A 72,089-nucleotide genomic window follows, 5' to 3' on the forward strand; every position below is an offset into this window, starting at 1 on the left:
CTGGAAGAGAGAAAAACTCTCCCCCGATGTAACTCTCTGGAACTCATACCACACACCTTCCTTTTATATCTTGGAAGTGAATGCTTCCTTCGCTGGAAATGCAGATGCAGTGGCGTGTGGTGCATGCTGCCTATGCCTTCCAATCTGGTATACCATTACCATCCTTTAAAACTAATTTCTTTCATAAATAAATAAGGTGGGGCCCTCCATTTTGTGATGATAGCTGGCCGTGAAGGAGTTGGGACGTGAATCAGCTACTGCACCGTGACCATGCTGGATGCCATTCTGCTTCAAACTGCTGGACGGTGATTCCCGTTTCAAGCATTTTTCTCATCTCTGTAACAGCCCTATGGATGCTGGATGCTCCTTGCTAGCTTCTTCAGACGTGGCTGGAAACTGCTGGGACGTGTGAAGCTTGGTGTTGCTGCTGGTCAACCGTGAGCTTCCATTGCTGCACTCTTTCCTCTCCAAGCTTCCTGGACCATGCTGCAGACTTCTCCAATGCAAATGATAACTCTTCTCCACTAAAATAAACGCTTGCTTTTGCTCTTGAAACTCTCTGTTCCAGCACGTCCCAAGTGCACTCTGCAACGAACGTGTGGTGACTGGATCTTGGATGTGAATCTATGCTGAACTAGTTGGGCCGTGCTGCTGTATGGTTGCTCCAAAGCTGTTTGCAACTCTTGCTTGCTGGACCATGAGGTTGCTGGACCAGCTACTTCACTTCTAGCTCAACACCGTGCTCAGCTACAAACTTCTTCGATGGCTGCTCATTTTCCCTTTCTTCTTTTACTGCACCGTGAGTTGATCTTGTAAGGATGGTGCTTAGCTAGAATCACTTTCAAAACCAGCACTTAATATCCTCCATTAATATGTAAATATCGTGAGCTCCACTCCCTTGGATATAAGTTGGACAAGGCCGTGACTGTTACTTGAAGTTGGTGTTGTTGGACGCAAGTTTCTCTTCTGGACGTGAAGACCTTGCCAAGTCGTGACAGTGTGCTGCTTGCGGGACAGTTGGCGTGGAGTGTGCTGCCTTGGTTGTGACCATGAAGAATTCTCTAGCCCGTGGAATGTAGACGTGCAGTTGCCGGGTGTGTTCTGCGTGTGTGTAGCTGCTGCCCGTTTCAAGCTTGAAGGACCGTGCCCTCTGGATGCTAGACCAGCTTCTTCTCTAAGGTGCCTCCTGCATGCTTGCTTCAAGGCGTGCGGTATGCTGGACAAAGCTTTGATGCGTGCGTGAAGTGTTGGTGCGTGGAGCTGGATGTTGGACCAAGGAACTTGCTAGCGTCTGGACGTGGCTGCTTCTTCTCATCATGGTGATTCTTCCCTCATGCGTAGCTGCTGTCCGAGAAGGAACTCAGAGTTGTGACCGAGAGCTCCCAAGCTTATGTGCTGGTCTTTCATGGGCTGCACAAAGAAAATTAATTCCCAAGAAGAACCGTGAGCAAGGCCGACCGTGTTGTGGTCGTTCCCGTTTTCTATTTTGATGTCTCCCATTTCCAAAAAGAAAGAAGATTCCTCCTGCTGTTGCTGTGAAGTGTACATGCTTTCCAAACCACTTCCACGTGAAGTGAGTCACCAAGTGGGCCACCAATAAAAATAATTCAGCAAAACACATTAGAATGAAATATGTTTTTCCCAACCCAATGTGAATGGCCGTGTGTATTGTTCAGTTTCCAAACCAATTTTTACTTTAAAAATTCCAAGAGGTGAGATGTTTCCAAGTGTCCCAAAATGTATTTCCAAAAATTTTCCTTGTAAAATAATTAGCTCAGATAATTCAAATTAGTTAAAATAAGAATTTCCGATCAATTTTAGCACAATTAGGAAAAACAGGATAATACTATACATTCAAGCACAATTCCTTGATTAAATCCGGTACAATAAGCTAAGTGCAATGAGTAAAATATTGATTCATCACTAAGCCCAAATAACAGAAACACGCATCTTAACATCTAACACTCCCCCTCAAGCTGGAGCATATAAATCATATGTTCCAAGCTTGTTACAAAGATAATCAATTCTAGGTCCTCGTAAAGACTTAGTGAATATGTCTGCCAACTAGTTGCTTGAGTTAACAAACTCAGTCTTGATATCTCCGGATATGATTTTTTCTCGAATGAAATGACAATCAACTTCAATGTGTTTGGTTCTCTCATGGAAGACATGGTTAGAGCTAATATGGAGAGCAGCTTGATTATCACATATAAGTATCATGTGAGTGACATCTCCAAATTTTAATTCACTAAGCAATTATTTAAGCCACACAAGCTCGCAAGTAGTTGATGCCATAGCTCTATATTCTGCTTTTGCACTCGACCTTGCCACAACACTTTGCTTCTTACTTTTCCAAGATATCAAGTTGCTACCAATAGAGACACAATATCCAGAAGTAGACCTCTTATCAGAAGGGGAACCAGCCCAATCAGCATCTTAATAGCAAACGATTTTTGTATCGTTGTTAGGGCCATATAGCAAACCTTTTCCAGGTGATCTTTTAATATACTTCAGTATACGAACAACTGCATCCCAATGGTCTTCACATGGGGAGTTTAGAAATTGACTCACCACACTAACTGCGAAGGAAATGTCAGGACGCGTAACAGTAAGATAGTTTAATTTACCAACTAGTCTTCTGTACCGTTCAGGATCTAAGAAAGGCTCCCCCTGATTTGGTAGGAGTTTGATGTTAGGGTCCATAGGTGTCTCAACAGATTTACAGTTCATTAACCCTGTTTCCTCCAAGATGTCTAACGCATACTTCCTCTGAGATATGACAATACCATCATTGGATTGTGCTACTTCAATACCCAAAAAGTACCGGAGTTTGCCAAGATCTTTGGTTTGAAAATGATGACAAAGGTGTTGTTTCATCTGAGAGATGCCAAGATAGTCGCTTCCTGTGAGAACAATATCATCGACATACACTATTAAGTAGATACATCCAGCACTCGAGTGGCGATAGAACACTGAATGATCCGCTTCACTGCGAGACATACCAAATTGTTGAACAACACAACTGAATTTACCAAACCAAGCCCGAGGAGACTGTTTTAGGCCATATAAGGATTTGCGAAGATGACATACCAATCCAGATGACTCCCCTTGAGCAACAAAGCCAGGCGGTTGCTCCATATAAATTTCTTCCTGTAAATCACCATTGAGGAAAGCATTTTTGACATCAAGTTGGTAAATAGGCCATTGTCGAAGAGCGGCCATGGTAATGAATAGGCGAACAGAGGTCATTTTTGCCACTGGAGAAAAAGTATCACCATAATCCAAACCAAAAATCTGTGTGTAGCCTTTGGCAACCAGTCGAGCTTTCAAACGATCAATTGTGCCATCAGGACCAACCTTGATAGTATACACCCACCTACAACCAACAACAGACTTTCCAGATGGTAATTGGACAAGCTCCCAAGTTCCACTTTCCTGTAAAGCACTTAAGTCATCCATCATAGCTTGACGCTAACCAGGATGAGTTAAGGCATCACCCACAGATTTGGGAATTGACACAGAAGAAATGGATGAGAGACAAGTATAAAAAGATGGAGATAATCTGTGGTAATTAAGAATAGTATAATGAGGGGAAGGGTTACGGGTAGAGCGTATACCTTTACGGAGGGCAATAGGCAAGTCAGACTCAGTTGTTGGAGCCGGAGGAGATACATGAGGCGGCACCGAAAGTGAGTCATGAGGGAGAAAATTATGGCGACTATAAACCTGAAGGGGTGGAGGTGAAGGATGATCCTGTGGTGAATGAGAGTCTAAAGAAGGAGAAGACAAAATGGGTGGAGCATCACGAGGAGGATCACAGATAAGAGGAATATCAACAGTAACAGGGAGAGGTACAGAACTAGAAGATAGATGTGAAAAGTAAAAAGAAGACTCATCAAAAGTGACATCAGCAGAGATAAAATGACGATTGAGGGAAGGGGAAAAACACTTATAGCCCTTTTATGACCGTGGAAATCCTAAGAAGACACATTTGTGAGACTTAGGAGATAACTTATCAAGACCAGGACTAAAATCATGAACAAAACATGTAGACCCAAAAACTTGAAGATGTAATGGATGCAGAGGGTCTTGAGGAAATAAGATATAATGAGGGATTTTGTTATCTAGGACGGAAGATGGCATGCGGTTGATAAGATAACATGCTGTGAGAATTGCATCACCCCAAAAGTGTGAGGGTACTTGACCATGAATTAGAAGTGTATGAGTTGTTTCAATAAGGTGTCTAAATTCTTGCGCTCAGTCACCCCATTTTGTTGGGGGGTATAAGCACATGAGGTTTGGTGAAGAATGCCATGAGAAGCCATAAACTGTTTAAACGGTTGAGAAAGGTATTCACGGCCATTATCACTACGTAAATTTTGAATAGACACCCCAAACTGTGTTTTTATTTCATTGAAAAAAGATTGGAAAATAGAAAACAACTCAGAACGATTCTTCATTAAAAACAACCAAGTACATCTGGAATAGTCATCAATAAAGGTAACAAAATACTGAAAACCTAAAATGGACTTAACACGACTAGGTCCCTAAATGTCAGAATGAACCAATGAAAAGGGGGACGACGCCCGTTGTGAGACACTACGAGGAAAGGAACTACGAGTATGCTTCCCTAACTGACAAGACTCACACGACAAACTTGATAATGTGGACAACCGCGGGACAAGTTGTTGTAGTTTGGTAAGACTAGGATGACCGAAATGAAGAAGGGATGGTGACTCCATGACTACGCCAACATGTGGAGAAGGGCGGAGATGATAAAGGCCATGAGACTCACATCCTGTGCCAATCATGTGTTTCGAACTCCGGTCCTGCAACCAAACAAAATCTTTAGTAAAGGAAATAACACAATTAAGAGTACGAGTTAAACGACTAATGGACAATAAGTTGAAGGGAGACCTAGGGACATAAAGTACATGATCAATGGATATGGATGGAAAAATATTAACAGTACCAATACCATGAGATGAGACTCTAGACCCATCAGCCATTGTTACCGAGGGTAAACTATCCGGACATGACAAGGAAGAAAACAAGGACTTGGTACCAGTGATATGATCGGTGGTGCCTGATTCAAGGACCCAAGGTCCAAGGGAGTGACTTAGACCAACAAAAGGTGTACCTATACGTGCAACAGATGCAGATGTAGTGGAACCAGAGTGCTGATGATCCTCATACCATCTGAGAAATTCGTTAAAGATTGTAGGTTTGTCTATGATATTAGATAAAGTAGGATGGTCTGCAGATGGTGATCGGGGAGGTGGATCAGAATTTGCCATTGCTACAGGTCGAGGAGGACGTCCATGGAGAGCATAACATCTATCAATCTTGTGGCCTAACTTGCCACAATGGTCACATTTTGGACGTCCTTTACTTGGCTTGCGAGACCGACTTCGATCATCACGTTGAGCAGCCATAACAGAGGAATCATCAATACGAGGGGATGTCTCAGTGACGGGTTTGCTCGGTATACGCAAAAGAGCAGAACAAGTAGAAGTAAAGTTGGGTATGACAGGAGAACCCAAAATCTAATCACGGACATGAGAAACATCATCAGAGAGTCCGTATAATGCCAACAACATGAAGAACTTTGATCGTTGTTCCAATTCTTCAGCAGGGGTGGAAGCAGGAGGTAATATATCATTAAAGTCATGAAGAAGGGCATGAATTTTACCCAAATATTCTGCCATGGGACCAAGATTGCGCGGACCAATAACAGTTAATAGGTCCTAACAAACACCATAAAGACGCTGAGTGTCATTTGTGTATAACAACTTCGCTTGTGCCCATACTTCTGAACATGTCTCTTAGGATCGAAACATTTGTTTCAGTGAGGATTGAATGGTGGACTTTATAACAATGCATAACTGAGCATCAATTTTCATCCAGCGGGAAGTGTCATCTATGGGAGCAGTAGTCACATTTTGAGTAAGATGATCTAAGTACCCCTGACTCTTCAACCAAAGTTTGATGTCGGATGTCCAGGTTGCATAATTTGTGCCATCTAACTTGTCAATGGACAAGTGTACATTCACATAATTAGTATATATTGAGGGATCAGAAGATGAGCCACCAATAGAGGTGTTTGTAAACGAGGAAGACGTCATGGAGAGGGAGAAACCCTAAAAAATCAAAGTGCTCCGATTGACGCAACAACCACAGATCCAGAAAGAGGGCGAGGAGGCAATCACGGCGGTGCTGATCGGCGGCAGAAAGCTCCGGCGACGCGCGGCGGCAGCGGTGACTCATGCGGCGGCGCGTGGAGGCGCGTGGGTGGTCCGTTCGCCGTTATCTCTGTACCATGGTGGTCGCCCGACCGAGACGATTCCGATGGTGTGGTCACCGGCCGATTCTGGAACTTCGGCGATGGCGGCGGTGACGGCGACGGCTGCAACGGTGGAGGCGACGGCAGCGGCGGCGACTGACAGTGGCAGTGATGGGTGTCGGAGACCGTGGAGTTGACTGGAACTATTCTTGTGCTCTAGATACCATGTGAGAAATAGAGAAGATTGGGAGAAAATATCCCTTGTGTGTTTAGACTACACATAGGGTAGTTTATTTATATTGTAAGATATGAGCCAATGCCCTTAATACAGAATAGACTAAGCCCAAATAACAGAAACACGCATCTTAACATCTAACACCCACCATCGTCACTATTAATTGAATCTTCCACTGCTATATGTACTAGATCTTTCTCCAATTTATCAGCAACCATCAACGTTTGTATAGTATCAGGAGTCAACTCCGTAACACTCTTCACATATTGCTTCAACTCATGACCATAACATACATGAAGGGTAGCAACAACAACAACAGCAACAATTGGATGCTATCTCTTCAGTATTGGACTAAACATTGATTTCTCGCAGAAAGCCACTTTGTTGACTTCTCGTGCAAGAACTGAGATACGTGAAAATCTTGAAAACTCTAAACTAGCCTCAAGAAAGATAATTAGTGTTAGTGCTTGAGGAGGGAAGTTTGAAGGACAGATATCGACATCCGTTTCTCGTTCGACGGATGACTATATTCATGCACGGATGTTGACAACGTTTAAGAATCCAACGCATATTCATATTCATTTATGTATTACTGAAGGAAAAAAGAAGAGTGGGGAGATGCAGGAAGTAGTGTGTGGTGGTGGAGGGAGTAACTCTCTAATGAGATATCTTTGTCAAAACATTCTGGACCACAACAACATAAATCAACTTTAAATTTTACTCAAGCCCAATATCAACATTTATTGTCTCTATTATAACAAGCATCAAGTACTACCAATAGTAATGATTCTCAACCTCTCACTCGAGCTAACGTCATCCAACAAGGCCTAAGCAATTTTTCTAGGCCAAATGGTAACATGTCTTTTATTTTTTCTAGAGTCACATCACAAATATATCATGTTTTCTCTTTAAATTCATTAAATGATTCTTCCTCTTGGATTGTGGATGGAGGAGCAATTGACCATATTAGTTGCTTTCTTAAAACTTTCAAGTTTTTTCTAAAATAAAGTCTATTAGTATTCATTTACCGAATAGATATGTAGTCACTTCTCATTATTCTTGCATTGTCCATTTAGCTCTCGATTTCATTATTTACAATGTGTTTTATGTCCCAGATTTTAATTTTAATATTTTTTTCCATTTCAAAATTCCTTTCAATTCACAATCATAAATTATCATTTTCATGCTTTCTATGCCAAATACAGGAAGTGAGCACAATGAAGATGGTTGGTTTGGCTAAGTTACAACAAGGTTTTTATCACCTAGTCACCTAAGCCAATTTTAGTGTCACTCCTCGTTTGTCAACTACCTTTCCCTTTCTACCATCATCAACAACAACCTTTGGCATTTTCGCTTGGGACACTTATTAGACAAAAGACTCAAAGTTTTACACGACCAATTTCCTTTTATTTAAAAATATACTAATGAATCATGTGATGTTTGTCACTTAGCTAAAAATAGAATTTGTCTTATTTTATTAGTGATAGTAGAGCTTCAAAAATATTCAATCTCATTCACATGGATATTTGGGTCTATTCTCTAAAATTTCCATTCATGATCATAAGTATTTTCTTACCATTGTTGACAATTTTAGTAGATTTACCTGGGTTGTTTTGTTAAAAATAAAAGTGGAAGTTCAAATTAATGTTCAAAATTTCATTGCCTTAGTTGAAAAACAATTTGACTCAAAAGTAAAAATTCTTCATTCTAGCATTGATGCCAAATTTTCTTTGAAATTTTTTTACGCCTTTAAAGGTATGATTCACCAAACAAGTTGTCCTTACACACCTCAACAAAATGGTAAAGTTGAATGTAAATACCAAAATATTCTTAATGTTGTTTGTGCCCTTGTGTTCCAATATGAGATTCCAAATAACTTTTGGTCCTATGCCATTAAACATGATGTCTTTCTCATAAACTGGTGGTATCTTCACTTGTTATAAAAAATAAAAACCAACAATGGACCCAACTTCTTAAATGTCTTACAATATAAGATGTCAACTGAACTTTCTTGGTTAACCAATGTTTTCTTGACTATGAAGTTCTCGATTTCAACCGTTATAACCATGAGGCCATCTTGCTTCAAATATATGGCCTTGAAGTCTACATTGGTGAAGGAAATAGGAGACAACCTTTGTGGATGACCCGTTGACGATGTTAACCAATTGTATTGCCCTTATGTGCCTTTTCCAAGTTGAAGCCAAAGATCTTCCTCTCATGAATCATCTAAAGAATGTATTGATTTCCCCTCTCAGCGATAGTCTTGGTTTTACGTCTTTCCTCTTATATTATCGGCGTTTGCCTGGTCCTATCATCTTAGTGGTGGTCCCAATGACCATCTCTTCTGTATCGAATCATCTTGGTTCATTTTGAGAACTTCTACCCTTATTTCTCCAAACAACGTTTAAAATGTTCTGCTTAGATAAACTCTTCAATTTTATCCTTCATTTTAGCATACAAAAACTTTCCTTATGCTTAACTTGGAAGCTTGTTCTAATATACTCAATAGTCTTACATCACTTAAAAGTTGAAACTAAAGAAAATTTAAATACTTTCTTCTTTTTTTACTAATATTTTTTAAGAATAAAATCGTGATGAAATGTTAGACTTCAAAAGGACAATGTATCAAATAAAGTAACCTAATAGTTAAATAAAAACACTTAAATTTAATTTAACAATTAAATAAAAAATGGTTAAATTAAATAAATGGTTAGTTAAAGTGTACAATTTGAAGAAATTGTGGATACCAAATCCACATAATATTATTATATTATGAATTGGGAATTATAAACTTATGATTTCCCAGGCGCCACCTTGATTCGCAAGAAAATCCCCTCTCATATTCAAACACCGTTCACAACTCATTGCTTCCCTCTCACGAATACGGTTAGTTTGTTCATTGATCAGTATTCCAATATCGGAAACCTATCTGGCGATGGCGGTAGGCGCTGCCGCCGCTCCTCTGGGTTCGTCGGTGATCTCGCTGGTGAACCGGCTCCAGGACATCTTCAGCCGCGTAGGGAGCCACTCCTCCATCGACCTCCCTCAGGTGGCCGTTGTCGGCAGCCAAAGCAGCGGCAAGTCCAGTGTCCTCGAAGCCCTCGTCGGCCGCGACTTCCTCCCACGCGGCAATGACATCTGCACGCGCCGCCCCCTCGTTCTCCAACTCGTCCAAATCAAACCCTCTCAGGATGAGTTTGGCGAGTTCCTCCACTTGCCTGGCCGCAAGTTCCACAATTTCTCCCAAATTCGCTCCGAAATTCAGGTTCACTTCGAATTCCAATTGTATTCGAATTTGATTTTTCTGGAATGTATCACTCAAGTATCATTGTTTTATTTGTGTGTGTACTTTTTTTTTCCCTTTCTTGAGTAGGTTGAAACTGATAGGGAAGCTGGAGGGAACAAAGGTGTCTCTGATAAACAAATTCGTTTGAAGATTTTTTCGCCGAATGTTCTAGACATCACGCTCGTGGATCTCCCTGGCCTCACTAAGGTTCCCGTCGGTGACCAGCCTTCGGATATTGAGGCTCGAATTAGAACCATGATCATGTCTTATATAAAAACTCCAACCTGTCTTATTCTCGCGGTTACGCCGGCGAATTCCGATTTGGCTAATTCAGATGCTCTTCAGATGGCGGCGATTGCCGATCCTGATGGTGGCCTTTTTGTTCCTTGAGCCTAAAGTGATGATCATTTTTGTGTCCCTTTGGTTGTTGGTGGTGATTGGAAATTTTTTCGTTTGCCTTTCTTTTATTGCAGGGAACAGGACAATTGGTGTCATCACGAAGGTATGTATCACGTATGAATGAGGTTGTGAATTTTGTTGTGGTGTTTCTGAGTACTGACGACTTTGGGTGTGTTTTGTTGGTTGGATTCTAGTTGGATATCATGGACAGAGGTACTGATGCGCGAAATCTGTTGCTAGGAAAAGTTATTCCCCTCCGACTTGGTTATGTAGGTGTTGTGAATCGATGTCAAGAGGTAATGATGTTGTGCTCCCAAGACATTGCTGATGAATATGCGCTTGTGAATTTGTTGACTGGCCAGTTGTTTGACATGCAAGGCTGAAATTTAGTTCTTTGTTTTCGTCTCTAAAAGGACATTTTAATGAACCGAAGTATAAAGGATGCTCTTGTTGCTGAAGAAAAGTTTTTCCGCAGTCGTCCTGTAAGGAATTACCTTTGATTTATAGTATTCAACATGTCACGTCTATATATACTGATTTAACTTATGCTATTCAAGATATACAGTGGATTGACAGATAGTTGTGGTGTCCCTCAATTGGCAAAGAAATTGAACAAGGTAAAGAATTTGCAATGTTGAAAACAAAAATTAGCTTTTAATATTACTTTTACTTGAATCAAATGCTGGCTTATTTAAAAGTTCTAATTCCTCGCTGGAAGTTTTAATTATTGTGAATTCTTATAGGGTTCCAGTTCTTGAACTTAAGCATGTCTTATGCTATTTGCTTATCATTCTCCTGCAGATTCTTGCGCAACATATCAAGGCATTATTACCAGGGCTGAGAGCACGTATGAGCGCTTCCCTAGTCACTCTTGTGAAGGAACATGCAAGCTATGGAGAAATCACAGAGTCGAAGGCATGTGTCCCTATGACTTACCAAATTAAAATATAGTGTATAACTTTTTGTAATAAAAAGTGATTGGCTTCTACTCATCCTGGCCATTTACCTAATTTTTTATCCATGAATGATCTCCTATAGGCTGGACAGGGTGCTCTTCTCCTTAATATTCTTGCAAAATACTGTGATGGTACTTAACTATCCCTTGCATCTGGTTTCTTATTTTGTCAACTTTTACATCTGTTAATTAGTTCCATTTCTTATGCTCATTGGTTTCCACTTATAACTACCTTCCAAATTTGATCATGCCATCTTGTATTTTTTCTTATTGAAAATAGCATTCTCCTCCATGGTAGAGGGAAAGAACGAGAAGATGTCTACATCTGAGCTCTTTGGTGGTGCACGAATTCATTACATTTTTCAATCTATCTTTGTGAGAAGCTTAGAGGTATACATATATAATAGCCTTTCTTTTCTATATACCCCGTTTTATTTAAAGTTTCTTAAAATTATAATTATAAATAATATTGATAAATAGCAAATCTCATTTGATTGAAGGAATAGTTTTTAAAAGCAAAATGTTTTGTTTGGCTCCACATGATCACTGCATAATGTTGAACGAAATCTTCATTTTTATATTATTTTAATGATCTAATTCCATCTAAGCAAACTATAAATTATATAAATTGAAATCTAATTAATTATTTCAAGTAAGTGAAAAAATATAATTAATTTTACATGAGAACATTTATATATGTAAATTTTTTAGGCACAGGCAAAGTATATGTTTTACTCTTTGAATCCATGGAACCACCTATGTGGCTCCAGCCATTTCTTCAGAGCTAGCTCCTGTCTTATAATGCAATTAAATGATACCTTACAGGAGGTGGATCCATGTGAAGGTTTGACTGATGAAGATATTCGCACAGCCATACAGAATGCAACTGGACCTAAATCTGCATTGTTTGTTCCAGAGGTAGGTCTTGTCACCCTCTTACGGAAACACAATTCTGATATTTTCTTAGTTGAACCCACATTCTTATCCTATCAAATGTGTAATTTTTTTGGCCAACTGAAAAAAACTTCATCTATTATTTCCATGTAATTAGGTCCCATTTGAAGTCCTTGTGAGAAGGCAGATATCTCGTCTATTGGATCCAAGTCTTCAGTGTGCTAGGTTCATATATGACGAGTTAGTGAAGGTAAGGTTTTATCTCTTGCTATTCTGCTTCGTTGTTTCAATATGGTTCAGACATATCTAAATTAAAATCTCTTCTCTTCAGATCAGCCATCGCTGCTTGGCAACTGAATTACAGCGGTTCCCTTTCTTGAGAAAGGGCATGGATGAAGTTATTGGGAGCTTTTTACGAGAAGGCCTAGAACCTTCTGAGACTATGATAACACACGTCATAGAAATGGAGGTACACGTAAATCTGATTTATTTGATAATTTTTTATGTATTAATGTGTACTTGGTCTATTGCAATTATTTTAAGATGCTGAAAAATGTAGTTGGCTGCTAAGATTATGGAGTCTAAACTTGCTTGCACAATAGAAATCCTACAAAAATAATTATATAGGCCATAGTTATCTACCTGGCCACTGTGGAGTGGCTGTCTCCCAAAATGCTTTAGTTGGATAGCAAGAAGGATGACCACTATAGTAAATATTACAGATACGTGACCAATACTTTTAAGAGAAATAAGAACATGAGAATGACCCAAAAATAATGAAGGAATTAATAGATAAAACCAAACACATCAATTATGTGAAAAGAGACCAAGGTAAGGGAGTTGGATAAAAGAATAAAGACATACGAATTAGGGAATTTTGAAAAGAACACCACTCAAAACACATAAAAAAGAACAGACCCGTGTGAGCTATGAATCTTATGATGCCTAATGTAAAGAGACTGAAGGATGAAAGGCAGAACATGGAACAAAGATGCCTGAACACTTAGAAGTAGTGAGATTGTAAAAGTATATTGAGTTGACCATATTTTGGGTCTGTAGTTGCAAATGAAATAGAGGTTATACTTACTATTTTTAATCCAAACAGAGGTCATCAAACTTTAAGTTGTTTTAAGACAAACTTTATGTATTTTTTTGGTGTAAAAAGAGGTCAAATCACAAAACATCCAAAATATTATTAGGCTAGATAGCTCAGTTTTTTTTTTTTTGGATGAGGGGGAATGTTAAAGATCTAACATCAATTAGATATATGATCAAATTATAATATTATAATATATATGCATGCAAACCTTACATTAAAAAATGATTTTATGAGATTGAATTAAACTTAATAGCTACTTTCTAAGATGGTATCAAAAATTATCCTAATGAGATTTGTTGAGTTTATTGTGCCACTTGCTATTGGGTAATTGTTGGACCACTAAAAATTATATAGTTCCACGCTTCAGATGCCTAGGCCTTGGTGTGAGGGGTGTGGTGAAGATCCTAAATCTCACTTTATAAATTGGTTGAGCTTGTGTCAGACTTAAAGTCCATTTTTCTAAGAGGGGAGCATAAAAATGGGGCTTTTACTTCTGAAAGATAGTGACACATTATGGTTGCAACTACCATGACAAAATATTCTCCACATTTCAAGCCTTGTGGCAGCACTGTGCCACGCTGCTGTTATATTATGTTATTTGCTAACTTGTTGATACTAAATTACATTGAATCTAATATTGGAACTCTTCCTTAAATTTATGGGAAAATTTTGCTTCTCTTGTGAACTTACTAAATTATATTATCTCTCAAGTTTTTAAATTCATCTTCCTTGTTCTTTGAATAAAGTGACATTTAATTTCTTATTTTATTTAATTGCTAGCATGTTAAACAAAAATAAAATTCTGAAGATTAAAGGTTAAATTTTTAAAATATAAAATTAAAGAAAATTTTGAAAGCAAAGGACTGCAGGATTTAATTATCTTTAAAATATACAAATACAAAAGAAATATACTTTTCACCCAGTAATATTAAATTTAAGAGATTTATACTTTTATTCTATGAGACATTGTTTAGTTGTATAAAATACATAAATTGTTTTAAAATATATGGATTAATTTATTAACTTATGTACACACACACACACACACACACACATATATATATATATATATATATATATATATATATATATATATATATATATATATATATATATATATATATATATATATATATATATATATTTGCTGTGGCAATGCATCACTCACTATGCTAATTGTCATCCCAACTATGCTTATACTATATATTTTTTGAACATTATTATATTTATATAATATATTTTATGATCATACCAAGACTTTGTTCATTAATGTCAAGGGTGACGTCAATCGATCTGATGAAACTTCAATTCCATGTTCATGACTTCTCATTCAAGCTACAATTTACAGATGGACTACATAAATACTTCCCACCCAAGTTTTATTGGTGGAAGCAAGGCTATCGAAGCTGCAGTGCAACAGACCAGGTCTTCTAGAGTTGCTTTACCAGTTTCTAGCGCGAAGGTGTACATATTATGTCCTCTCATCCAATTATATGCTCCATTTTTCATGCTAGATGTGAATGCTTTTCTATCTTTTGTTTTAATATTCTCTTCTTAATTTCAAGTAGGATGGGCTGGAATCCGAGAAGGGACCAGCCTCTGATAAAAGTGGGAAGACTCTATCTATTTTTGCAAGACATGCAAATGGAGTAGCGGCTGATAAGGTATTTATGTAATTTTATCCTTTTTAGTTGACTAGACTTTTCCGAATACATGTATATTAGATTATTATCGTATTCTGTTCTTTTCAATCATTATAAGGAGTTCTTTTTTTTTTTGAAAAAACCAGGGTGTTCGTGTTGCATCGGATGTTGAGAAAGTTGTGACATCTGGTAAATTGTTTGAGATTGTTGAGGCTTGTATTTTATTATGTGCATTATCAACCCTCGTCATCTGTATTATACAATATAAATTATATAATGCATGATATTGTATCCCAGGAAGTATTAGTGGATCTAGCTGGGGGATTTCATCCATTTTTAGTGGAGGTGATAATCGTGTGTCCATGAAGGAAAATACTGCTAGTAAACCACACACTGAACCAGTCCATAATGAACAGTCATTTTCTATGATTCATTTGAGAGAGGTATGGTTGACACCTTTGTTAGCTGCTTCAATATGTACTGTTTGTGTGTGTGTATATGCATATATATATATATATATATATATATATATATATATATATATATATATATATATATATATTGATGTATTTTGGTTTTTGTAGCCCCCTCACGTCTTAAGGCCATTGGAGAGCAATTCAGATACAGAAACCGTTGAAATCACAGTAACAAAGTTGCTATTGAAATCATACTATGAGATTGTCAGAAAGAATGTTGAAGATCTTGTCCCCAAAGCAATTATGCACTTCCTGGTACGTTATATTCTTTTTCTAGGCTTTGGAAATTTGTTTTTTAATTAGATGTTGCACATGATGAATGCAAGAGAAGTAATCTGCTTTCAATTTTCGTATTGAATGGCATTTGTGTGGTTGCAAAAATATTTATTTCCATTTCCTGATCTGCTCTGTAATCTGACCAAATGAAATTATACATAGATCTGATGTCTTCTCTATTATTGGAAATAGAGTGAGTATGACAAATAGTTTTAGAACCCGCTAGTTATTTTGTCTAATGCTCACAGGTCACAGGTTTTTCTTTTGCATGTTTAGAAGTGATATCAAAATGAATGGAAATTGAAGTGATTGATGAAGTTTCAGATTAGTTAGGACCACATAAGCAGAAAATGTCATGTTGTCTCCGCTACTTCAAGTTTTTGGGTATAGATGAGTGTCAAGCCTCCATCGTGGTTTGTTTCACAAAAGCTCCTTGTTTTTGGATGTTCTCTCACTACCTAATGATAATGATATTACGAGATATTTTCTAGATTTTTTGTAATCCCCCTCAATTTAGAGCTTACTAAGCCTCTAAGCTCACTACAATTAATCACACCAAAAAGATAGCGAACTAAAAATGTAACACATGACAATGTCTGAGAGTTTAGATGGTTCTATATGATAATTGTTATAAACAATTTTAATTAAGTTTGAGATCTAACTTGATAATTAATGGAAATCATTACGAAAAAGGTTTTTTATTATTAAGTCCGAAACTATGATAACTAGTATAAATTATTACTATATTTTTTTATTATCAAACAAGTATGAAACTCAACATAATAATAAAATGAAAATATGAAGAAAGACAGATAATAAATGAATGATTACTATAAAAAGTCCATCAATTGATCACACATTCTAGAACCTGAGTAGTGCCTATTACTCTCCATGCTTAAGGAGATAAGAAGAAAGGGAATAGAACCCCGCCAATGGCCATTGCGTGCACCCTTGCAAGCTAAACGAAAAGCGTGAGGCCGCTGTCAATGGGAATGAGACCCAAAATTTGATTGAAACGAAAGATTTGGCCATGGTACCGGAGCTTCCTGCATCGAATAGCGAGGTATTTTTCTGATCTGGGGTGCTTTGTGATGCATGGGGCGTGAGCTTGACGATGAGGAACGAAATCCCGCAGCCCTTGTGGAACGCTCCTCGGCAGTGGTAATTTGTCTACGAAAGACTGTGGCGGCTGCCGCCCGGAGCCCTTGGTCGCTTCGAGATCCATTGCAGTAGTGTTTGCGGATTGAGAATGCGCATGGGTGTGTTTAGATTATTTTACGTTAAAACAGAACAACAATAAATGTATATTATTGCAGGGTGAAGATGAACGCGTTTAATTTGAACCCATGCATAAGTACGGAAGCCATTGAATTCATATATGAAACCATATCTTTTCATACAAAAACTAGATAGAACCGGAATAAGGAAGACATACCTTCAAGCACCTCTTTTACCGGCAAATCAGTTCCTACTCACGTTCTCTCCTTCTCTTCTCTTCTTTTTTAGTCTTCTTGTTGCTCCTCTTTTATGTTTGTTTCTGGTTACCGCATGGAAAAAAAAATCTCCTTTTTTTAGAACTATCTTTTTGATAACTTTTGCTCTCCAAAAAGCGTTTTCCAGGTGCCTTTGTTTTGTGTTTGGTACAGTAGTGCGTGATTGTTCTCTTTTTCTTCAGCCCCCCCTTTGGGCATGTCTCCCTCTTTTAATAAGTTCACGAGATAGAAAACAGAAAGATTAAGTGGCTGCATGATGTTTAGAGAAATGTGGAGAGAGTGTCGATTGTGGGAGTGAGGGTAGGGTGTAGTTGGGTAACGGTAACATATAATAAATTATTTTTATTGTTAAAACAAAAAAGGAAAATCAAATACAGATTTATTTTATAAAAATTATTTTCCATAGTTTTTCTGTTTTCAATTTATTTCTTTCCTTATAAAAACTATTTTAATTATTATTTTTTTGTTAGTTTATATAGTTTTATATACTTTTTAGCCTAATATATTTTTAAAAAAATATTTTTATATTTTTTAGTATCTTTAAATTTGTTATTTTATGCCCATTTTTTTTTGCATAAATTCATTTTATTTTATTTAGTTATTTACACGAAGTTGAGTGTTGACACTCATCAAATAAAGAAACGAAGAAGGAAATATGTGAAATATGAAAACTGCTTCTAAGTTATTATTTAAGATATGCTCTACAAATATTTTACACAAAAATGATATTAGTTAGACTGAAACTTTTCTTATATTCTAACTGGTAACATTCATTATGATAGGTTCTTGGGATCAAGAACCTATGGAAAAACACTCGAATACACACAAAGGCAATTTATCTGAATTATACAGCCTCCTTTTATTGAAAAGAATGAAACGAATCAACAAGAATGGTGATACAACGTAACCCGAGAGCTTAACCTCCCTCCAAAGAACTACAAGAGTTCCCGCCAAACAATAACACTCCAAAAAGACCCCTTTAACCAACCACTAATCCCCCCTTTTATATCACTTACTAACAGTATTAACAGAAACTATTCCTAACTGCCTTGGCAGTTAGGCTCTGTGACTTTACCCCTCCTCCTATATACAATTAACTCCCTAACATTACTCCCCTCTCCTCTAACAACCTTGTCCCCAAGGTTGAACTCCGGGTATTGCTCTTGTATAGTCACCTCATCTTCCCATGTGGCACTCTCTTGTCCCCCTTCTTGCCATTCTATCAAAACTTGTGGTATGTCCTCTGCTCCCAGTTGTCGAGTTCTCCTGTCCAGCACCTTGGCTGGTCTAAACATTGGTCCATCTGCTTGTAACTCAGCTGGAAGCTCTTTTTCCACTTTCTTCTCCCCCACAGCTTTCTTCAGTTGGGAAACGTGGAATATGGGATGGATTCTGGCTGCCTCTGGTAATTGCAACCTAAACGCAACTTTCCCTATCTGCTGTAATACCTCAAATGGTCCATAATACCTTGCCGATAGCTTCGGATGTAAGCGAGTTGGCATGGATGATTGTCTATGGGGTCTAATCTTTAAATAGACCCAATCGCCTATCTTAATGTCTGATTCTTTCCTTTTTTTATTTGCCTGATTACTCATCACCTCTTGTGCGTGCCGTAAATGCATTTTAAGCTGTTTCAAAGCTTCATCCCTTGTCATCAAATCTTGAACAACCGACTCCACCGCTGTCTCCCCAGGAATAAACCGACTCAAAGCCGGAGGTGCTCTGCCATAAACTATTTCAAAAGGGGAACACCTGGCTGCACTTTGATAACTGGTATTATACCAGTACTCAGCCCAAGGAAGCATCAACTTCCAACTCCTCGGCTGCTCTGAGGAAAAACACCTCAAATATCCCTCCAAAATTCTGTTCACCACTTCAGTCTGGCCATCCGACTCAGGATGATATGCGGTGCTCATACTGAGCTGAGTACCCTGCATCCTAAAGAGCTCTTTCCAAAATACACTTAAAAACAGGGGGTCCCGATCACTGACTACTGACATAGGGATCCCATGTAACCTTACTATTTCTTGAATGAACTTCTCTGCCACCGTGCGAGCCGAATAAGGATGTTTCAAAGCAATAAAGTGGCTATACTTACTCAGCCTGTCAACTACCACCAGTATTGCGTCAAACCCGTGTGACTTGGGTAGCTTAACAATGAAATCAAGGCTTATTTCTTCCCAAATAGCTTGTGGAATTGGTAATGGCTGCAAAAGACCCTGAGGAGAAGCAGCTAAGTACTTATGCTGCTGACAAATCACATAACCCGCGACGAACTCTGTCACTGTTTTCTTCATCCCTGGCCAATATAACGATTGTGCAATTTTTCGGTAGGTGCGAAACACTCCAGAATGGCCCCCGGTACTCGTCACATGAAACTCTGCTAGAAGCTTTGGAATCCAATTTGATTTAGCGGACAAAACCAACCTTCCTTTATAGTGAAGGCGGTCATTCTCCAACGTATATGCGTCGTGGCTAGTTGGATCCCCCTTAAGGTCCTCCATTATCTTCCGAAGCGCCACATCTTCTTCCACTTCTTTCAAAACCTCTTGGAAATCATGCCAATAAGGCCTGGAGATGGCTCGTAGTTCTCCCTCCTCCATACCACCTTCTTCTCGCCGGGATAAAGCATCTGCTACCTTGTTCGAGCTTCCCAACTTATAAACTATCTCAAAATCATACCCCATCAACTTGGCTATCCAATTTTGTTGACTGTGCGTTGTTATTCTCTGTTCCAGCAAATATTTGAGGCTGCGCTGATCAGTAAAAACCACAAACCTCCTCCCCAGAAGATAGGGTCTCCAATGTTGGATGGCCATGACCAACGCCATCAGCTCCTTCTCGTATATGGATTTAGTACGCGACCCCTCAGACAGCGCCCTGCTAAAGAAAGCAATGGGCTTCTTATTTTGCATTAACACAGCTCCCACACCACTCCCAGATGCATCACACTCCACGTGAAATTCTTGTGTAAAGTCGGGCAACGTCAGTACCGGTGCAGACGTCATTGCAGCCTTCAGAGTTTCCATGGCTGTCCTGGCTCTCTCCGACCACTCAAACTTCCCCTTTTTCAACAATTCCGTGAGGGGTCTCGCTAACTCCCCATATCCTTGCACAAACCTCCTATAATACCCCGTTAGGCCCAGAAATCCCCTCAATGCTTTCAGATTTCGGGGTTCTTCCCATTCCAGCACTGCCTTCACCTTATCTCGGTCCATCTCTACTCCTTGCTCCGAGATCTGATGTCCCAAGTATTGAATTCTCCGTTTCCCAAACTCACATTTTTTTGGATTGGCCACCCAAATATGCTGTTCCAGTAGCTGCAGCACCAAATTTAAATGGTGGAGATGTTCTTCCCACGAGGAGCTGTATATCAAGATGTCATCAAAAAAAACGAGCACCCATTTCCTCAAGTAGGGCGCCATTAATCTGTTCATGGCACTTTGGAATGTTGCTGGCGCATTCATTAACCCGAACGGCATCACCAAAAATTCAAACAAGCCCTGGTGAGTTCTGAAAGCCGTCTTGTGGATATCCTCTTCCCCCATCCGTATCTGATGATACCCCGCCTTTAGGTCCAACTTAGAGAAGAACCTGGCACCCTTAAGCTCATCCAATAGTTCTTCAATTACCGGAATAGGGAACTTATCCGGTACAGTGGCTTTGTTCAATGCCCGGTAGTCTACACAGAATCTCCAGCTTCCATCTTTTTTTTTCACCAAAATTACCGGGCTGGAAAACGGACTCTGACTCGGCCGAATGATGCCCGCTCGCAGCATATCCGCTACCTGTTTCTCCAGCTCTTCTTTCATGAAAAAAGGATACCTATAAGGTCTTACGTTTATAGGATTTGTGCCCTCCTTAAGCACTATTCGGTGCTGCGCATCACGTGAAGGCGGTAATCCACCTTCCTCCTGAAACACCTTGTAATGGGCATGCAGAACTGCTCTGATTTCTGCCTGCTGCTGCCCCGTCAAATCAGCCATCCCGTCACCGTCTACCCTGGGTTCCACTATGCACATTTCCCAAACCAAAAACCATGACTCAGCATCCGTGATCTTTGCTAGTGCGCCTGGCTCTACCAGCTGTCGAGCCAGGGCTGGATCGCCGATAATCGTCATCTTCTCGCCATCCACTACATATTGCATGGACATCTCCCTCCAGTTAACAACCACTTCCCCCAATTTTGCCAACCACGCAATACCCAATATCAAATCGACTCCTCCTAGTTCAAACACATGCATGGCTTCCTCCACCGTCACCTCTCCCAGCTTCAATTCCACCTTCTCACACCTTCCGCTCGTCCATCTCTTACACCCGTCACCCAGACTCACGGCGTAGGAGGGTGTTTCTACCATCGGAAGTCCCAGTTCCTCCACCAGTTTTCTGCTAATGAAGTTATGGCTGGCTCCGCTATCAATCAAGACTACCACGCGTCTTCCTCCTATCAGCCCGGTCAACTTCATGGTCTTGGGAGGTGTGAGACCCTCCGCCGAACATGCTGAGAGCTCCATGGGTTTCACCTCCAGGTTAGCGCTTTCCTCCAACTCCCCTTCCTCATCTTCCGCGAGTAACAGTACTCGTAACCCCCTTTCCGCACATCGGTGACCCGGTGCAAACGGACCTCCGCATCGGAAACATCTCCCTTCTTCCCGCCTCTTTAGAAACTCTGGGTAGGGCAAGTTTCTAACCATCCGATTCTTGTTTTCTCCTCCGGTCGTGTTATTACCCTTCGCGTTGGTGCTATTCGCCACTGCCGAACCGTCTCTTCTGGCCGGGCCCACTCCGTCTGTCCCGCCGATCCTTGTCGCAAAACTGCGATCTCCCTCAGCCCTTACGATTGACGCCGAGGTTCGAGTACCCGCTTGAGTCACCTTGATCCCATTCCACGCTCCTCCGCCTCCACGGTTTATGGCGCTCTCCACGTCTCTCGCCACCCTAATCGCAACCATCAAATCTGGGGGACCCTGGATTCTGACTTGGCCCTTAATGTCTTCCCGCAACCCCGCCAAGAAGAAACCCAGAATCAACTCCTCTGACAGGCCCTGGGTCTGACCCAGTAACATCTCGAAACTCCTAACAAACTCTTCAAGCGTTCCCTCCTGTCTCATAGTGGCCATTTGTTCGTAGACCGTCCCCCTGGACCCACCCCCGAAGCGATTAATCAACCCCGTCTTCAAACCCATCCATGTCCGGTTCTTGGCTTTCTCCCGCCAATACTTGAACCAATAACTCGCGCTCCCCTCCATGCTAATGTAAGCGAGTTCCACTTTGTCCTCCTCAGCCACTTTCTGGATTTCGAAAAACCTTTCGGCTCGATTAATCCAGATGTATGGGTCTCCGCCTTCAAAGGATGGCAATTCCACTTTCTTCCTCCAGTTGTGCGATATTCCCCCAGTATCGCCTCTCCCCTGATTATCATTCACTGAACTGCTGCTTCCCTCAGAACCACCCCCTTGATGGTTTGCACCCCCACTCATCAACCTCATCATTTGTTGCAAATCGCGTCTGATTGCCGCGGTCTCCTCTTTAATTCCCTCCATTGTGATCTCCAAGTTATCCAGTCTTCCCTCCGTCTCGCTACCCATCACTGGTTCTCCTCCTATCGGATCCGGCAGGTCGGACCAAATGATAGGTTCTTGGGATCAAGAACCTATGGAAAAACACTCGAATACACACAAAGGCAATTTATCTGAATTATACAGCCTCCTTTTATTGAAAAGAATGAAACGAATCAACAAGAATGGTGATACAACGTAACCCGAGAGCTTAACCTCCCTCCAAAGAACTACAAGAGTTCCCGCCAAACAATAACACTCCAAAAAGACCCCCTTAACCAACCACTAATCCCCCCTTTTATATCACTTACTAACAGTATTAACAGAAACTATTCCTAACTGCCTTGGCAGTTAGGCTCTGTGACTTTACCCCTCCTCCTATATACAATTAACTCCCTAACACATTATCTTACTGTATTCTGTATAATTTGAATATTTCAAGCTTTTCTTACCTAGGTAAACAACACAAAGAGAGAACTGCACAATGTCTTTATTCAAAAACTATACAGGTATTGTATAGTGGTTATAGCCTACTAATTCATATTTATTCTGGAATTTATATATATTGTCTGATGTTACATTTAAACCAGGGAGGATATGTTTGAAGAGATGTTGCAGGAACCTGATGAGTTAGCCAAGAAAAGAAAACACTGTCGAGAACTTCTCCGAGCTTATCAACAGGCTTTTAAAGTGAGTGCCTATAATGCTTTAATCAGGATTATCTAATTGAAGTTCTGTATTAATTTATATGACAAAGCTTGGTTCTCTTTTAAAGACTTTTCTGCGTGATTTCCTGTGGAAATGTTTGAGGGTGCTCACATTATTGGTGTAATAAAAATAAAATGGCAGCCTTGGGTTATGAAAACTCACTTTATGTGTGGGGTCCAGGGAGGGGTCAGATCCATTGTGTGTCGTTCTGTACTCTAGTAGGAAGTCTTGACATTTATTTATTTGCAATGGGAAATAATTGGTTCTCTTTGATCCTAGTAACTGGCTATTAATATTTGTTTTTAACCTGGAAAAACGTGTTTGGCTTTTTGTTAGAGTTTCTCTTTGAAACCTTGATTTTCTGTGAATAATTAAGCTTGACATTCGCTAGGGTTGTAACACGATGCTGGCTCCATGCATGCATTTGATCTATCATTGCAGCAGAATCAGTTTCGTCTCATGACATTCAGATGTGTGTGTGTGTGTGTATATATATATATATATATATATATATATATATATATATATATATATATATATATATATATATATATATATATATATTATTGATAATTTGTTTATTTTATCTTGAAATCCTTGAGCTTATCTCATTGGTTACAAATATGGTTTTGGTCTCTGATTATACTGTTCCTTTTCAACAGGACTTAGACGAACTTCCTCTTGAAGCTGAAACAGTTGAAAGGGGATACAGTTTGCCTGAAACTGCTACTAGCTTACCTAAAACTCGTGGATTGCCAACATCATCTCTTTATTCTACTGGCAGTTCGGGAGACTATTACGAAGCTTCTCCCAACAACAATAAGTCTGAAAGGTCTTCACATTCTGGGGAACTCCAATCACCATTGCATGCTAATATGGAAACTAATGGAAATGGAGGGCCATACACATCAGGTTTTGATCCCATGGCTGATTCTTTTGAGGTTTGGAACTTTCCTGCTGGAGCTGTGTAAGAAAAAGTTCCTGCTGGAGCCATGCAAAAAGAAGGTTCTGCTGGAGTAGATTAGTTTTCTACGTAGCAATTTTCTAGGATGATGCAATTTTTTTATTTTTGTTCACTAGCAGATTGACCATATAACAAGCTAGAAATAGATGGCAATGGTGATTTTCTTAACTCCTGTTTTTATAGTTGTTTTTGCAATGGCTTTAGACAAGTTATTCTTTTTACTGTGGACATGTGCTATATTTCTTAATAATAGTTTTTTAGAAAGTTTCTCCTTGGTTAATGTTGCATCCCATCTTAAGGTAAAAGGAATGACCTGTGCATATTCCGTGGATTGCGTGTTTTTTTTTTCCATTACGTGTTATAAACATATGGCGGCGAAGGTATTGTTGTTGTGGGCGATGAAGATGAGGTTGCCCTCCCTATAATTTTTCCTATTATTTTCTTCAAAAAAGATATCATTTTTCGTATATTTAATTTTTTACTTTAAACCATAAAATGAAATTTATCTCGTTTTTTATTTCCCATCTATGGAAATATATAGATCCATGTCTTGTCTATTCTTAACTGAAATGAAAGTTAAATATAAAGATCACACTTTTCTGAATTATAAATTAAAAGTGGATTATTTTAGGACTATAAACTTGGGGTAAACACAAGCAAACTACAGTCCGATTTGAAGAAATATTAAAAATAAATTGACTGCAGCACTGCAAATATGGTATTTTCAATTTGACCTGAATTGACATTTGAATCTAGATCAAGTTCAACTAAATAAAATGGAAAAACAGTGAGAAATAAAAAAATAGAAAAAATATATAAAATGTGACAAATATTATATTTGATTATAGAATAAAAACATTTATGATAACGAAGCATAACTATATTTATATTAGTAATAACTATATTTATATTATTTTCTGTTTTATCTATCTACGCACGATGTCGATTCTCTATTATTTGATTGACATATTGAGATGAAATAAAACTTATTAAAACTTTTCAATCTAAAATTCATGTGGATGTGGCGAGAAAAGGAATAGAGTGTTTGATAAGATTATATATCGAGTAAAGGGTACATGTGATACGGTTTTTTTCTTGCGTTTCAGACAACGATGTTTTTTTTTAATGTATGTGTGTAGTGTAATGCAATAAAAAAATACATGTAAAAGTATATGTCATAATTTTAGTTATAAATACGGTAATTTTAATTTATTTACTCTGTCTTTCCATTCTGAACTGTTCAAACAATTCTAGATTGTTCCAACAGGGCAAGTTGACAGCCAATGTAAAGGCGACACGTTTCCACAGACTATTTCAAAGGATTTTAGGGTTTAAATAGGTCATTCACGCCTCAAACTGTATTTGGCTTGCAAACCTCTGTTTTTCGTTCCTTATTTTCCAATCTCTTTGAAACTTTCTTTGCCCTAATTTCAACCATGCCTCGCCGTAGCTCCGGTGGTAAGATCTTCTATTCCAATACTCTATTAAATTTTTTCAATTCTGTGACATGACATCTACCTGTTATCTTTATCGCCTTTTATGCTTTCTAGGGTTTATTTTCCTCCTGTTGGGATTGTCATAAATTTCTCACGGTTCCTGTTATTTTTTTTTCCTTTTTATCAACTTTTTTGTTTCCGAGTTAGTTGTGTTAATAGTTTGATTCACGAATCTTGTTTTCCCTATTATTTATGATTATTTTTGTAGTTGTTGGCTTTCCAACTTAGATAACAATAATAAGCATTGAGATCTTGGTAGAAGCCAGAAAAATTAAGTCTCCGAGGAGACCTGATTAGAAATCCTTCTGAAATTTGTTTATCTTTCTCGGCTTTAATCTTCTTCTCTCTGTAGCAATGATGAGAATTATTAGATGAAACCTCAATAGGCAGGAACAGGAACCGGCTTTGGTGAGATAATACCAACTTTTATATTATAACTCTTATTCGTTTATTAACTCACAAACTGCCTTATCAGTCATATTTTGGCCTTTAAATTTATTGGCTCAAGCAAGATTAAATCAATTGAGATGAATTTATTCATTAGCACCAGCTAGATGAAACCAAATTAGGTGAATTGATTTTATATTTCTTCTCTCCCAAATCTTGGGAAATTGTTGATGCTGTTTCTGGGATTTGTTTTTGCTTCTCAAATCTTTTTTATTCATAATTATATTTGTTTCTTTTAATTTCTGATGATGTTTGCTGTCAGTTTTGGTATGTGCTTATTGTTGCGCGAGGGTATGTGCTGTGTGTTAGTCTGGTACGTATTGTGGTCTAGGTCTATTTATGAGCCACAGAAGGCTATGGGTCGTGATGGGTCTCAAAATATTAGACTTGGAAAGCTTTAGTGACACGCTAACCTAACCCTATTCAACTATCCGTAAACTTAGATATTTGTTTATTTTTTATTTCTTTTATCAATCAAACGAATTCTATTACAATTCAATATCTGCATATCTTAAAAAGATCAACTATCTTGTATAAGGGGTGTTTGGTGAAAATAACGGTGAACCTCAATTTGAAAGTGTACGAATACTTACAGCCACTGTGTAACCAACTGGTTTTTAAATATCAAAGATCAACAACTATTTATGATGTATATCATTTTGTTGCTGTAGTTGCATGTTGGTTTGCCTGAAATGGCATGAGTTTAGACATAGTTATGATTCTGGCAATACATACTCGAGGGAAAGGCAGCCAAACAAAGATTGTGGTTGCTGAGTGTGGAAATCGCATCTGTTATAGATTTCGGCTGAGGTAGTAATTGCAAACGGACCTGGGCATAATATCTCTTGATAATGGATAGATGCATCAACCATATAGTGATGAGAGTTTTGTTTTAGAAGTTACAGTGGGTGAACCTTAGACCTTCACTGTTTTAACTATCTTTCTCTGCAATGGTTGAATTGGGACTTTTGTTTATTTAATATACTTTATATGGTTATTGGCTAATACATGTGTTTGGACTTAAACGGGTGATGCATTATAGCTTTTGAGATCTAATAGGATTAGCCTGAACTAACCTACACATTTGATTTTGGATTCTGTTTCAAAGGTTTCTTGATTGGATCAGTTTCTGCAAAATACTTGTCAAGTTGTCACCTATTCAAATTCATGAAAAATCGTGAGATATTGTGCGGTTTAGAAGGAAAGTAAAAATAGGAAATTAATAATGAGAGCCACTTGAGTTCATACTGAAATATTTTGATTCAAGATAGATATTTTATTTAGAGTTTTGTATGCTGAACTAGTTTTTTGTAACATGGATCATATGGTAATATGTTTATTTTTGGTGAACTAATGGTTGGGCCTTCTTTATTCTGCATGGTAATATTGAATTCTTATGACTTTATTTTTTCATTTCTTAATTTAGGAAGATCTGCCCGTCCTGCACCTCGTGCAGCACCAGCTCGCTCACCTCAGCCAGGTTTGTATGAATACTATGAATTGATGATTTATCAATTTTAGTCTTCCAACTAGAAATTGTACACACTTTTTTTCTCTAATATACAATGCAATGATGTCATGATTCAGTTCACAATGCTCCTCCTCCAGCCCCTGCTCAGAGTGGTGGTGGTATGCTTAGTGGCATTGGCTCAACCATTGCCCAAGGTATGTGAAGAAGCCGAAGGTTATTTACCTAGTAATCCTATCAAATATTAAATCCCACGTTATCTGGTTTTGATTCCTCTGTCTATTAATTTTTCAGGCATGGCCTTTGGCACTGGAAGTGCAGTAGCACACAGGGCTGTGGATGCAGTTATGGGTCCTCGTACCATTCAACATGAAACAGTTGTCAGTGAGGCTGCTGCTGCTGCACCCGCACCCACTGCAAATACGTTTGGAAGCGATTCATGCAATGTCCATACAAAGGCATTCCAAGATGTATGTTGTTTACCTCGCTTTTATTCCTAATTGTTGAATTATGTTTTGGTATATTAATATGCTAGTTAACACTTCATTAGTTGTACCAATATATAGTTTTGTACAATCACGTTTGCCATTTATGATAGATAGGCATACCAATATATATGTGCTTAGAAGGATGTGGAGGTTAACATTTATCTTCTACTGTTGGTAAAATAATCAAAGACTACCAGATATTTTTGAACAAGTTTGTTATAATCTATATTTCGAAAAGTTGCAAGTGATTTGAACTCATTTATGAATGGTATTAGGATGTTCAATATGAACATTAGAATTTCATTGTTACATTTTCTCTTTGCTTCTAGCCATAAATAGCTGATGATTTTCTACAAAAAATACTGTTGTTATTGGAATGATGCAATTGATAAAGTTTACTTAAATCCCATTCATTTTTGAACTCTTGTCCTTATTTTGGTGATTCCTTATGGTTGTCATCATGTTATTTTTCAGACCCTGGGCACTCAATTTGTGTATATGCTATTTCGAGTTCTGCTTTTAAGAACTAATTTTGATTCAGTGTGTACATGAATTTGGTAGTTGAGTTAACGTTACATTAGTTGATTTTGTTCGTGTACATTTGACTGCAGTGCCTAAACAGCTATGGAAACGACATTAGCAAGTGCCAGTTTTACATGGATATGCTAGCAGAATGCAGGAGGAACTCTGGAGCTTCATTGAGTGCGTAAATGTCATATTTGCCAGTTTATGTGTTTGATCAGTTCCCCGAGTCTCGTACGGTTTAAATATGCATTTTAATAAAGTTTCGTGTCCGAAGATGCATACAAACCCATCTAAACTCGGTTTCAATTGAGACCTTATTATTTGATACTTGTGATACTTACATTTTGCTTAATTTGTCTGAATCCTTTTATATCTGCTGTTTGGTTTTTGTTTTTAATTGAGTGGGAAAACAATCTCTCGCTTTCCCACTACTGATCATTGAAGCAAGTGATATCTAATTCAGAAGATGGTATAAATTTAACAAATAAAAAATTAAAGAAATTAATTATATACAATCTTTTTAATATTATGTCTTAGTAAAGGAGTTTTTTAGTTCCATGTTTTCTGAGTAATAATAGAAGTATTTTCTAAATGATATAATTTAATTCACCATGTTCTTTGAACAGTTTTACTATGCCTTTAGTATATGTAAATTAATCAATTGAAAAGAAAAACGGATAAAAATTGAATTAGATATCACTTATGTAGAGGAGGCCTTTGGAAGTTTGGTTTACGTGCATGGTGAAATTTTAGGAAACATTCAAATTGAGTTTTGACTATATTTCGGGATTTAATCATGTGAATTTTATTTATCTTTTTAATGTTTGTGTGTAATGCAATATCAGAATAAATGTAAAATTATGTCGTAATTTTATTTCTCATAATACAGTAATTTAATTGTAGTCTTTATAATTTTGTATTTTTGAACTTTTATTGCAGTCTTTTTTATCATCTCTAATGCGTGGATGTCTGTATTAAAAGAACAGGATAGAGACAGTAAAAAAAACTCAACACAAATTTGGATGATTATGCTTTTATTACATTTAGAATTGACATAATTAATGAAAATATCACGTCAATATGTTAAAATGAAAAGGGCATGACTGTACAAACAACTGATGTATTATTTGTAATAATTAAATTAAACTGTTTTCTTTTTAACAAGTGGATGTTTGATAATATAGTACATGAATATATCATAGACAGCTTTTTTTCTTTATAAGGGAGAAAAGTAATAAATTTAAAAAGGTGTTTGGAGTCTCGTCTCCATTTCCATTGTAAAATTCCATCCATTATATTTAACGAGTTTCATAAATAAATTAAAATTTAAGAATAAATTGAAATTAATATACGTTAGTCAGATTATTTAATAAAGTAAATTACAAATGAATTAACTAAACTAAAGTTAGCATACATTTCTTAAATTACTTAATAAATTAAACGTATTTAAATGATTTAAAAATAAAAACAAGTATAAGATAATCTTTATATTTAATTTAAAAAAGTGAGTATTACTTATACTTATATGAAGTTAATATAAATACCTCTAATCAAAATAGAATGGTTCAGGGAAAGCAATCGAAAGATGGAGTGAGATTGATGGGGCGTGGTTCAGAGCCCCATCAATGAATTCCTTTAATTCAGAATTAGATAAATGAATTCCATGAAGACAAATGAAAGGGAAAATCTTGTTTATTACTTCATTTCTTTTAAGGATTTGATCTTTGTCACTCAGTTGAAAAGAGCCTTAGGTTATTCTATATGTGCTGGGAATATAATCTTAGCTTCTTCACTAAGGGTAATTTCCAAGAACACTCTTCACTGTTTACTGTTTTCTGGGTATTCCAACTGACTTAGCTGAATTTTCATAAATGGACGATTGTTTTGATCCCAATTTATCAATATACAACTTGTTTTTGGTGCTTAATGTCTGATGAAATCAGATTTCTATTTCTGTTCTTTTGATGTCATTGACTTATCATGTTATCAACAAAAAGTAAATATATAAATATATTTTTACTTCCTACAAATGTTTTTATGTAATGACTTTTGAATTATTTCACATGTTTTAACTTAAATGTTAATTTATGATATTGTTAATCATATAAAAAAATTAATATTATTGTGTTAAAATGATTATATTTATTATTTTTTAAAATTTAAAGATAAAAATATACTTAAGTTTAAAATAAAAATAAATTTTTATTTTTGTGTCCAAATAATGGACTAAATTCATATTTAAACTTTTATTTTTAGACTTGTGTTTATTTATTTAGCTGTATCCTTGCTTGTGTCCACGTAATAGCTTCAGGTACATTACAATTTAGTAAATCCTAGCTCCCGTTGAACCAAATACATGGATGAAATAAAATATAATTTATTAATGAAACATACTAAAATGATTAGTTTAATCCATCAACAAATTAAATTCAAAATTATATTTTCATACTAAAATAACTAATATCCTGAATAATACATAAAATTCATAATAGCAACAATAAAAGTTCATATTTCAACTTTTAAAAAATTGTCATAATAAAAGTTCATATTTCAACTATTCAAACAGTATAAATCCGCAAATATTAAATGAATATAAACACTAATTTTAGGTACAAAGTTCTATTAGCTTATTGTACAGGAGAGAGAAAAAACTGAATAAATTGGATATACAAGAAAAAAAGTATAACCACATCAACATGAAGTTAATGTTGTTGTTGTTAACTTAACGGACAAAATCTTATTCATACATTTTTCATAATATAGGGACTCAATATTTTTATTTCATTTTAAAAATCGATAAATAAAAATTTACCTTTTAATATATAGACGAAGTAAATATTAAGCCTTAGAATTAACTAGAAGAATTAATTGTATTGATTAAAAGAATAGGTTAAGAAGGAAAATAAATAAATAAATAAAATAAAGCGGAAACAATAATAAAATTATAAGGCTTCAATTATTTACTTTCCATGAGCGTTTATGATGCTGCTGTTGGAAGAATGGAAAGCTATATGATCTGGTTATAACTTTCTTAAAGAATAATTAAATTATAAATAACGTAACAACAAAATATTTAGAAGAATATAATCGGTAAAGAACCTCGTAATGAGTTAAATTCATAAATGTAATTTTACTTAAATGAGGTTAGATGACATTGGTATGATAATTTCCTTTTATTACAAATTAGATGTTATTTTCAAGAACGGGTTTTTTTACGACAAACACAGAAATATTAAATTTTTTATTAAATAAAATACTACAAATAAAATAAAATTATTCATAACAAATAAACGATACATAATATGAAAGTTGAAAAAAAAATGTAAGACTTTGCCACAATAAATAATTATTTTTATAGGAATTTGGGTTTGTTTTTATTTACATTTAATTTTAATGCTTGTTGTACTGTACACCTCATATATGTGAGGACTACAACCGGTTAGCAAGGAGAAAGAGACGACTGAATGGTCAAAAATCCTAAAAAATTTTAAGTATAACCTCTAATCAAGCTTGGATATAAATCTTACTTATTAGTCATTAGGTTATGATTACAATTTTACTAATCATAATGACATCTCGAAACCTATAAATACAGATAGAAGATAAGGAGGTAGGTGATTATATTTATTGTGAATTTAAGATTTTACTATAATAACCGATTGACTAAATTAGTGACTTAAGCGTCAAAATGTCTTTGATAGGTACTCGTCCACACGGTTTGGAGTTTGGACATTGAGAACATAAAAAAATTTGACTAAGGATATTCGAGATAAGGACGAGTAACTAGGAGAAAAGTATGAAGTAGTGTTTGATTGTCATCCTCGACTCCACACCTGAAATATTTTGACATCCATCGTGGGGTCGAAAGATCTAGGAGTAAGCCCAATGGTGACCAAGGGAAGCATGAACTAAGAATAATCGACTGAGAAGATTAGAGCTATACAGTAACAAATGTTGGAGATGCACCAACGCTACGATGGAGAGGTGGCCACCCTAAGGACTGTGAACGCGGCTAGAGCAGCCAGGGACAAAGCCATTGAGGAGGAGGATAAGACTGTTCAGGTGGAGACAAAGGCCCAACATTTTTATCCAGACAAGAACTAACCAGTGCGCGAGCACCAAAGTTAGGGACGACTCTTTAAGAACTATATAGGAGGAAAGCACTACGGCTAGTGAGGAGTGTCACTCAACACAAACGGAGCATACCGCTTGGATGTTGTCGTTCGTCCCATGGAGGCACACATTTCAAAGCAGTTCGTCCCACCGAACTTCAAGATGTGCGACAGGTCAACCGATCTTGAAGAGCATCTCAAGATGTTTGTCAATCAAATGGCGTTTCACATAGTGAGTGATGCCATCTAGTACAATGCCTTTTCTTTATCCCTTGAAGGAGAGGCCCTAGACTCATTTAACTCCTTGCCACCCAATTCAATAGAGTCTATACGGTCAGCGATTCGCAGGTAGTCGAACATAGGACTTAACTACCTTGACTCTAATGAGCCTCAAGAAGGATAAGAAGGAGTCACTGAAGGTCTTCATGGATCACTATCAAAAGATCGTCTGATAAATAAAGAACATCAACCCTGTGCTCGCCCTTCAGCATGTGGTAACCACTCTCAAACCTGGACCCTTTGTAGACAAATTGTGCTGAAAACCACCGAAAACAATGAAGAAGTTGAGAGGATGAACAACAAAAGATATAAGGGTGGACAAGATGCATGAGTTTAGGGGTTAGAAAAACTCAAAAGGCAATGGAAGAAAAGAAGAAGGGGAAGAAGCCGAACAAGGTGACGAGAGGCCAAGCAGTACACCTAATGAAACTAGGAACCAAAATTGGTATTAAGCTTTTATTTTAATTTATTTTTTATATTTAGAGTCAATGTTAACTTAAATAAATAAAATACTAAAACTAAATAAAGTGATTGTCCACTAAGTTGATGCTAATTTTATTTATTTTTAATACTTATTTTAGCTTTTTTTTATGCTTTAGTGTCAATTTAACCAAACTAACTTAAATAAATATAAATATTAAAAGTAAATAAGATCACTATTTGTTAAATAGATGATAACCTTGTTTATTTTGAATTTTTTTTTTACTAAGTCTATGCTAATGTTAATATTTATTTTATAAAAAAGTTTAAAAATAATTTTACGTAATTTTAGGGATGGAAAAATGATTAGAGTCTGGCTCATTTTGGCTAAACTTGTCATTGGCTTGTAAAATTTGGGTTGGCTCATCAACAAAAAAAATGAGTCACCAGTGATAATTTGCTCGCACTGGTATGTTACCTTTTTTTTTTTAATTTTATTAATTTTTTCCAATTTTTAATTTTTTTTCTTAAAATTTGTTTATATATAAATGAATATTAAAAGCATATTTAATTATATAAAATATTTCCATGACTTTTGCATATTAAATTACTGTTAGTAAAACTAATAATTAAAACTTAATTTGTAAACTTTAATGTTTAAATTTCAATACTATCATATATTTATACCTTTAAAAAATATAATATAAAAAGTTAACCTTTTAAATTATATTTTAATTTTAAAAAGACGGGTAAACAAGCTAGGCTGGACTGATTTGCATTTTGGTATGTCAAATTGACAAAATGGACATACCGAACCAAAACAAACTAAAAGTTTGAAATTTTCAACTCGACTCCTCTTATTTTGGACGATTTGATGGACTGACTTGTTGAATCCAACCTATTTTGCCACCTCTACGTTTTTAAAGTTTTTTTTAAATTATATATATATATATATATATATATATGTGTGTGTGTGTGTTTCAGTATGAATGTGTGGGACCGAGAGATTAACTTTGTTGATGTGTCTTTGCCGTCTTTGGATGTTTATCTCGCTCGCTTTCCTGCAATATGGACCGCTCGTTTGTCATTCGATGGGTCGCTCGTGCTCCTTCAATTTGCACCGTTCGTTCTCCTTTACCAGTAGAGGGGGGATGTACCTACAAAAGGCACTCTAATGCTCAAGTTAAGCATAGGTTATGGAGCCTTAACTCTAAAGAAAGTGATTTTGTTATCACCGTGGAATATTTTCGAGTGTGAGTAGAACGTACCTGGCTTTTAGTCTTGGTCCTGCATTTATAGGTTGTCACAAGCCTAATAAAATATAAGTTTAATCACTTCGGAGGTCCCTATTTCTGCATATTCGTATCAATTGGGTCTTCATATTTTGAAAGTTCTCAATTAGGTCCCTATTTATGAAAAATTGAATCAATAAAGTCCACGCCATTAAATTCTGTGGACGGCGTTAAAAGTATTGCCTGATGGCTAGGTGAGGTGACATCTCATAAGCACGTGACACACAAAGATTTAAATGATTTTTTAATTTAAAAAAAAGTTTAAAAAAGTCTCTGCCACATGTCTCTTGCAAGATGAGGATGATGCCCCCTCTAGGGAAGCCTTCAGATATGGTATCAATTTGCCCCCGAACCGACCTTTCTTGCTTAGGATCACGATTGCGGCTTCGGGAGCGTCGCCTATGTCAATCGTCCTTCCAAGATGGCCGCTCGGGACTTCTGCGCGAAGTTCTTCCTCTCGGAGGGCTTCTTGCTCTAGCCGCTTCTTCCTTTACATATTTTTGAAGGTAGCCCGCACAAACGAGCCTCTCTATCTCATCTTTCAGTGTGGTGCAGTCCTCTGTGTTATGACCATGATTTTGGTGAAAACGACAGGTTCTACTTTTGTTGACATTTTTTGGTGAGGATTTCCTTCGGACCGTGAGGAGTTCGGTTTGTAGGGCTTCTTCAAGTACTCTTGCCCTGGGTGCATTAAGAGCTGTGTAATGATCATACTTGGGTGTCCAGGCTAACTCCTTTCGAGGAGGTCTGTCACCTTTATTGTCATTAGAGGGTCGCTTTGCCTCCTTCTTATTCCCATTAGTGGGGACTTCTTGTTGCTGCTTCCTCTTTGAGTTCCTCAGGTCCTCAATACGAATAAACATAGCGATCATTTTTTGGAGTTCTTCCATAGATTTTGGTGGCTTGACATATAATTGTTCAACAAAATATCCTGGTTTTAAACATGAGGGCAAATTGTTGATGATGAAAGTGTGATTCACGTCTTTCACTCGTCGTGCAACCTCATTGTACATCTGCATGAACGCTTTTAAGGTTTCATCTTTTTCCTGTTTGGTGTTTACCAGTTCTGCTGGTGTCATCTCCTACCTTCGGTTGGTGGCGTACTGTCTTCTGAAGAGAGTTTCCATTGTGGCAAAGCAGTCTACCATGTTCGAAAGGAGGGTATGATACCACTCAAATGCTCCATCCCTCAAAGACAAGGAGAATGCTCTGCATATGACTGGGTCACTATCTGTGTAGAATGTCATCGCATCAATGAAGTTTCTAAGGCAGTTATCTGGGTCTGCCGAACTGTCATATCTCTTTAATGTCGGAGGAGGTTTCTCTAGCATAGGAGTTTGCATGATGGTTTCCGTAAACGAAAGTAGAAAGGTAGGCCGAATGGTTTGAAGGGGTGTCTGTGTGGGTCCCCTTCTTCCCCGACCGCCAGGTTCGGAATGGATAGATCGCCCCCATTACGGCTACCCTCATTATCCCCATGCCTGTTTGAGGGGGATAGTTTAGGTGGGGGTCGTTGCGCCCTTAACGCCGCAATTTCTTCTGCTTGTTTGCGTTGCGTCTCCTGCTGTTCTTGTATGGTCCTTGCCTGCGCCTCTATCCGTGCTTATAACTCTCTGATAAGATCTCTGGTGTTGTTTTCTTCCATGTTTCTTGTGGTCACCATTGGGCATCTTCAAATCTCCGGCCCCACGGTGGGCGCCAAAATGTTTCGGTATGGATGTGTGGGACCGAGAGACTAACCTTGCTGACGTGTCTTTGCTGCCTTTGGACGTCTATGCTGCTTTCTTTCCTACAATATGGATCGCTCGCTTGTCCTTCGATGGGTCACTCACGCTCCTTCAGTTTGCACCGTTTGTTCTCCTTCACCAGTAGAGGGGGGATGTACCTGTAGAAGGCACTCCGACGCTCAAGTTAGGCGTAGGTTATGGAGTCTTAGCTCTCAAGAAAGTGATTTTGTTATCACTGTATAGTACTTTCGAGTGTGAGTAGAACGAACCTGGCTTTTAGCCTTGGCCTTGTATTTATAGGTTATCACAAGCCTAATAAAATATGAACATACTTACCTTAAACAGATTTACCTTAAAATTCGGTCGGTTGCTCATAAACAACTTTGTGAATATCTTTCATCAAATATCTTTGATTATTTTATCCTCTACTGGATTATTAGCTCAATAATTTAAATACTGACTCAATTGTGGCCCAACACCTTTTAACCTGGTTTGACCTGGTTTGACCTGGTTGACGAGCGCGGTTATCCAATATCATTTAATCTGGTTTGACTTGGTTGACGAATGCTCCTATAGTAGATAGACTGATCGGTCTTGGATGTTAACCATTCGGCCTAGATATCATACTCTATCTATCTATCTATCTCTCTCTCTCTCTCTCTCTCTCTCTCTCTCTCTCTCTCTCTCTCTCTCTCTCTCTCTCTCTCTCTCTCTCTCTCTCTCTCTCTCTCTCTCTCTCTCTCTCTCTCTCTCTCTCTCTCTCTCTCTCTCTCTCTCTCTCTCTCTCTCTCTCTCTCTCTCTCTCTCTCTCTCTCTCTCTCTCTCTCTCTCTCTCTCTCTCTCTCTCTCTCTCTCTCTCTCTCTCTCTCTCTCTCTCTCTCTCTCTCTCTCTCTCTCTCTCTCTCTCTCTCTCTCTCTCTCTCTCTCTCTCTCTCTCTCTCTCTCTCTCTCTCTCTCTCTCTCTCTCTCTCTCTCTCTCTCTCTCTCTCTCTCTCTCTCTCTCTCTCTCTCTCTCTCTCTCTCTCTCTCTCTCTCTCTCTCTCTCTCTCTTCTCTCTCTCTCTCTCTCTCTCTCTCTCTCTCTCTCTCTCTCTCTCTCTCTCTCTCTCTCTCTCTCTCTCTCTCTCTCTCTCTCTCTCTCTCTCTCTCTCTCTCTCTCTCTCTCTCTCTCTCTCTCTCTCTCTCTCTCTCTCTCTCTCTCTCTCTCTCTCTCTCTCTCTCTCTCTCTCTCTCTCTCTCTCTCTCTCTCTCTCTCTCTCTCTCTCTCTCTCTCTCTCTCTCTCTCTCTCTCTCTCTCTCTCTCTCTCTCTCTCTCTCTCTCTCTCTCTCTCTCTCTCTCTCTCTCTCTCTCTCTCTCTCTCTCTCTCTCTCTCTCTCTCTCTCTCTCTCTCTCTCTCTCTCTCTCTCTCTCTCTCTCTCTCTCTCTCTCTCTCTCTCTCTCTCTTATATATATATATATATAAGGATCAACATAGAATCCAAACTTTCAGCATGCTTCATTATCAAGTAAGTTTCAAACACATTAGCATTGTTCTCGATTGTGACAGTGGTCCGTGCTATGATGTTGATGTCATTCATCAAAATTAGACATTTTATGTCTTTATATTTTTAATGGAAGATTAGTCAAAGTTGCACAATTGGCAATATAATGAGAAAGAGAATATGCACAACTAATGCTGAAGTATTATGTTTTCGATCATTTTTAAATAATTAATTTGGTTATTAATGCTTTTGATAGTTAATAAAATTGCATATAATACTTTGAAAAATCAATTAAAGATTTTGTTTAATTATGATATTATTATTTCAAGTTTTAAACTAGTTATTTTTAAAGAGGTTAAATAGTTCGGTGATAACTTTTTTTGAACATTAATATAGTAATTCGGGTGCATAATTTCCAAAATCAAGATAAAGATTTGTTTTCTCATAAAAGAAATTGGAAAGAGGTGTTCTTCAACTTCATTCACAATCTATTCACAATCGTTAAATGTTTTGTTATTTAAAATTACCAAGTTGTGGTATCATATATGACTCTTAGTAGGGTGCATATATACGTTATTGTTTAAATACATGTTTCCTAAAATTATTAGAAATTAATAAAATAGGTATTATTTAATCCATAAATGTTAAAAACTAAAATTAAAATTAATACATTTTATATGAATTAAAACGAGTGATTTCAAGTTTTTTAGGAATATTTTTTTTCTAAAGATAATAATAAAAAACAATTTTACCGAAACAAAAGCATATGCATACTTAATTTTGTAGAATACATAACAAAATAAATTATTTACACCATGATCATTAATTAAAACGTAACATTTGATTATTTATTAACACATCGTTTTTTAATTTAAATATTAAAAACAAAAACTATAGAGTGAAATACTAAAACGATTTGGTACTGAACATTAATTAAAACATTAAATAGTATTTCTAGTTTATAAAATCTTAATGTAATATATTGATGTTGATATGTTATATATAAGTTTGATCCTATAATTCATCGGTGCTAAGGAATCTTTTCCGTATTTTTCATATAATTGACGAAAAGTTGGTCAAGATGGATTACCTAGTTTGAATATAGGTGGTCTTGTTCCTTACTTATCTTAGGCATTGATTTGGTAGGCAAATAATAATGTATGTAAAATTTGAAGGAAAGAGGTAGCAACTTTTGCCCTAAATTATTGACACCACCACTTTAGACATTTGCACTATTTAGAAGTAAGCCAATGACTTTTATTTGAGGATAAGGTTTTGTGTTGATTTTCGTCTTTAATTGCCTCATAAAAATGTTGTTCGTGGACATACGAGGAGGTCACAAAGAATGCCTCAGAAGTTACGTGCAATTTATTGAGTGCTTGTTTAGTGGAAAGCACCCATAAAATTGAATCCTCACACCATTGTAGTCCATATACATGTCAATGATATGAAGTGAATAGGGTAGTAAAGGTCCTAAAAAGATGTTATCATCACTCTCTTTTCACTCTAATGCGTACTGATTTGGAAGTGCTTCTTTTCTTTACCCTTCAATTATTTTTGTCCTCTTCTTCTTCTCCTAACTGTCGTCTTCTTGCTTCTTAGGGCTTTTTAATACAACCACTCAACACCTTCACTTTCACGTTAATCTTCTCATTCTCATTTCTACACGCATAAACGTTTAACCACCTTTTTCTTATTTTATTTTCATTGCCTTTTTCTAGTTCCTGGTTTCTGATTAATGCATCTTAGAAGGAGAATAAGTGCAGCATTTAAGCTTTGTCACAGAACAACTTGAATTATAATTGATTTTCTCACATTTAAAAGAATAAAAAAAGGAGAACATGGAGTAAAACAGTTTAATGTAAAATCTACTGGCAAGCATATCATTATGTATAATGGATTTATTGACTTTATAATAACTGTTATTAAAAATTATGCTTTAAACAACATTTTGATCTCTTATAAACTTGCAAATTTTTTAATGTGCTTCTCGGTATTTGTTTTGCGTTGTTCCTCCGTAAAGTTATCTGGGTTTTGTTTTCTACTGTATGGTTACATCTTTCGATAAAGTCGTTCATTATCGCTAACACGTGTATTTTGGTTTTCTAAATAAATTTTTTATGTTTTTGTCTTTTATAAAGTTTTTATTTTTTTGTTTTAATACTTATCGTTTATTGATATTTTTAAGCGGTGAGTTGTCACTGACTAACTCAATGATTAAAACGTTTATGTTTAAAATTTACTTTTGAAAGAATTAATCAATTTTCATTTAGGATTTGCATCTCCTACTTATTTAAGTCTTTTATATTTAATGTTCAAGGCCAAAAGAGATTAATATATATATATATATATATATCACTATATCGTATTTTTGAAACATTTTATCATCTTTGGGTTTCACCATCAACTAAGAAATATTGAAAGAAAAGAAGTTTCAAATCTTTACAAGTTAGTTATTAAAGTTTATAGCTAACTAATATATTTACATCTATTACTTTTCTAATAATATACTTAAATTAATATTTTTACATCGGTTATTATTTTAAAAAAACTTCAAAAAACATTATTTTTTTTATCTCTTTTACTTTTTTTTGGGACGAAAACAGCAAAAGAAAAATGCAGAGAGAGAATAGGTATATCTCTTAATAGAACTTCTTATTGAAAAACTGAATATTGTATCTTGTACAGGTGTGATTTTATAAAAACAAAGTAACATATGTAGAGTTGTCTGTATGACAATTGTCTTGTCTTAAGGTCAACTAACATTTCCCCTTAAGACAAGCATTGAGTGATATAACACCAATTTTCTTCTTTAGAAAATCAAAACGACCAACCTTCAAAGCCTTGGTGAAGATGTCTGCCAATTGCTCCTCAGTTCTCCAGTAGGACAGAATTATTCTTCCTTTACTTACCAAGTCTTTCAAGAAGTGGTATTTCACTTCTATATGCTTACTTTTGCCATGACTCATAGGATTCTTAGATAGATTTATGGCAGAGACATTATATATCCTTAACTACAACGGGGTCTTCACAGGCATCATCATCTCCTTCAACAATTCTTCTAACCACACTCCTTGGCAGGCAGCAAAGCACCTAGCAATGTATTCGGCTTCACAACTGGATAAAGCAACTACATATTGTTTTTTAGAACACCACGAAATAGGGGCTTTGTTCAACAGAAAAATATATCCAGACGTGTTCTTTCTCTCCACAAGATCATCACCATGATTAGAATCGGTGTAGCCAACCAATTATAATCCAGAGTTTTGTCTCCCAATAGGAAATAGCAACCCATGATCGGATGTGCCTTGAACATGTAACACCCCAAAAATTAAACATCTCACACAAAAAATTATTTCATTAATAATATAAACATCGTACAATATTACAATCATCCATTTAGGAGTAACATAGTTCACACTGGAAATACATTATTTTTGTTTACATCATTAAAACACTCTTAATTTTTTTTAAACTACTCTTCCTTTTTATGTTGCTTCCTCCTTCACTTGTATTGGTTCGGACGTCATTCCGTCATCTGCTCCCGTATAACATAAACGTTATACGATCATCGCAAAAATAAGATTTTTCGGCACAAACAAACAAGTAAGGGTGAGCTACCAGGCAAAATTCAAAGAAAAGCATTACATTATTATTATACGTAATACATTCACCATAAATTCTTGTAAGATGCAATTATCATACTAGACTCTATTATCCGGATATAATGTTGATGGAAGTCTCGGGTGGTCATGCACTTGTGGTGACATCTACAACACAGTTATGGCCAAATATAATATATCACATCACTCACAAGGTTAGTCCATTAACGTCTATGAACATAGACTAGGACCTCTTACTACTCTCACCATATAACACATCATTCTCTAATTGAGACTGGACAATTATTAGAGTTTTAGGATAACCACCAACGATAGGACCCTCAGCATCAACATATACACTAATACCATACCATTATAGAGTCTCTCCCCGAGACTCATACTATATTTCAAATGCATAATTTCATATCAAACATCATAAAATACATTGATACTAGAATTCATACAAGATAATTATAAACAAATTAACAATCATAAAATATTACTATAATTGGTCAGAGAAGAATCAAGTATTTGACAATCATAAAAAAATAATCTTAATATAAAAATTCTTGGAGAAACAAGTAGTTGAATTTGGCAGAGCCGGTTAGACAACTTCTCATCCTTCCAAAAATACAATATAAATAAATAGGGAAAACAAAAAAGTCCGGGGAAACAAGAAGTTGAATCTGGCAGAGCCGGTTAGACAACTTCTCATCCTTCCAAAAATACAATATAAATAAATAAGGAAAGCAATAAAAAGTTTGGGGAAACAAGAAGTTGAATCTGGCAAGGCCGGTTAGACAACTTCTCATCCTTCCAAAAATACAATATAATTAAATAAGGAAAGCCGTAAAAAGTTTGGAGAAACAAGAAGTTGAATATGGCAAGGCCGGTTATACAACTTATCATCCTTCTGAAAATACAATATAATTAAATAAGGAAAGCCGTAAAAAGTTTGGGGAAACAAGAAGTTGAATCTGGCAAGGCCGGTTAGACAACTTCTCATCCTTCCAAAAATACAATAATTAAATATGGAAAGCCGTAAAAAGTTTGGGGAAACAAGAAGTTGAATCTTGCAAAACCGGTTAGACAACTTCTCATCCTTCCAACAATACAAAAGAAGCAACTAATAACATACAAATAGCATAACATAATCAATATCGCATTTTACAACTATCAAACTTGGATCTCCTCACAGAAGCATGTTCTTATTCAAAATTCAGATCATACAGAAACAAAATACTCCATATTCAAGATTTAAAATCAGACAAAAGAAAAATATTGCATATTCAAGACTCAAGATAATACAAAGCGAAATATTCAAGGTTAGCTCCCCTTACCTCTATTCCAGACTTAATCTCCTGCTTAAAAGTTGTTCCCCGAAAACTTCCAGAATTCCCCCTTTGCAACTAAAATTTCCTCCAACTCTCTTCTCTCAAAATTTCTCTCAATTTTTGGTGCAAGTTTCAGCCTTCCTCATGCTTGCTATTTATAGGCTAAGATTTGGCACTATTTAGTTTTTTTTTAACAATAATTTATTATAAATAATTTTTAAATCCCATTACAAAAAGTTATTCTCCCTTAACTCCACTTCTGAAAGTAGTTTTGTCTTTTTATTTATTTATTTATTTAATATTTTATTAAATATATTATTTTATAAAAAATAATATTTTGACTTCACCACCAAAAGTGTCTTGCTCACCATTCCACTTCTGAAAGGTTCTTTGTCATTCTACAATCATATTATATTTTTTATTTTATTTATTTTATATATATATATATATATTTAATTTATTATTATTATTATTATTATTTTTAATGGACTTTACAGAACATACCTCAATACTCGTTTGACAGCATTCATGTGAGTTTTCTTCGGTTCACCCATTGATGGAAGACCATCAAAGAATCACATTGGACATCTTACTAGATCCATGGCAAGGAAGATTCAAGAAGAAGGATCATCTAACAATTTACTTCTATGAAAGGTTACTTATGAAAATCCTTCTTCTCTTGTCTAAAAACTAATATTTGTATATAATGTTTTTGTAGGATACAATAAAGGCAATAACCATGGCCAACCAATCAGAATTGGGAAAAGCATTCTTCAAGAAATCAACATCAGGGTCGCTCAAGCACCGTCAGACAAGGGGGGCTCCAGCGCAGATGCACCAAATGGACTTTCCAGCTCATGTGCGCTCCAGCACCCTTAGACAGAGGGGGCTCCAGCGCCAGCGGAGCAGCCTGAAGCACGTTTTGGCAACACTGTCCATGTGACCAAGCATGCTTTCTGTGACCCAACTTACTTGGCCTCCAAGCTCGTCTTTTATTTTGAATTTTGGAAGAAAATTAGCTCAAAATTGAGGCCCTTCTTCACCTATACATAAGAGGGCCTCCCCTTTGTAATTCTCACTTTTGAGCTTAATGATATGCTGCAGAAATTGCTTTTCCATCTTTATTTTTCAATTCCAGTCATGTCTTAGTCATGTGCATTCCATATTTGCAGTTTTAGTTTTGTTTCTGTTGTGGTTTTCTTCTCTGCTGGTTTATTTCATTTTGCTTGAGTGAAAGTGTTGGATAAGTTGTATATCTACCAATAAAGGCAATGAAGACTTGATCTAGCCTTGGTGATACAAGCTGAAGCACCAAAAACCAAATCTGGTTTCATTTCAGTTTTGAATTCTAATGCAGAATTTTGTTCTGGTTTTAAATCTTTAAACCTATTTTCAGTTAATTTCCTTTGATTCTAAAGCCTTATACAAATTTTTTTGATGTTATTGGACATGGCTAAAGGTATGACAGACCATTATAAGCAAGGAAATGCATCTAGCATAGCTTGATTGCCTTAATAACCAGTAGCTTTTGCTGTCCAGTTTTTCTGTTCTAGCTTTTCACCGTGCTATCACATCTTGTTTGGTTTATATTGAGTTTAATCATACTAAGCATTGTAATTCTAGCTTAGTTCTGTGTATTGACACTTTTTTGAGTCATTTTCTTTGTTGTCCATCTTTGAATCCCTGGAAAACTGAATTTGGTTGGTTTAATTGATTTATTTTACTGCATAATTTGATATAGTAGAGGTGATTTTCGAAATTTGTTGTTTCTATGCTTTTGGAAAGCTTGAGCAAGTCTAACTTGATGATTGAAAGTTTCTCATACTGTTCATTTGGTCAAAAATTAGTTTATATACAGATTTACATCTTGAACCAACATCTTTTGAATTAAATGGAAGTGAACCAGTGATTTTTAGTTAGAACCAGTTTCTGAGTTGTTTAAGAGTTTGAACATGCTTAAAATCATCAAGCAAAGTTGTTTGGTCATTCACATGAGCTGTTGAATCACTTCCACTTGTTTTTGGGTTCAAAATAACCATTTCAGTCCACGTTTTCTAGTGCAGATTACTGTTACAACCACTGTTTTTGGTATTGATGTGCATATTTATTTTTGGATTGTAGCAAGAGCGGGTTCATTGTTTAAGATTTAAAATAAATTATCAAAATAAGTCATATCAAGTGTTAAAAAGCTTGCAGAACCGTGCAATCCAGTTTCAAGCAGTTAAAACCCCAAAACAAAAAATCTGATTTTCATTGGGGCATTTTAACAAACACTTTGGTAAAATATCAAACAGTTTGGTTTTGGATGAGTTTGTGATATGCTATTTTCGTTTTTATTGCTTTCTTAATCTGTTCTAGTGCCATTATTAGGTTCCTTTTGAATGTTTGTTGTTATTCCATCCTTATTCCCATTTGATTTCCTCATTCTTAGCTTCCAAATTGTCAAACATTCAAAAATATGGTTTGAAATTCTGGTGCAGTTTGTTAATTCTGTTTTTTTCCCTTGGACTTCATGAACTTATTAAAATTCTTAACAAAAAGACCCATATCTTCTTCATCTTCTTTAGAGTCTTCTTCTTTATTAAGATTTTTGCTTTTACCAATCTCATATTTGAATGCCAGAGTCTTTTTCTTTCCTTTCTCTTCATCCACGTTCAATCTCCCGAGATTCAGTTCATGTTTTCTCAACTTACCAAACAATGCAGCCATTGACATTGTGTTAAGATTTTGCGACTCACTGATTGCAGTCACCTTTGGTTGCCAAGACCTGTCCAGAGATTTAAGAATTTTTATATTTAGTTCATCATTTTCAAAGGACTTTCCTAACCCAATGAGATGATTCATTATGTGTGTGAAGCATTTCTGGACATCTATAATTGTTTCTCCCTACTTCATTCGGAACATCTCATACTCTTGGATTAGAGTATTTCTTCTGGCTCTTCTAACATCATCAGTTCCTTCAAGGGTGACTCTTAATTAGAACCAACAAACTGTTACAATCACAACCGGGAATTAACATCATCAGTTCATTTTCAGTTCCTTCTAACATCCACTTGTTAATCTCAACCGGGAATTAACACTTCACTAGCACAAACCAACAAACTGTTACAATCACAAAGAAAATAAAACAGTTTAAGGTTAGAACACCTTTCTTGTTACCCCGGAGATGAAGTAACCCACATGGGATGAACATCTCCTCCAAATATTTCACAAAGGATGAACACCTCCTTTAAATCTTTACAAAGAATGACAAGCTTTCAACTCAGTAACAACAACAACACTCAATCACGCTCTCAGTGAAAGTTCTCACTCTATGCCAATGCGCCAAGTTCTCAAAGCAACAACACAAGGGTTTTGCAAACCCTAGAATTTCGAAAATACACTTTACTTTGTATTTTTCGTATGTTAGAATGAGAGTTTCAATCTAATTTATAGAGATCTCACTCAAGGATACCTCGAAAAATTTATTGTAAGGTTTTTAACGTGTAATAATTGATTATCCTAATATGGTAATCGATTATGCATCATTGATTGCACAATGGTAAAAAACTTGCTTAAAAATTCTCATAATTGCTCGTGATAATCGATTATCATAAGTGGTAATTGATTATCTTGAGTATAAAATGAAGTTTTTTTATTCAAAATGATTTTTAACGCACCCTAAGGCAAAGAATACACATAATCAAATAGCATATACATCAATCTACTAAAATACAAAAGCTTTAATATAAAAACAAGTCATAGAAAATCTTTCTACAATAAGTGTACTTGAAATCTAACTTTGAGACATCATCAAAATTTCTACTCTTCAGCTTTATGTTAATAGTTATCTCCTCAAACATGGAGATTATGTTTTAATTAGATATCTCTTAAGTTTTATTTATACTTAAAAGTTTAAGTTAGACTTTGTTTAGACTACAAATTTTAATTTAGACATCTTATTATTTATTTTTTATTTTGAAAACCTTTATGATATACTTGAATGGAACAATTTGAAATATATATTTTGTTTTAGAAGATTGGTTGTGTTTCGGATTTTGGTTGCGTGATTAAATAAATAAAATTAAAAAAACCAACAAATTTAAGTTTGTTATGATTACAATAACTTAAATTCTTTATCATTTTTACTTACAAATGTACGAAGATATAAATCTGAATAACAATAATGGACTTAAATTTTAAATTTACTGACTAATAACAAACTTAAAATTTAGATTATGTCAAATTTAAATCTACCATATAATAAATTTAAAAGTTTAAAATAATATACTTTAAAAAGTCTATCTTATAGTAGTGAATATGATATGTATCGAGATGATTAAATGTTTCCTTCAAGCAAAACAACTTCTAAAAAAACATGTGTTACTTCTTCACACATCCTATCTCAATTTCAATGTTGAGAAATGAAACTTAAAAATAACAAAAAATGCAAACTCTGATAGTTACACCAAGTTGATTAATTATTTTTCCTTTCAATACATTTTTAAAATAATACACATGTGATCACATGTGAATTTTACATAATTGAAGACATCTATACTTAACTACTGACATTTAAAGGATGTTAATAAATGACACATAAACAAAATAAAACAAAAAATTATTGAAGATCAAAATGAAAAAGGAAATTAAAGACTGAAATGGATTTCATTTTGGTTCTAAAAGTAAGATGTAAAAATTTATTAAAGATTAAAAACAAAAAAATTAAAAAAAAATCATGTATTAATCCTATTCTAATTCATATAAGAAAAACTGTTATTATTTACCGCAAATATCCTAAGTAATCTATATATAAAATTACGTCACGTAAGACAAAAAAAAATCTATATGTAAATATTATATAGGAATTCGTAAAATTTGCACGCAATTTTCTACATTTTCATTTGTAGATAACGCTCATATAATTATTTACAGATAAATTAATTATACAGATAAATCAATGTATAATTTATTTACAAATATACGAAAAAAATTGTATGTAATTATATATGTTAAATTATTTATGGATTGATTTGTATAAAATTACTTTTTAATTTTAATGAAACATAATTATTTCTGCAAAAAACATATATACAAACTTAGACATACATATAGTCATTAATAAAGAATTAATTCAATTGATATATCATTAAAATAATAGTTCGTCAAATATAAATATCTAAAAAAGTATTAGGCATTATTGGTAATGTGAAGTTTTTGATGTATCAAATAAATTAGATTATACTTTTATTTTACTTTTGAAACAAATTCATTTTATTTTATATTTCTACTAAAGTAGACTTCAACATACGATTTCGGCGATTTAATTATTTTCATTGAAATGGTGTTAAATCATACAATTTCGATTTATATAAATTATTTAATATAGTAATGATGCTTGTACTAATAATAAAATAAAATAATAGTCTTAAATAGAATTGAGACGCAATTTCTACAATTACTAACTATTAATTAAGTGCGAACTGAGAAGCAATAATTACAATGTTAGTATGCATAATAATAATAATTATAATATGTCTTTAGTGTCGTAAATAGTATGAATAATAATTTATATATTGAAAAATTAGTTTAAAATATTTTAACCACAGAATTATAAACAGCACAGCTAGATAGAAAATTTTCATCGTGGTTGCTGTCGATTTCTAATTTATTGACTCTAAAAATAACTGAAAGTTTGTGTTATTTTGGTACATAGTAACTGAAAGTCTTAAACAACTTTTTCAGGCAGTTGAGCAAAGAGTATTAACTAATGAAAAAGGATGGTGAATTATAATAAGATGACAGAATGCTAATGACAGTTACGTTTGGTAGGATATGAATACTATTTTCCAAAGCATCTTTTTCTCATTATAAAAGGACAAGCTGGCTAGATAAGGCACATCTAATAATGTATTCTATTTATCATTTATCAACATTTTTCTTAATTTTTAAATTAACACGATGAACTTTCCAGAAACTTATTTCTTAGATTTAAGAAGAACCAAAGATCTACTCTGACATAATTATGATATATGATTCATTATAATTTTTGTTGTTGACTGAAACTATGTCTATGAAGATATAGTTTTTATTTATATCAAAATTCTTTTAATATAAATAATATATATTCACAAATTTATATTAATCTAAAAGGATTTATTTATATAATAATATGTGATATATACAAAAATACTATGCGTAATAAATATAATAACATAAAATATAGTACAATGTTTCGTCCATTAAGAGATAAAATATAGTACTTCAGCGAGATATTACTACATTTTATAATTGAATTTGTCTCTTTATCACTTAAGCACACCTATCACCATGCTTAAGTATTCATCAATGGAGTATTTTCATCATGTTTAAGCTTTCATGCCATGCTTGAGCGATACTCCCATGTTTGACTTCTTCCAATAAAATTTGAAGCTCCAATATATATAGATATATATTCAGAGAATAAAAAACAAAGGAAAAAGAGAAGATATAAAATTCTGTTAATTATTATATATAACAAAAATAATAATATCTATAATTGCATATTTTAAAATATTGATTATATTGCTAATAAATATGACATATAACAAACTAAATACTACTTTTAAATAAAGTGATAAATTTCAATCATTAGTTTCATTTGTTATTAGGATATCTGTAATTATAATATTTATATAAATTATAATTAAGAAAAACTAGTTGAATTATATTTCGAAAATCTGCTGTATCAAATTAAATTATTTTAAGATAAAAAAACATTTTTTTCTAAAAGCAATTTTAAAATACTTATATCTAGGATATTTAAAAAATATTTTAGAGATATCAAAATAGATGTAAAATATTTTTAAAATGATGAATATATAAAATATATTAAAATTAAAATAATTATTGTTATTTATATTTTTATTTATATATATGAAAAACAAAATAGTGAATGAAGGTCCACCACTGCTTGCATCCTAATATTTCGATAGTCTTTTTCTAAAATCTATAGTAGTATTGTAGGAGTATTAAATCCATGTATTCGATAATATCAAAGAGAAAAATATCATTTTCCAATCTTAAATTTCAAGTTGTAAAGACCTTATACAATTTCATTAAATCTTCCTAAATATTTCAAAATAAAAAAGAAATCCTTTTTTCAAATGGATTATAATCAAATCAATATAAAGTTAGTACTGACAAAATATTTTCCAAATGAAGACTGCAAAATGGAATAATAAGAAGTTTCCCTAAAAAATTATTTTCCAGTCAGCTTTAGACTAAGACCTAGGAAAAGTTTAATAGTAAAATATTCCAATTATTTGACACAGTTACATCATGAATTGAAAATTACAGAAATGATTTAAATGCATTTCAAATGACGTGCTATAAAAAGCAGTTTAATATATACCCTAAAAAGAATGCGTGATTGCGACGGGAAAGAGCTTTTCGAAAATATTTTTTTAATAATTTTTTTATAATTGGCGACTTGTGATTCAAATATTTTTTTTTAAATAAATTTAAAGAAATCAATAAAATAGAAAGACGTAATTTATAAAATTGTTATGAAAAGTGGTTAATATAACAGTACTTTCTTAAAAGCGGGTTAGATGTATTAAAGGTAGAAAACAATAAACGTGAAAGCTGCGTCTTTTAGAGTGCACCTAAAAGCCAGTGTACGCAAATTAAAGTTATTTAACGAACGAAAATGGATCTTTTCAAAAGAAGCTTTCGGCCAAAAACCAAAACCCCCACATTCCATGCCACTACGAGAACAACTTGACTTGCGTTTAAAGCATTTTTCCATATGCTCACGCAAACTAAAACTTGGGTTTTCTTAAAATAAGATAAAATTTGTATTGAATAAACTCGACGTAAGATTTCAAACATATATTCTTAAAAAACTTCAACTGAAAAGAAGGGAGATATTAAGCATGTGGTTTTATTGCTATGATTAACACTTGAGTGATAGTTGAGCTAAATAACCCACGGACACTAATGGCTGGAATCCATCAAAGCCAACTATAATACAACGCATTGCCCCCACCCATAGGTGCCAACAGTAACATCTATTTAACATCTAATATATAGGGACCCTCTTCCATATAATGCCACTATTTCTTGACTGTGCTAATGAAACCTCTGCTTTCAGTTCCACCTATGTCACAATCGACCCTTCAAAAAGTTCACACACATTCTCTTCCAGGCCTCCTTATCTGGCTCCCACAGCGCAGCTCTCTCCCTTGCTTGAATACCAACAGCATCCTATCATTCAAAACATCAACTTTTGTTTAATGATATGAAAACTTCTAATCCTAATATTAGTTCATACACACAATTGATCTAACTTTAAAGGGAAAAGTAACATACTATGATGCAGTCTCCTTGAATGAGACGGTCGATCAGGTGCAAAAGAATGTCTTTTGAATACTCAGGGTGCCCTTGGATTCCCATTATGTGATCTCCATACTTGAACATTTCAATTCCTGTCTTTTCCGACCAAGCTATCACCTCTGCCTTCGCAGGTAGCTCTCGGATCTAAACACAAATCGTTGTTTCAGTTGTAAATTATATCATGGTTCTGAAAAACAAGAAAAAAGTGAGGCAGTGATGATCGTCTGTTACTAAAACGTACGCACCTCATCCCTGTGGCATTCGATGATGGAAAGCCTCGGTGGAAGATCAAGGGAAGTCAACGAGAATGACCATGACGGTGACAATGTTATAGTTCTGATACCGATGTCCCAACCCGTGGGAGAACGAGTCACCTTTCCTCCCAGTGCACGCCCAAGAATCTGATCAAATTAAACAAACAACTTTCTCATTTCATTCCTATGTTATCACACTGCCCTTGCCAACGTTATGCCTTTGATCATACCACACATAAAACAAATTGTCACATTTTTATACAGAGTATTTAATTAATTTCTTATGTGATGCATGTGATGATCGGGTAATTGTGGTCCACGGCCTAGAGAGACACTTTTCATGATTTTGATGTCGCGTAAGGTGGTAAAACATTCTTCAAGAGAACTAGATAATATTTATTTGTAGTTACATGACAACGTTGATAAGAATGAAAATAAATAGAACCGACAAACAACTATCATCTTTATTTTTTATTCAACTTACTATTATTATTTATTATTATTATCATCATCATCATCATCATCTCTTTCTCATTTGGGTCAAGTAAAGATCCACTTTTTATCAACTGGGTCAGTGTTATTCTACAAATCTCACAGATATATCGCCGGGTCAGGACATGAACGAAAGACAAAAGTGTAGTCCAGATCAGATCTTTAGACACTGTTCAAAGCATCAAGTACACCCTATAAAAAAGACGCAGGAAGAAAATCAAAATGTGAAGAAAATGATCAAACAGACGAAGCTACTGTAGCCGATTTCAAAGGGCGATTTCTTATGGAAAAATTGCATGCGTATTAAACGAATCTTTGAATCTGTGGCGTAAGTATATATCAAAGGATAAATGCCAAAGGTGAGGGAGACAGAGAACTGTGCAACAACCACATGTTTAAATTCCTGTCTTTTAATGTTCCCATTAATTTTTGAAAGTGGACCACTTATAGACCAGCGCAATGTACGTACAGCTCAACAAATCAAGATCAGATTTTTTCAAAATATCTACGAATTGCTTCCGATCAGTGATCACACGTTCATCCAATTCATGATTGATGCACCGATCTTTGAAAAGAAAAGGCACAAAAAAATTGTTATATTTGGGTGTTAGATTGGATGAAAAATAATGTACCTGATGGCCGAAACAAATGCCGAGGAGCTTTTTGTTCATGGAGTGGAGTTTGTTAAGCAAGTCGAGAAGGTCTTGAACCCATGTGTCGTTTCCATGTGCGTCGCTACAGCTGCCGGTGATGACAAAGCCGTCGTAGAGAAACAACTCGTCATCCTCCGGAAACTCCCCACGCGCCACCTTGTACACGTCCCAGGTCTCTCCTTCCTCCTCCAGCATTTTCACGAACACCCCAGAATACCCTCCGTAGACTTTCTTCACGTACTCCGAATCCTCTGCACACATCAAAACTGCAAATCTCTTCTTCTCCATTCTCCGAACCTGCCAAAGATTCTTTCCGGATCTTTCTCTCTCTAAAACGCTAGAGAGAGAAAATGCGGGTGAGGGAGAGTGGCTCACAGGCAGAGGATTCTGGTGTGGCAGTAGTGAGTTTCAGGGAACGACTACTTAGGGGATTTTATAAAGGCGAGGGAGGTTACCACAGTGGTCACGTTTTGTGTTATTACGAGGTTGTCCTCACTCTAATTTTCTAAACAATCACCCTTTGGTTTTGTCGACAAAAAAAGTGTTTTCTTTTTTTTTGGTTCATCTTCTTTGCAAAATTAAGTTGGATTTGCTGAAGAGGAATTCTTCCTGCACCTCACATATATTATCCTGTAATTCCAATTTTTATTTAATTTTTATTTTTATCCTTCTCAAATATTTGACCATGAGGCACAAAAATCTTACACCCTACACATTTCATTTTTATCTCTAAGCGTAGTTGATATTCTTTTTCACTGTAACTAATTCTTATTTTACTCTTTGCTTTGGATGTTGCCGCAATTCCAACACCCGGTTTTTCGAATTGTGGTTTTTTTATACTTTTAAATTTATTTGTCTAAATATTTTATTAATTTATAATTTTTTTAATATTTGATATTTTTCAATTTGAAATTTTATTGATTTGTTTCGTATTTTGTAATTTTTTTAAAATATTTTATGTTTGATTCAAAATTTATATTTGTTTGTTTTTTCTAATCTCTAATTATTTATTGATATATTTTATTTATTTTAATATAAATTATTATTTAATTATTTGTTGTATTTTTTAACATTTTGATTTGTTAATTTATTTTTAATTTTGTGTGTGTGTTTTTTTATAATTTAAAATTCTTTAAATAAAATTTATTATGTATTTATTTATGAAATTTTATACTTTTTATTTTGTTTCTTAATTTTTTTAATTAGTAATTTTATTAATATCTGATATTTTTTAATTTGAATATTTTTAATTTGTTTCTTATTTTGAAATTCTTTTAAATATTTCAAAATTTATATTTCTTTGTTAAATTTTCAAAAACAAAATAAAATAAAAATAAAAACATATTGATTAACAAATAAATATTACAATTTAAATAAAAAAATAAAAAATATAAAAGTATTAAATAAATAAAAAACATAAAAATATTAAACAAATAAAAAAACAACATAATATATATCAAAAAACAAAATTAACTAAAACTAAATAAAATATTAAAAAAATAACTTAACACAAAAACATATACAAATACAAATGCAATTTGAAGTGTCCTAAAAACAACAACGCATCAAATATTAATCAAATTTCGAAATTCGGTTTAAGTTAGCCAAATTTTAAAATGCGACAAGATCTAACCCGCATTCAAACGTCGATGTTTCCTGCATATTTCAACACTGGTTAAGGTTATTTACAATCTTTTACCATTGTTTTTTTTGGCCTTTCTCGTTCACCAATCATACAACATAGCTATTACTAACATTCACATCACAATAATGCATCACCATGACACTTCAAAAGACAAGTTCTTACAAAGAACAACTTAAGAAATGATCACTGAAGAAGGTGCATACAGTGTTTATATACACAGTTTAATAGATAAAGGGTAAATAAGTCTAAAGAGAAATGCAAGGGTAAGATGTAGGGAGAATCACTCATTCCTGCTGAAGGGGAAAAAGATTTTTGCTTGCATGATTAACTGAGAACGTGAATGTGCCCGGAATGTTGGGTATGTGGTAAAATCTGCAATGTATCTGTTCACGAAAGTGATATAAATTAATATAATGGCATCATATTCCATGATGTTAATATTTCATAATATGAAAAGTTGTTATATTATCGAGATACCCCTCCATTTCGACTTCCTTTTCAGTAGTTTAAATCGTCTTTTTTTTTTGCGAAATAATATTTTATTATTGAACTGAATCAAGTTAACCTATCGTGAATGGTGGATAAATAACAAAGTTAAAGGAACCAGTGTATCATTCAATGGATGCATAACGAAGATTCACAAGAATGAGTCTTGCATAAAAACATTTATAAGATATTATATAGCATTATCTCTAATCTGGGATAAAAAAAATGAAGTAATATTCGCTGATAAAATATAAAAATCTATGACGGATAGTTGTATTTTGGATATTTATTATTCGCGAATTGTAATAGCGAATATTTTAATATCTACTTATAAATGGGTTATCGTATTTATCAGAAAAAATAAAAATAAAAATTAAATTTAAATTTTGTTAAGTTAAATTTAATTAAAATTAACATTAATTTATATTCTATAAGATTAAATTTAATTAAATTAATATTTAAATTATATTTAATTTATATTATATTATATTTTATATATTTTTTGTAATTTTATTTAAGTTTTATTTTAATAATTTATAAAAAGATATTTTTTTAAAATATTTGTAGGTATTTGCGGGTATTCACGGATATCTGTGGGTTTTAAAATATTCGTAGATATCTTTTAAGCGAATATTCGTACATGTAACGGGATAACAGATGAATATTTTTTGTCGAGTCGAGTTGCGGGTAGATACTATATGGGCCTGACCCGATCTGTTATCATCCCTATCTCTAACCAAACCTTAAAACAACCTTTGAGGTTATTTAAATTAATGTTATTAAAAAAAATTATCAATGTTTTTAATGGTATATTATTCAAGGGAAGAATTCAAACTTCTAAAGGTTAGAGCTTGTGACTTTAAAAACTAAGAAAAATCTACAAATTAATTTTCTTAAAATATACTTTTATATATATTAATTGAGATTTTCAAAGGCTTACCAAAAACATTATCCGGACACTTTTACATTCTTATTTTCTTTAGAGTTTTGACTGATTACCGTTTGGTACAGTATAGCTTTTGCATTTAGTAAGACTCTCACTAACGCTTTATCGTTGGGAATCGTTTAGTGTTTTTTATGGTTTATGCCTGAGTGGTTTATCATTGGGAATCATTTAGCGTACTCCTCTTCAGGTAAATCACACACTAAGGAATTACGAGCTTTCGTGTTGAAGAGAGTTTTAAAAAAATTTGCAAATAAGTGTTTAAACGTTTTTGCAAGGATTAGATGGTCGGCAACTAGTGTTAAACACTTAAGTATTTTTAAGAAGCATTAGAAAAACTTTTAAAACGAAAGCAATACGACAAGCTTATTTTTATACTGTTTTCCTCCAAACTGAGCTACATTAAGTTCTTCCTTAAGATCTTATACAGAGTTCCACTTATCTTTTAAACATTACAAATGTATTTAACCACTTTTGGTTTAGACGAGTTTCATCACTCATGATATAACACTAGCTTAACTAACTAGAATGTTTAACTCCACTGAGTTAAACTTAACAAGTGTTTCAATGCAGTTCTGAATCTAAAAACAACAAAAGAGAAGAGAACACCTTTGATTGCAAGAGGAGTCTAAGTCTCTGAATTGTAGAGAGATTCTCAAAGTGAAAAGGCTTTCTTAGTAAGTGGAGCTACTCAAATTCATGAAAAGAAGAATTAGAGTTGTTCAAGACAAGAGGTATGAGGAGTTAACTTATCTTTTGTATTTTATATAAAACTTGTGTGACTGGATGTTTGATTTTTAATTGAGGATGAATTGTGTTGGCTCTTAAGTATGTTGGAAGGAAGTGGAACTAACCTCTAACCTTTTCTTTGTTATTATGTTGTTTTATGGGCTACATGTTTGAAATAAAGAGTTTGGACATGTGAATGTTGGATATGTTGGTTCTTGGGAATGTTGAGAGGTAGGAGGCGTTAATTCTTGTATGATAATGGTATGTTTTAGGATAAAGAATATAAATTTATAAGATATGAGGATGTTGAGTTTTAGCAAAGGGAGGTATTATCTCCATTAATGGGGGTTTTGGTTTTCTTGTCTAAACTTTCCTTGTTTTCTGTTTTCCGAATTATTCTGGTAAAATTTCAAATTTTACCTAATTAACCCTAAAATTTGACCTAAAATATTGATATATAATTGTTGTTATATCAATTTGATTTGACCGCTAGGATTTTATACCATAAATATAATATTTTTGTCTAAATTTAAAAATCCACCTTTCAAAATGCAACATTAATTGAATAACAAAATATTTAAATTTAAAATAAATTACAATATATCATCTGAAATATTACAAAATAAATTTTAAATTTGAAATTAAAATGAAATTTTGAAATTTAACATTTAAATTTTAAAATTGAAATTGAAATTTTAAAATTAAATTATAAAAGAAAAAAATATTCTGACATTTTTCAATTTTTAAAGTGTATTTTTGAAAAGTATAATTTAAATGTTAATTATAGAAATAACATTATTTAAAATTTGATGTGATAGAAAATAAAAAATATGAATTAAAATTAAAACTTAAAAATGATTGTAAATTGATTTGTTTTGACTTTTAAGAGAATGATTGTTTTGAATTGTTTCAAAATATTAAGGTGCGGCTATCATGGTAAAACTAATTAATATTATAATTAACTTATAAATTAAATAATAAATGGATAAATACTTTAACTATTTTGAAGTTGAATTCAAATCTTTTGTATATGTAATGTTATAATTAGTATAATAATCACTTAAAAATTTATATTCAGAGCTGAATGATTTGAAATGATATTTCTATGAGTGAAATTTGAAATGATCTGTGTGTAGTATCTTGATTTGTTATAGAAGGGTAGAATTGTAAGATTTTAATTTTGTTTGATTTAGTTTGATGTGCCATGGTTGTGTTAAGATTGGCCTCAAGTGATTCTCATAAAGAAACTCAACTATTTCTCTTTGTTGATTGGTTGTTGGTGGGAATTTCTCTATAAAATATAAAATTGATTAAATTGGTGTTTTTTGAGCTAAAATAGAGTTATGTTCTATTCAAACGAAACCTAATAAGTGGTAAACAATCCAAGGAAATCCAAATTGATAAACTAAATCTCACAGAGAAACTCAACTTTTTTGTCCAACTTTAGGCGCCCTACAATGTTGTTGTGCACTAATAAGACAATCTCTAAAATACCTTGATAAAAACTTTTGTACAATGAGGCACAAAAGAGATAGTGAGCTTATTATAGCATGTTTAAGTAGTGTTTTTTTTTGTTGTTGTTCTTTATATTTTTTTAAGATTGTTGTTATAGAGTTGTTCATTATCAAGTGACATGTAATGATTATTTTCATTGTTCATTATTACTCAATTGATAATGTAGATGATAACAAAGGAAGATAACTCAAGCAAGAGAAAGACAAATAAGACAACTCTATTTATTGAAAGCAATGATACTCAAGTCATGTGTGTGTGATTTAAAAGATGTTGGAGCATGTTTAAGTGGTGTTTTTTTTTTGTTGTTCTTTATATTTTTAATAATGCTATTATTGAGTTGTTCATTATCAAGTGATATGTAATGATTATTTTCATTGTTCATTATCAGTCAATTGATAGTGTGAATGCTAAGAAGGAGGATAACTCAAGCAAGAGAAAGACGCTAAGACAACTCTCTCCTTTGAAAGCAATGATAAGCAATGTGTGTGTGTGATTTGAAAGATGTTGGAGCATGTTTAAGTGGTGTTTTTTGTTGTTCTTCTTTATATTTTTTTATTAATGTTATTTTTGAGTTGTTCAAGTGATATGTAATGATTATTTTCATTGTTCATTATCACTCAATTGATTGTTTGGACGCTAATAAGGAGGATAACTCAAGCAAGAGAAAGACAACTATAACAACTCTCTCCTTTGAAAGCAATGATACTAAAACAATGTGTTGGTTTCTCATCTCCCAAGCAATTTTTTTTATAGACTTATCTGTTGGTTACTCTTCACTCAAGTGAGAGATGTGGTGTTGTATCATGGATTTTGTAATCTTTAAATTATGTTAGCACACTCTTGCTCTGGAAACAATGACTTTCGTATTTATGAAAATTGTTAGAAGTTATTTGATAAACATATCATGGAAGAATGCTCAATCATAAAAATGGATGCTTAAGCCAGTAAGAGACAAAAACATAGTTTTAATTTGAAGGTATGTTGCTCATAAGCATGATATCACTTAATGAAGTTTTTTTCCAAAAGTAAGGTCATTTAAGGGAGAGAAACTCAATTTAATGTCATGTGACTATAATGTGGAAATAAATTATATGCATGTTGAGATGTATATCGTTCAAAATGATTATATAAATCAATAATGACACACACAAATAAAAAAATATAATGATATCTATATGATGTATGATCCCTTATAAGTGTGTGACCCTTTGTAGATGTGTGTTATAATGAATACTTAAGATGGTATCAGGCTTTAACGCTCGAGATATGAAACATATTATCTTATTAAGTACCAAATGACAAATTTGACATAGAACACATAATACAGATGGATCATTCTACGTAGTCTTCTTTAAGTAATACATTGTTTTTTCTTAACATAATACCACTCTTTATCTTCTCTTGTAGATTACTTATCCATCCTGTGACTTTTATACATGAACAAATCCTCAATCTTTTTTCCATAAATTTTATTTTGGTTGTACTTTTATGTTTATATATATATATATATATATATATATATATATATATATATATATATATATATATATATAACTGAATCACAAATTCGCATTTATAAAAATAAAGTAAAAACGAATTACTAAGATAGGTTGTAATAAACCCCTACAAGAAACTTATGGTAAGTAACTCCAACACAATATCAATTCTAACTATTAAAAAAAGTGTCAAGTCTATATACATCTAAATTAGTTCTGACAAGTTTTAATTAAACGTTAGAATTGTCTTAATAAAATATAATTTAAAATCAAATTGTTTGAGAAATATGTGGTGAAGAAAATCTGTCTTGGAGTCAAATGTGAGTTAGAGTTTACATTATATGTGTAAATGGCAACAACATATAAAGATTTACAAGAAAAAAAGCAAACCTATAGATAAAGATATTCTTATGTTTTAGGTTGAATAAATGCTTAGAAGAAAAGGTTACAAATTCTGAATAAATATTTAATAAAATAAAATTGGATCTTCCTTTGATTGAATTTTTTTCATGGCTTATCGATTCATTTTGGTTTGTTTTTTCATCTTGGAAGCATGTTTCTCTTTTCTTATTCAAATTATCTTTGACCACGATTGAAAAGTCTCCAAATTGGGCTCCAATTGGACTTCAAATGCTGTTGATATTTGATATTCATGTCCTTTTGTAGATGTTTCTTGGAGATGACTTTGGGTTTTTGAAAAAACTCATTTATATTTTTTTATTATTTGCACAATACTAAAATGTATTCTTGCTCTATTTTCAAGAAATTGCAAACAAAGAAAATAAGAAATTGTTTTCAGTTGTAAGAACATTTTATGTAATCATACTTCTAATTCTTCTGTTTTGAATTGCATACTCTTTATTCATGCACTCATCAGTGATATCATATTCACTTATATAGTTGACCTATGAATTACCATCATAAATATCTTTATAAAACTTTTCTAATTTTCTTTCCTAATTAATCTAAAATGAAATCTTAGAATAACATGGATGAGTCATGTCCACAATGAGAAAAAAAAATGCTAAGTTTAACTAGTATAGATACCTTTTATAATTTTATTTTTTAAAAGTACCTAAATTTATTTTTTTAATCCAAACTTTCAATTTTCAAGCAGTGTTTTAAATCGCCACAAAAAGAGAATATCCAATATTATAAGAAAAGCTTCCATAAGATTTATGCTCTCTAAAAAAATTGTAAGGAAATAAACCTCTCAAACATTAAAAATTAACATTACTACACGTCAAATTACACTTCTAGTATTATTATCTATAAATAACTAGTATTTCTATAGAAATTATGTATTAAATAACAAATTAAGAGAGGCAAGAAGAATAGTACAAAATCAGCACCCAGGAATCCCAAGTTTTTCATATACACAAATTAACTATATCACTATCCTTGCAGTACATTTATTAATTGCCAGTTTATATATGTAACGAAAAGAGAATAGGAAAAAAAAGGACAAGAAGAGCATGATTTCTAGACATAATATCTATGCAAACATGACAGTAAGTAGATAACATGCAAACATGTCATTTTTTTAGAATAGAAACTTAATTTTTTTCGGTAGAAAAGTTAACAAAATGACAAACAAAACTCTATAATCTAATAAACGACACCCCAGCTGGATCCGCTTGCAGCAAGTGGAAGTTCAGTATCTATGAAACCATTTTGTAGCCTCCATAGCAAGGTAATCTACACATAAATTCCCTTCACACAAAGAGGGAACTAAGTTATGTATGGACCTCACCATTGCTTCTTTTTCATGGTCCATCACTGAAAAAGACCTCGAGATAAAAGTTTCATGCAATAGACCAATTTCAATTCAATAAAGTCTTATAATTGTCTTCTTAAGTTAGAGTGGATAGTTTTAATGGAATTTCTAGTCTCTTAGTGTTTATAAAGATTTTTTTTTTTAATAAGCTATCCATGTGACGGATTAGTTTAGGCCAATAGAAATAGTTATTCATGTGTCTTCTATATGCTAGTTTAAGCATATTTTATGAAAGTTAACTACAATAGTTATGTCATATAAACAAGAATCTATATTAATATTTTTTGTTGATTAAAAGTTTTTCAATTATATAAAAGACTGAGAGTTGAAAAAAAAAAACTTATTGAGAGAAAAACTTAGTTATAATATTTGTTCAAATTTTTTTCATGGACTTAGATTGAATTTCACTAAATCGGATTTGGAGAGGCTATGAGACTAAATCGGATGTCGACGTTGCATTTTGACATCCGATGTAGATAGTTTTTTTTTTTTTTAATTTTAATGTTTCTAAATTTATATTTAATGTTTAGTAAACTTGTAGCTGTTATATCTTTTGCCATTTAATATTTTGTTTAATTTTGTTTAAAATTTATTTTGGATGGTTTTAATTAATTAATTAGTAATTTATTTGAAATTTTCAGTTATCCTATTTTTGAATTTTATTTTAATTAAATTGTTATATTTTAATAATTGATTTATTTATATAAAGATTTGAACTAAATTTATTTATATTTAATGAAATAATAAATTTTATACAATGTATAGTTATTTATTTCAAATAATATATTAAGGAATTAGTTAAATTCATTAAAAAATTTTGTTTTCAATTGTTTTAAAGTTTTTTTTATTTTTTTTTATAATATGAAGCTATTTTGGTATTTTTTTTTTCTAAAATATTAGATTTCTACCGTTATAAAATAATTAAATAATTAAATAAAAAATATTATTAAACTTTTATATAAATTAGTAAATATTAGTTGGATTTCCACTGCATCCGGTTTTGGTACATTCGGATTCTCATATATGATACTTTCATTTTAAGTTTTTCTTATTCAAAATTAATTTTTATTAATTCTAATACATTCATAAAATTAATTTATATTATTTAGAAATTATATAATACATTATAAACTTATACATAAAATTAAAAAAAATTAAACTGATATAAGAAGTATTAAAAAAAAGTTAAACTAATATAAGAAGTATATAATATAAACATACTTAATATGAATATAATAAAAGTCGTGTATCGGATGTCTAAATCCGAAGCTTTGTAAATCAGATGTCCACATCTGAGTCCGCCTGCATCGGTTCTCCACAACCGATAAGTTCAATTTCGATTTTTCATTTCTACAAACAGAATAACAAAAATAAAATACATCTCCATAAATATCAATGCAGCCAACAAGTCTAACTATGCACACAAATTAAAAAAAGAATATTAATCTCCCTCTTCAGCAAGAACACAAAGAAGAATGAGCTAACAAGAAGCACCCCAAGTACACCACCACAAAGCAAGTCAAACACTCTAAGCTACACTCAAACAATCCTTCTCAAATATCTTTAGATAACACTCATTCACAGATATGAGCTGCAAAGTAAAAAGCTCAAGAGAAAAAATATTATCAAAGAGCTACAATTCAAAGGTCCAGGGGGTGTAGGGTTTCTTTATAAAAATGAAATGGAGTGTAGGGATGCAAGGATGCACGGGTCAAGGGGTGCAGAGGTGCATGAAGGTATGTTTGGTGATTGGAGAAAAATAGAGGTGGAGTGAATAGTGTGCTAGAAATTCTCAATAATCAAAAAGTTAAACTTTTAAACCACTTATTAATTAGTGACATTTTAGGAAACCAGAGAATTGAAATGTTTGGAGTTGCAAGGGTAAAACACTCAATGCAGTATTATTATCCTAAATAACATAATAACATAAATAATTATCATCACATATTCATATTAGACTTAATTATTTTCTTGGTCTTAGATTAAGTTGAAAAGTTTTAGGTCGATTTCACTTTTTTATCTTTTTTTTCTTTTTATTTTTTTCAATTATGTTTTAATTTTTTAAAATTTGACTAAATTAAGTGTTTTTTAAAATAAAAAATTAACAGACATGTCATATGTGGATTCATAAATTTTTTTAAAATTTTTAATTTTTTTTGTTGTTCACGTGTATCAAATATTAATATCTTATCTTAATTTAAAATATATATATATATATATATATATATATATATTTTATATTTGTTTGATTCAGTTCAATTTTAATTTTTTTTTAAATGGAGCATTATTATGTCTATCTAATTTGATATCAAATTTATTATATATTTTTATAAATGTTATACTTATGTTTTTATTAATATTTTACTTTTTAACCTATTACATTATTCTATATTTTTACTTTTTTAATTATATAATAAAAATATATTTTTAAATTATTTTCATTTTAAATTTAAAGGTTTTTAAGTTAAAAAAGTATTCATTCTATATTTTATTTTATTTTAAGTCCGACATTACTTTATTATTTATTGTATAAATATTATTATATTTATTAAATAAATTTAAGTTTCATTAACAAAAAGAATAAGTATTTAAAAGTAATATATTATTAATTTATATTATTTTATTATATAAATACTAATTAATTTAAATAAAATCCAATAATTTTGGTTTGAAAATAATTTTAGAAATATTTAACAAAAAGGTTAATTTTATTATAAATATTAGTGTTACATTCATACAAATAATAAATTTGGTTCTAAAAAACAACCTTATTCCATTTGAAAAAAAATTGGAATTAAACTGAATCAAATAGAAATATTGTAAAGATTAAATTAAGAATAAGACAATGACACGCGCAACATTATCCTATCATGTGACACTATCAGATCATGTATTACACTATAATATCTAACAGGTGGACAATAACAAATTAAAAAATAAAAAAAAGTATATATTTTTTTAAATTACGAATTGATATGTCGTGTTGTATGTAATTTGTTTTTAGAAAAGTACCTAATTATATCAATTTTTAAAAAATTGAAACTTAATAAAAACAAAAAATTGAGTGGAAATCCATACGAAACCTTTTCAACCAAACATGGAAACAATGGAGTAATTTAAGCCTATATATTAAATCCATATAATATATATTAAAATAGGATATAATTTGAAATTAGTATCAATTCAGATATTGACATCCTAACTACTAAATTGTTCAATCATCTACGATATGCAAAAGAAAAAAAAAACAATCATGTCTACGAAGAAACCACTTAAAGATCAACATTTATTTCATGTGCTTCTAATGCTCCAAAACATTGATTTAGCATATAAAAAACTTGAACCACATTTTATGAGCCTCATTCAAAAGTTTTGACCCTGTAAAGAAGTTTTCCCTGAATAACAATCACGATAAAGGTACATACCAATTCAAATCCCAAAAGTAAAGACACCAATAAACTCCCACTAAAACCTCTAAAAATGCCAAACAATAACAAGAAGACTCCAACATCCTTTAGAAAAACTATCAATAATCAGTTTTCTTTTTTCTTTTTTCTCAGCAACGTTTAAATTTTTTGGTGTTTTATCATAATAACCATCAATGTTAAAGAATTTAAGAATTCTGAAGTTAACATAATACACATAAACAAGGATCTAAATAAAGTGGTATCAACTTTAATCATAATAATGACATGTGAAATATTCAAAGAAACATTGTAGAAACTATTATTATCTTGAAGCATTCAAATACTCCAAAATATATGAATAATTGTTGTTGAGGAAAATAAATTATTTACTTGTTTCTAAAAGATTATTATTTTTGTTTCTTGAAAGAAAAATCAAATTTGAACAGACATTTGTAATAACTCCTTGGCAGTGACTTTTTCTTTACAGTTGCCACTAAAGCTGTCTTTTGATAATTATTATTATTTACTAGTTTGATAAAAAAAAATAGTTAAACATTCCCAAGCTTCCCTTAAAGGTGTTTGGATAACTAGACTTTCGGTTTTTACAGGTGAAAATTATCGTTTAAACTTTCCTTGAATCAATTGAGAAGGGTGTTTAGCATATACGAATGGTTCTTCAAGTGCCTATTATAAGTCTTGAAAATGTTTAAGTACTCAAGAATTTTACTTCTTGAACTCCAAATGAAAATAAATGAGCACATTCTGTCGTGTGAGAAAAATTATTATTTATTCAATCCAATCCTCTTCAATATTTTGTGTGTGAGTTATTAGGTTAATCTAATATTTCATAACTTAAACTAATTAAGACTTATTTTGATTTTGGATTTATACAATTAAAAAAATATATTCAATTAAAATTCAATTAATTGGATTGGACTTAAAATTTAAAAATATAAATTTTGACTATTAAAATATATTTATAGTAATATGGATTTGAATAAGTATGAATTAGATATGGAAATTTAAATATTTGTCCACACCTAAGTTAATGAATTGGTTAATCTTTTTTATTACCAATCAAAACCCAAATAAAAAGATATTAATCTTTGTAGACACTTGGAGAATAAACATTGTTTACATTGATACTATAAGATACACATATTACATTAGAAGATTTGGAACAGTTAGATGGTACAAAAAAGACTTAACAAGAATTTGGTAAATCAATCTTCGTAAGTCTCCACCTTATTGGTTTAACATAAATCTTCTAAACGAGAATCATTACACGCCACTGAGTCACTAGAGGCTTAATCACGAATCAATTGGATCAAATCCATATATTGAAAATACTTGTTGTTAAGTAGACCTCTGTAATCATATAAGATGGATTATGGTTTTTAAGACCTTCATAACCTTCATAAGTTCAACAAAAAAAAACAACAAAAAGTTCAATAAATAAATTCTTCAAAACGAAAACGAAAACTAACCTTCAAAAGGTAGGTTCATCGGAATAAAGGGTTGCCACCAGTGAGAGAGAAAGCATAATACGCCTATGAAGGACAAGAACACGAAAATAATCGGTAAAAACAAAACAAAAATCATACCTAAAGTAGTTAATTAACATGCATTTGTATCAAATGAAAGAAAGATTACATGTGATGGTCGTCAAACTTCGTTCGAGAAAAGTTTGAGCAGAGAAAAGGGTATCGCGCGCTAAGATAAAGTTAATGAATTTTCAATCTCCCGCTTAAATTTTTATTGAATTCACTGACCTTCTGGCGTCTAATGCTGAGACATTCGACGTTTTATATCCTTTTACGTCGAATTATAATTCTAAACGACGTTTAATAATTGCATTTATTTACAAAATTGCTACCGATCATTTTTAACGTTGGCTATTGAGTGGTTAGAAATTAAACACGTGACGTTATATGTTGTTTTTGCACTAGTGTGACAATGTATAATGCTTTCATGGTTAACACAATCATTACCTTCAATAGAAATACCTTCCATTTAATTGTAGAACCATTTGTAGTAAACACATAACTTGTGAAAGATTTTCTAGTGTACAAGCACTCAACTTAGTTTAAGTCAACATAACCTTCTATTGGAGCATATCTAACATATCATCTAGTGTTTCCCTAAAACTCTTCCAAATAATCCTTTTAGATAACTAAGAATTCACCTAAGAGCTTTCCAATGAGGTTGACTAGGATTTGACATGAACATGCTCATAACATTTACAAATCATTGCACAAATTGCAAAAGAAACAATGTTTACATGTGGAATACCCTTGAATCAATTTGGTAATGTCATTTAATTGTTAACTAATTATCTTTTCACTTTTCATCTTATATGAGTGCAATAGTTGCTTCACATATAAAAAACTAACTAAAGACTTGTGATGCACAAACTCTCAAATCTTATTGTAATCTTTTTCTTTGGGACTTGTCTTAACACCTGGTCATTGAGGCTAAGAACAACCACTCTATGAGTTTTCTCCAACAAAATTTTCTTATCCTTCTCTGTCATACTTACATCAATCCTAGATTCACCTTCCAAAGCTTCAAGGAGGCCTTGTGGAACCAAAATAACATGAATCTTCAATCGCCACAATATAAAATCATTCAAACTAGTGAATTTCTCAGCCTAATACTTTGCAGAAGTCATGATGATAAATTAATGCCCACTGTGTCAGTTTATTATGAAATAGTTCTTACTAAACTCACAACAAAGCGCCTACTTGTTAATGTTAATTCTCACCATTTTTATTAATCATTTTATATTAATAAAGTAATCTTTTCTAAGCTTTTAACTCACTCCGTCCTCACTTGATCTTGTTTTGTAATTAGTTAGATATTTAGTTACTCTCATCTAATTATACCATTGATTCTCATTATTTTTTGTTTAATAATTGAAATTCAAGGAAAAAGATTGGAATTCAAGGAAGCATAGAAGGTCAAAGTTGAAAATTCTACATTTTGGTTGGGTAAAACTTTTATAAGGCTAAGCACCAACTTCTAATGACAACCTACGTTAAGCGCCACTCAATCAATGTTGAACATCATCTCCAAGTGCTCACTTAAACTAGGCAGGCCTGAACTAGCATTGAGTGCCATCAGGACAAAGTGTTCGGTCCTTGTCTTTATGGACCTATGCCCAACATGAGAAGGATTATGTTGGGCGATGCTTGTGTTGATGTGACAATTTTGGGTTATTTCTCCTTGCTTCTTCAAGAGAGGGGGAGCTTTTGGTGCTTTTAGAGCACATAAACACATTTTAGAGAGCTTGGGTTACTATTAGGGTTTATGGGAACATCACTTTTCTCTTTCTTGGATCTCTATCTTCTTCCGTTGTTGATCTTTCATTTTTGAGCTCTTTATGACAATGAATAGTTAAACTCATTTTGTTAGGATTAGATGTAATCAACTAAACTCATATAATTGATATTAATTATGTGTATATATATATATATATGTATGTATGTGCCTTTCCATTCAATATTTTGTTTTTATGCTTATTGTTTGTTGTCGTTTGATCATCCATAGCTTAATATATATATATATATATATATTTGATTCACTGAGTATTGGAAAATATCTTTTGTAATCTAAAACCAAAACAAAATACCTAATGAATCTTGCATCTCAGAATGAAGTTTGACTCATTAATTGTCTTAAATCCTTATTGTGAAAGTAGGTTGTTTGTTAAGAGTTCAAGGAATTCACTCATAATAAAGCTATTTAGGCTCATTCTACTAAGAAATTAGGGTTTGTGTAAACTTGAGGATTGACTTTAGTATTAAAATGGGGAGGAGTTAAGTGACTATATGTATGAGAGTGAGGTTTGATGAAGTCTAACCCGTAACAATAATGTTTCATATCATTTCTAATTTTTTCACATCCTTAATGTTTAATAAACTTTTGAAAGTGTTTTTTTTCCCATAATTTTAATTATTTAAACATCAATACAAATTATAGAATCATTCTTTATTTAAATTAGTTATCAGTTGCAAATATTGTTATGCATTGCACAATTCGAAAATGATAAAAAAACTTATTAATTATCATTGCGTGACTGGTGCACTTACCAATAAACAAATAAGCTAACACTACCATACATATGATAAACAAAAATAGTGAAAATTCACGAATGAAACAGATAGAAGGTAAAAAAAAAACTAATTACACAAAAGTAATGAGACTTAATTGAAGTGTTAGTGAAATTCAATCGAAGTCCACGACAAAAATTTGAACAAATATTTTTAACTCAGTTCTTCTCTCAATAAGTTTTTTTTGTTCAACTCTCAGTCATTTATATAATTGAAAAACTTTTAATCAACAAAAAATACTAAAAGTTATTAATATAGATTCTTGTTTATATGACATAACTATTGTAATTAACTTTCATAAAATATGCTTAAACTAGAGCTGTTAAAACGGATAATCCGGTTTGACCAGTCCGGTCCACCACGAGTTGGTCACTTAGTGAGTCAACCTAACCGGGTTCACTTATTAGTTAGCTGAAAAAATTCGAACTCGACTCGACCCACCACGGGTTGATGGGTTAAACAAGTTGGCTCACTGACTCACTTAATTATAAGTTTCTTTTTAAAATAAAAAAATTATAATTTTTTTAATTCAAATATTAGTAAGTTTCACTCTAAAATGATGTTAACCTTCAGAGACAATTCAAAAAAAAAAATCATACAATCCAAGCGTAATCCAAAAACAAACACAAAAAACGAACAAATAAGGTTTTAATATTGATAATTTTTATATCACTTGTTGATCTATAATATTAGAGTCTTCAATAGATAAATATATAATATTTTTCTCTCTTGAAACATCTATTTTTTTATCTCATCTATAATATAATAAAAAAAATGCTAACTAATAATATTAAAACACAAAATAATAAATAATTAAATTAAATTAGGTGGGTTGATGAGCCAATCCGAGTGAGTCAGATTCTAAGTGAGCCGGATTGAAAACTAACTCGTATAAAAAAAATTTCAAACCTAACCCGACTCAAACCTATGATGAGTCGGGTTGGCAACCCATTTTGACAACACTGTATACACTCTTTTGTCATCTTTCATCATGCTGTAAAAAAGGCCAAAACACACCAATGCTATTAAATGCAATCAAATACTTAAAAAAAAATAAGACCATTAACCTTTGGGACGACGCGGGTGGCTGCAACGAGAATTGTGTGGGTGGTTGCAAACGACGCGAATGGCTGCAGTGAGAACTGGGTGGGTGGTTGCAGGGAGAAAACCAACTTAAACCGAACACGATGCTCCTATTTGTGTGTGCCTTCAAAATGCAATCAAAGTTTGAAAGTATGCTCCGAGAACGGAGAGAGGAAGACAAAAGCAAGAAGGGGAGGGAAGCGCGACAATGCCTGAACGGCCGCCTATGTGTGAAGTGGTCTATGAGAAGGGAGAGAAAAAAGCAAACCGAGAGTGATGTGTGTTGTGTTGTGCAAAAATTGAGAGTAGTGTTCTGAGAGAGGAAGGGGAAAGGGAGAGAAAACTTAATAATAAGATGCGACACATAAATGAAAGGAAAATGTTATTTGGACAACGAAATTTTGACACCGATTTCACAACGCCACGTGTCGGTTCTGCCTTGGCTAAATAATTTGAAAATAAAACTGAGAAAGGGTTACGGGGCGAGGGGTATTTTGGGATTTTCAGACTAAAATTTTAAGTTTTGGGTTTGGCGGTTTAGGGTGGGAAAGACGTGCGTTCAACCCTTCCATCTCGTGTCTCGCTCTCTCGCTCTGTCGTCCATCTTCGAAGCTTCCATCTTCGCTGTCGTTCTCTCCTCCGTCTTCAATACGTGCGTTCAACTGTTTGATATTCTCTGTGGCTGTGTGGTCCATCTTTACCCTAATACGGGCGTTGAACCCTTCCATCTTTTGTGTGGGTCTGTCGTCCACAGGGAAACCCTTCCATCTTGTGTGTCGCTCTGTCCTCCATCTTGCCCTTGAAACAAGATTTGGAAACATGGATATGGTCATCACTACAAGGTTTGATGCGTTGCAATCGCGCGTTGGGAACATTGAACAACAACTACAACACTTCCAAAGTGCTTCTGAAAACAATCCTCAGACTTAAAATTGGTTGTTTAGGCTTTATTTTCTGCATTATAAAGAACTATGTACCACAGTTCCTACTTTGATAATTTCAAGTCTTTAATTTAATGAAGTTGTTTACTTTAAAACTAGTTCCTCAATTCTCGACATTTATTATGTAATGTTCAATTTATGACACACTTAATACCATTGTAGTTGTGAGTAAAACACCAATACTATTAACCAATACCACTTAATGACATTGCAGTTGTCTGTAAAACTAAAACACTGTTGTAATCGTTTACAGTGGCCTGGTAAACGATTACACGAGATAAATCACTGTTTTGTACAGAAAGTTGAACTGAAGTAGTCAGCTGTGGTGTCATGGGTGATCATTGGCAAAAATTGTTACTTTCAGGCACAAGTCCACTTGTATTTACTTGGTGTTGGTGTTTCAGTCGAGGTAGAGAGTGGAAAGTGATGGGAGGTGACCCCAAGAAGTGGATAAGAAGCCATTCTTACTTAGGGGACCAAGTTGGACAAGTGCAGAGCCAATCTGTAGAAAAAACACTATGGTAATCGTATACAGTGTCCTTGTAATCGATTACAGTGTCAAAGAAGGTGTAAACTTGATTTCTAAGGCATAATTTGAAAGGTCTTTGAGTATAGATTCCAACAAAACAAGAATCAACTCATTTGGAGTTCGGTGGAGAAAGTTATGAGCAAAAGAACAAGCAAAGGTCAGAGTTGGCAAAAATATATGAAATGCTAACTTGAAACAATAAACTGTACCAACTCAGATGTCCAAAAATTACAAATTAGTAGTCATTGGAAATATTTTTGAGTCTAGTTTCTAATAAAAAAAGAATCACATCATTTGGAGGTCGGTGGGAAAAGTATCAGTAAAATAGCCAGCAAAGGTCAAAGTTGACAGCATGTTATCTCACCCAAGTTGCTCACCTCATAAACATTGTTTTTTTCCTCCATCATGGGGTGCCAAAACATCACTTCCCACCTCTGAAACACCAGGACCAGCCTAAGAAAAGTTCAAAAGTGCTTAAAACTCACTTTTTTTGACAATGGTCACCCATGTTAACCTGACTGACTACCTCTGTTGGACTTTCTGTACAAAATCCAATTTTCTCTCGGGTAATCGTTTACAGTGTCCTTGTAATCGATTACAGTGTCAAAGAAGGTGTAAACTTGATTTCTAAGGCATAATTTGAAAGTTCTTTGAGTATAGATTCCAACAAAACAAGAATCAACTCATTTGGAGTTCGGTGGAGAAAGTTATGAGCAAAAGAACAAGCAAAGG

The 72,089-nt window shown here is 33.5% G+C and overlaps 3 protein-coding genes across 7 annotated transcripts; 2 read left to right on the forward strand and 1 right to left on the reverse strand.

The window, feature by feature from the left end:
* The first annotated feature begins 9,313 nt into the window (after positions 1 to 9,313).
* On the forward strand, positions 9,314 to 24,589 carry LOC108326608 (dynamin-related protein 3A). 5 transcript variants are annotated; one of them, XM_052874764.1, is made up of 20 exons: positions 9,316 to 9,783; positions 9,892 to 10,174; positions 10,278 to 10,306; positions 10,398 to 10,499; positions 10,617 to 10,685; positions 10,761 to 10,820; positions 11,005 to 11,118; positions 11,242 to 11,290; positions 11,439 to 11,548; positions 11,984 to 12,076; positions 12,210 to 12,302; positions 12,384 to 12,521; positions 14,500 to 14,613; positions 14,720 to 14,815; positions 14,941 to 14,983; positions 15,092 to 15,237; positions 15,379 to 15,525; positions 23,054 to 23,106; positions 23,188 to 23,287; positions 23,968 to 24,589. In XM_052874764.1, the coding sequence occupies exons 1-20, from the start codon at positions 9,454 to 9,456 to the stop codon at positions 24,274 to 24,276; spliced, it is 2,478 nt and encodes an 825-aa protein (XP_052730724.1). In that variant the 5' UTR covers positions 9,316 to 9,453; the 3' UTR covers positions 24,277 to 24,589. The 5 variants fall into 5 exon arrangements, 4 of the variants coding, with proteins under 4 accessions (XP_052730730.1, XP_052730726.1, XP_052730737.1 ...); XR_008247767.1 differs by lacking the exon at positions 23,054 to 23,106 and having other exon boundaries at positions 9,314 to 9,783; positions 23,968 to 24,016; XM_052874770.1 differs by lacking the exon at positions 23,968 to 24,589 and having other exon boundaries at positions 9,314 to 9,783; positions 23,040 to 23,106; positions 23,188 to 23,283.
* Positions 24,590 to 25,571: 982 nt separating this feature from the next.
* Positions 25,572 to 29,045, forward strand: LOC108320283 (uncharacterized). The gene is made up of 5 exons (XM_017551666.2): positions 25,572 to 25,727; positions 27,639 to 27,692; positions 27,800 to 27,877; positions 27,975 to 28,150; positions 28,780 to 29,045. Exons 1-5 carry the CDS (start codon positions 25,706 to 25,708, stop codon positions 28,876 to 28,878), a joined length of 429 nt encoding a protein of 142 aa, XP_017407155.1. The 5' UTR covers positions 25,572 to 25,705; the 3' UTR covers positions 28,879 to 29,045.
* Positions 29,046 to 50,827: 21,782 nt separating this feature from the next.
* On the reverse strand, positions 50,828 to 53,117 carry LOC108320294 (gamma-glutamyl peptidase 5). The gene is made up of 4 exons (XM_017551677.2): positions 52,674 to 53,117; positions 51,541 to 51,696; positions 51,272 to 51,439; positions 50,828 to 51,166 (listed from the first exon to the last, which is right to left on the reverse strand). The coding sequence occupies exons 1-4, from the start codon at positions 52,980 to 52,982 to the stop codon at positions 51,065 to 51,067; spliced, it is 735 nt and encodes a 244-aa protein (XP_017407166.1). The 5' UTR covers positions 52,983 to 53,117; the 3' UTR covers positions 50,828 to 51,064.
* Positions 53,118 to 72,089: the final 18,972 nt, after the last annotated feature.

The sequence above is a fragment of the Vigna angularis genome, chromosome 1 (assembly GCF_016808095.1).
Source record: "Vigna angularis cultivar LongXiaoDou No.4 chromosome 1, ASM1680809v1, whole genome shotgun sequence".
NCBI classification, from domain to species: Eukaryota; Viridiplantae; Streptophyta; class Magnoliopsida; order Fabales; family Fabaceae; genus Vigna; species Vigna angularis.

Coding starts and splice junctions, on each gene's coding strand:
- LOC108320283 (XM_017551666.2), top strand. CDS start 25,706: ATGCCTCGCCGTAGCTCCGGTG. Junction 25,728..27,638: donor GCCTCGCCGTAGCTCCGGTG/GTAAGATCTTCT, acceptor TTCTTAATTTAG/GAAGATCTGCCCGTCCTGCA. Junction 27,693..27,799: donor AGCTCGCTCACCTCAGCCAG/GTTTGTATGAAT, acceptor GTCATGATTCAG/TTCACAATGCTCCTCCTCCA.
- LOC108326608 (XM_052874764.1), top strand. CDS start 9,454: ATGGCGGTAGGCGCTGCCGCCGCTCCTCTGGGTTCGTCGGTGATCTCG. Junction 10,175..10,277: donor GGCGATTGCCGATCCTGATG/GTGGCCTTTTTG, acceptor CTTTTATTGCAG/GGAACAGGACAATTGGTGTC. Junction 23,107..23,187: donor TTTATTCAAAAACTATACAG/GTATTGTATAGT, acceptor CATTTAAACCAG/GGAGGATATGTTTGAAGAGA.
- LOC108320294 (XM_017551677.2), bottom strand. CDS start 52,982: ATGGAGAAGAAGAGATTTGCAGTTTTGATGTGTGCAGAGGATTCGGAG. Junction 51,440..51,540: donor TCGAATGCCACAGGGATGAG/GTGCGTACGTTT, acceptor ATTTGTGTTTAG/ATCCGAGAGCTACCTGCGAA. Junction 51,167..51,271: donor TTCAAGGAGACTGCATCATA/GTATGTTACTTT, acceptor TTTGAATGATAG/GATGCTGTTGGTATTCAAGC.